Below are 72,089 nucleotides of genomic sequence, written 5' to 3'. Positions count from 1 at the left end.
TCATTCTTGCTTTGGCCCAAGGGACTGCTTCTATGACCGAAGTTAATAATCCCAAAGCTCTCATAGCTTGCTGAATCGATACTCGAGGAGTCTTGATCAGAAGTAATATTTGAGCAGGAATCTTCGTCACTTTGTCCGGAGGAAGAAAGAGGCTCATCTGTGCTGTATCTATCTGAAAGCCCAAAAATTTCTTCCTCATTGACGGGGAGAGATCTGACTTCTTGACATTGATCAAAAACCAAATTGATTCTAGTAACTGAAGTGTTAGAGACAGGTGATATAGGAGAAGATGAGATGTTGTGGCTATGAGGAGCCAATCGTCCAAGTATGGGACTAACTGGACCCCCTGTAATCTCAGATGAGCTACAAGGACCACCACCACTTTGGTGAACACTCTTGGGGACGAGGTTAGTCCAAACGGCAGTGCTCTGAATTGGTAGTGTTTCACCTTGGCTCCCACTTGAACTGCCACTCTGAGATATCTCCTGGATGCTGGATGAATTGGAATGTGGAGATGAGCATCCATAAGGTCTATGCACACCATTACGTCGTCTTGCTGGATCAAACTGATCGCTGAGCAAATAGACTCCATCTTGAACCTTTCTTTTTGGACAAACTGGTTCACGTAACGCAAGTCTATAATCAGCCTGGATTTTCCCTCTGGCTTGGGGACTGGGAACACCCTGGATTATACACCGCTTCCTCTCTCCTCCTCCGGTACCTCCTCCAAAGCATGTTTTATCAGGAACTTTTTTAGTAAGGATGGTACAAGGCTGCAGCTTGGCTTGTTGACTAAGAAATGAGGTCTTGGCTTTTGGGCAAATTTTATTCTGTACCCTGTTCTTACGATATTCAGCACCCATTCGTCGGTGGTGACGTCTTCCCAAGCTTGCCAAAACTTTAAAAGCCTTGCGCCTACCGGAGGAGGGGGGTTGGCGTCAGAATTCATTCTTAGATTGTCCCTCGCCTTGTCTTCCTTTGTATTTATTTTGGCTTCCTTTTTTGTCTGATCTGTACTGGAAGCTCTTGCGCTTAAAGGTGTTGCGGCCTTTACCTCGAAAAAACTTAAAAGGTTTCTTCTTCCCCGACATGGGAAATGCAATACCTTTACTTTCCTTTGTAGGTTCTAAAATCTTCTCTAGCTGATCCCCGATGAGTTGGCCAGGTTCGAATGGAAGACCCACAAAATTGTTTTTAGAGGCCGCATCTCCTGGCCATGGCTTGAGCCAAATTGCTCTTCTGATCGAATTCACCAGCGCTAATGTTTTAGCTGAAATTTTTAAGACGTCAACAGGGAAGTCACACAAAAAAATCGGCCACCGTTTTCAGACTCGAAACCTGTTCTAACAGTTCCTCTCTGGGGACTCTGTCTTCTATTTGCCTGCTTAATTGGCTCAGCCATACACGTAAGGCTCTGGAAACTGGGACTGTGGCCAAGGCAGCTTTACTCAGGTCTGCGGCATTATAGTGAGCTTTTTTCAACAGAACATCTGATTTCCTATCCATAGCGTCCTTAAGGATAGAGGAATCTTCAGAGGGGAACAGCGTGTTTTTAGATAATTTGGCCACAGCGGTGTCAACTTTGCCTGGGGCTTCCCACATCTCTGATTCCACCGGATCTAGACGATAGACTGACTTAAATCGTGAGCCTAGAACTACACGCTTATCAGGCTTCTTCCACTCTTTCTCCATGATAGTCTTCAGCACCTGGTGCCCTGACAACACACAGGATTTTTTACGTGGAAAATAATAAAGATTATCTTTATCTTGCGATGAAGACTTGTCTTTTTTCACTTCTACAATTTCTTTGACCGCCTTGATCAGTTTGTCAGCATGTTCTTTTTTGAACAGGTAATAATCCTCTGTAGGCGGATCCTCTGCCTCTGAGGAGTCAGAAGTGTCCGGAGAAGAAGAAGAAGAAGAAGAATCAGTTTCTTTCTTCTTGTTAGCCTTTTTCTTATTTTTAGAAAAGGATTTCATAGGTACATTATCCTTAAACCAGCTAAAGAAGGATCTGGCATCTTTCAGAAATATGGATGTTTCGCTTTGCGTGGTACAACTACCACATAATCCAGACGATTCCAATGGCGCATACTGCTGACAAGCAGAACAGACTTTATCCCTTTTGCGCTTATGGGAATGTCTATCCCGAGATGAACACACTTGGCAGATGGAGTGCTCATAGTCGTCTGGTAACGGCTGCTCACATACTTTGCACATTCTGTGCTTTGCCTTGCTCCTCCTCTTTCCCACTGCACGACTAGACATCTGTAAGGGAATCACAACACATAGTTAGTGGGCTGGTTCCCACCCCCCACCTATGTGCACCTGCTGCTCCACAAACCTTAGCAAGAAGAGAGTCCGGCTGCCCTGCACAAAGGGTACCGCTCGGCCGACTCTCTCTGCTTAACTAACCCAGCTAAGTCCGGCGCACGCGCAGACTCCGGGCCCCTCTGTTGTCATCCGGCCGCGTCACCTGATGCGCTGGACCAATCAGAAACAGCGCCGCCGCTCCGTACGATCACGTGGCAACACGGAGCTCATACCGGAAGTGACGCGGCAAGGGAACGCAGCCTCGGCCTCTGGAACGCACGCGCCGAACGCTGCATCAACAGACCGGACAGGAGAGCAGCTAAGCTTACCTTAGCACCGAAATCCTGCACAACAGTTCTGGGACAGGTATGTCTCTCCTGGCAACTAGGTCAGGAGCTACTGACCGATGCCGGCAGGTACCCCAATACGCCCCAGCACCTAAGGCAGGGTACCTACAGCAGCATATAGCTGCAGTGCTAAGGCATAACAGCCTCTCTGAAATATAAACAAACGAAAAACAGAATGTTAGTGTATGGTGGGCTATTTAAGGCATATACTTGCCTGCCTCCCAGGACTAGGAGGATATGAAAAAACACGTGTCAGTGAGTGAGTGGGAGTGATTTAAAGGGAACCTTACTACCGTATTGGTGCTGCTTAATCAATTTTTTAAAGGTGGGCGTTCCTAGGAGGATGGAAGGAGGAGCTGAATAACCCCTGTTGTGCTGCCTTGAGACGAAGAAGAAAGTAGTTATATTCTTGTACATAGGGGCAGTATTGTAGTCGTTATTTTCTTGTGCATAGGGAAACAGTATTATAGTAGTTATATTCTTGTACATAGGAGGCAGTATTATAGTAGTTATATTCTTGAACATAGGGGGCACTATTATAGTAGTTATATTCTTGTACATAGAGGAACAGTATTATAGTAGTTACTGTCTTGTACATAGGTGTCAGTATTATAGCAGTTATATTCTTGTACATAGGGGCAGTATTGTAGTTGTTATTTTCTTGTGCATAGGGGAACAGTATTATAGTAATTATAAAGACATGGAGAGAAAGGAGCTGCTGCACCTCACACCTATGGCTGACACTAATGCCTCTTGGCTATATTTATAAACCAACGCCAGGATATTGGTATACAATTTGATCAACCCATATTGCCTCATGTACCACGTGCAGGTCTCCTGGTTCACATGAGTCCCTACAATAACTCCCTTCCCTGTTTTTGCTCGCTTTACGGGGATGGCGATCGCTGACTGACACAGTGGTGAGTTATTGTAGGGACTCATGTGGGCCAGGGGACCTGCACATGGTACATGAGGCAATATGGTTTGATCAAATTGTATACCAACATCCTAGCGTTGGTTTTTAAATAGGGGGCAGTATTATAGTAGTTACAGTCTTGTACATAGGGGAAAAGTATTATAGTAGTTACAGTCTTGAACATAGGGCACAGTATTAGGCTATGTTCACACTACGTAAAAAACACGTCTGAATTTCATAATAACGGCCGTATTTGCGCAAACAACGAACGTTATTTTTTTACGTAGTGTGAACCCGGCCTAATAGTAGTTACGTTTGTATTGAGAACAATATGACCGGCACCAAGTGATATAGGGCACGCTGAACTAAGTGTAGAGGACTGGAGGTTGTAGCAAAAACACAGTGTCTCACCCACAAAGTCACGGTGCTCAGACAAGTACGAATGTATTAATAGAGATAAAGAGTAGTTATATTCTTGTTAATAGGGGCAGTATTATAGTAGATGAATTCTTATACATAGGAGGCAGTAATATAGTAGTTATATATTTGTACATAGGGGGCAGTATTATAGTAGTTATGTATGTGTGGAGCGAGAGACCTCAGCACAACCAGGTAGTGGACTGGCCGGACCTTGATAGTATGGAGTGCAGGTACAGGTGGAGGGGGCTATCTCCAAGGAATAAAATAGCTGTACGGGTGGTGCACGGGCAGGAGCGAAGCAATTCAAACAATGCGTGTAGGTAGACAAAAAAGTCCAGCACTCACCGGTATCGGAGGTATAACAGCTTGTGTCTTTATTCCATCTTGCGATGTAAGCAGGGAGGGAGAGGGTGCGCGGCGTGACTCAGATGGCGACGGCCGTTTCTGGCCACTAGGGGCCTTTCGTCTGGCCAAGAGTATGCGCCGCGTAACAGGAAGGGGGTGTGATATAGGTAAAAGTAACACACGTGATCAGTGACAAAATAAAATCATTCAAAGCAATACAACATTACAGAAACACAGCCAAATCGTTTCTTTCATTGAGGCCAAGAGGGCCTGTAGCTTCAAGACCTGCAATCCATAAAGACTCCCTTTTCAGTAGAGTCCGATGCTGGTCTGTGCTGCTACCTCTGGGATTAACCCGTTCGAGACCTAAAAATTTAACGCACTTAGTGTCTCCCCCGTGTTCCTTTCGGATGTGTTCTATTAAACGCGGTACTCCCTTTCCTGTGTGAACAGAGTACATATGCTCTTTATATCGATTCCAGAGAGGGCGTTTAGTTTTGCCTACGTAGAACCTTCTACATGGGCAGACCAGGGCATATACTGTGTACGTGGTTCTGCATGTAATGAAATCTTTAATGTAGCATTCTTTCCCTCCTAGGTGGATATAGGAGGTACTCAGCATTTGTGAACAGTAGTTACAGTGGCCACATTTACGGTTGCCCTCGGGGAGAGATGTATTAAGCCAATGTATTGTTTTCTTTTTCTTTTTATCAAGCCCACTGTTACTACTGAGAGCGTCCCCTATGGTTTTGTTTTTTCTGTGGGTAATACAGGGTTTGCGACTGGCAATGTCATGCAGATCAGGGTCGCTCTCTAGAAGAAACCAGTGGCGATTTATGGCTTGTCTTATGATGTCATTGAGTGGTGAGTTCTGAAAGATGAACATAAATCTTTTTTCATTAGATTTCCTGCGGGAAGGGGATTGCAATAAACTGGATCTATCTGCGTCTAGAGCACGATTGAATGCTTCTTTTACCATAGGCTTGGGATAGCCTCTGCGTGTAAGTCTCTCCTCCAGATCACCAGCCTGCATTTTAAAACTATCTATGTCGCTATTAACCCTCCTGAGGCGCAGCATTTGGCCATATGGTATAGCTTTTTTAACCACAGGAGGGTGCGAGCTGGTGAAATGTAGGAGGGAGTTACACGCAGTAGGCTTTCTATATACAGAGGTCTTGATCTCATTGTCTTTTATTTCCACGGATATATCCAAGAACTCTAGTGTGGGGCCGCCAAACTTAGATGTGAAAAACATATTTCTATTGTTACAGTTATTGAGGTACAGAACAAATTCCGAGAATAGACTCTCACTACCACCCCATGCAATAAAGATGTCATCCACGAACCTATAGTAGCCCTTTATACATGTAATAAAGGGGTTACTCTCTGTGTATATGAGGTCGTGTTCAAGCTTAGCCAGGAATAAGTTAGCATACGTGCAGGAGACCGGCGTGCCCATGGCAGTGCCGATCTCCTGCCGATGCCAGATATCTTCAAATTTAAACACGTTGCTTCTTAAAATGAACATAAGGGCCTCTTTAACGAAATTTCGCAGGGCTATGGGGTTGCCCCCTTTTTCAAGGAACCAGTTATATTCTTGTACATAACAGCAGTATTATAGTAGATATATTCTTATACATAGGAGCAGTATTATAGTAGTTATATTCTTGTTTATAGGGGGCAGTATTATAGTAGTTATGTGAAATGGAGAGAAGAGTGCAGCTGCACCTCACACCTATGGCTGATACTAAAGCCGCTAAGCTACTTAAAAACAAACACCAGGAATTTGGTATACAATTTGATCAAACCAATACGCCCTGTGTACCACGTGCAGGTATCCTGGTTCACACGGGTCCCTACGCTAACTCTTTACCGTGTCAGTCAGTGTTTATAGGGGGCAGTATTATAGTAGTTATATTCTTGTACATAGGAGGCAGCATTATAGTAGTTATATTCTTGTACATAGGGGGCAGTATTATAGTAGATAAATTCTTATACATAGGAAGAAGTATTATAGTAGTTATACGCTTGTACATAGGATGCAGTATAATAGTAGTTATACGGACTGCCCACCAAGGCGATACAAGGAATCTGAAGTTTCTCGGACTGGAAAGAGTTAACTCTGTGCCAGAGGGAGTAGATAAACACCAAACACTTCTAAGAAAAGAGTCTCTCTGGATCTCCCGACTCAACGCTACTGGTCCGCTCGGCCTTAATGAGCGGAATGATCTCAGTGTATTTGTGTAAGAAATTTTATATGTTGACATTTTTTTCTCTTTGGTCACGTGCACGTTACCTGTATATAGAGCACACCTCCTCTCACATGATGTCATCACCTGGTCGACAAAGGGGGCGTGTCCCTGAAACGGCCGTCCCAGTGCGCGTCCTTACCTCTCCCTCCCTGATATCCGCGGTTTATGGAATAAAGTGAGCTGATTGAAGATACCGGGTGAGTGCTGTCTTTGTCTACCCAATACACATAATAGTAGTTATACTTTTATACATGGGGGCAGTATTATAGTTGTTATATTTTTGTACATAGGAGGTAGTATTATAGTAGTTATCAACAATCACAAGTAGAGGCGGACGGCACCAATGCAACAATCTCTGGCACCTGAGTTTAGAGTGGGGACGAGCCGTGAATAGAATCCCGGAACAGCAGTATCTCATGGTGCTCAGCTGGCAGTAACAGTGTAATGATAAGCAACAATGGAAACGAAAAGTAGGCAGCACTCACTGATAAGTCTAGGATCGTCTAGGTCCTAGACTGGAAGAAGCGCACTAGACGCGTGAAACAATTGTAGTTTACTAGTGAGGACGTGTCCACTCCAGTCACCCCCCTCCCTGCACTATGAACATGCCTATGAAATAAACCAGCTGTGAAAAGCAAGTTATCGGTGAGTGCTTACTACTTTTCGTCTCCATTTTTGATTATAGTAGTTATATTCTTTTTTTTCATAGGGGGCGGTATTGTAGTTGGCAGTATTACAATATACCCATTATTATATTATAGTATTATAGTAGTTATATCGTACTCATCAAAATTCATATCTTGCAATCTTTATTGTAGCATCTTTAAGAAATATTGCACTGGGGCAGGGAGAGACAGAAAAAACTCGGATACTATGCACACGGGTTTACCTGTTTTGCAGGTAACCCTTCCTGCTTCCTCTTCCTGGAGTGTCAGCATGAGTAGGACTGTAATAGGAGGAGAAGTGTGTGATGCACGTAAATCAGTAATTGGATAAAACCAAAACAGAGAACAGACCAATTTTTTTTTAATTCTTTATTCACACACAGAGGGGAACAACCATTTCCAGTTACAGTAAGTGGGGAGCAAACATAGTTCTGTAAACACATATCAAACATAATAATGTCAACCAACATGGAAAGCTAGTTCAGCATAGATATGGAACGGAGGACATCCTCTTCAACCCCTGGGTATTCCCTCAGGGGATAGTTTTATATGGTATATGGCCCAAGTAGGACCAAAGTAATGACCGATCAGCACAAAATAGGATAGAACAAAGGGTAAGAGAAGCAGTAAGAGAGGTTAGGAGGGAAAAAAACAGGGTAGTGGCATAGAACAAGGAAAAAATAACAGCAAGCAAACAAAAAAAGGGGAGGCAAAGGGTGGGGTCCAGGGTAAGAAGAAGAGAAGGGGTGGAGATGGGAGGGGACAGACCTCTGAGTAGGCAAGCAAGATCCAGAATGGCAAACACCGCATTCAATAAGGCTCAGATTTTATGTTGCAGAGGCTGTGTGATCCTCTGCTGCCCCTAGGAGAGAGGCGTATTCTGAAGCAGTTTGGAATTCCATCAAGTGGGACCAGATCTTAGAGAACTTAGCCTGGGTTTCATTCAGTGTGGAGGTTAATTCCTCCATTTTCATAATGTCCTTTACCTGGTAACCCCTAGGGAAAGTGGAGGTATCACCATCCGTTTCCAAAGAAGTGGGATGCAGGAACGAGCAACCATAACCAGAAATCTAAGGAGTGACTTGGTGTAAGCTTTGGGTGTACTGGAGGATTAATAGAACAAGAGTAAGGTCCGTAGTCAGTCCAGTGACCACTCGGAACACCCTCAGTTAACCCTTTTCACACCTACAGCTGTGCATAATAAACTATGGAGAGTGAGACAACAAGTGGGGATAGTGTGGAAAGGCACCCATCATCCCAGGGTGTGACACCTGACAGAGTTACCTTTTGAAAGGTGGAATACAGGACTTAGTGGCACACCTGTACTGCGACACTACATTTAGCCAGTCATCAGACCCCAGCAGGTCAAGACTCCATGACTGGGCAGATGTTTTCCCTGTAGCTTTGTTGCTCCTCCTCCATCTGCTCTGACAGATCTGTCTAGTAGTGCAGAGGCCTCCAGGCAGAGTAAATGGTTTCCCCACCCCATCCTTCCTAGTTTGTGTACATAGCCCATATGCAGCCTGACTATAATACTGCATAGGGGGCTGCTGTGAAGAAGCTCAGTATGTTCTGTAGAGAGGTATTTTCTTTTGTTAGCCCCCCCCCCTTCCCAAATGCAATATCATTGATTAATGACATGCTCAGGAGGCCAGTTCATGTCTTCTTGCTAAACATGGGGTGTTATCTTGTTTCTTTATTCCCTGATTATTACATTATTTCCTTTGGGTCTGTATCTGTGATTCTATTGTTGTAAGCTTATCACTGCTTATCATATCAATGTCATGTAGTACAGTGCGACCTCCTGAGCAGATCACTTCTTTGAGTGGCCAATTTTTTGACCATATATAACCTATGGGTAATGTCTCTCTTTTAAAAGACCTGCTTAAGCAGACCCGCAGTAGCATCACTTACATGCACACAAGCAGAATGAAAGAGGGTGGAGGGCCGAAGGTGGAGGTAAGGATGAGCTGTGTGGCCCCATGCGGGGAGCAGCTCCAGCAGCCATCAGGACTTCTGCAGGCTGCCCCCCTCTTTTTCTGGTAAATTAGGGTCCTCTAGATCAGTGCTTCTCAGACTTTTTCTACTGGAGCTGTGGTGTCACAGCACCTGAGCAAGTAACTCCAAGTAACATTATTTATATATAAATATATGTTGTTCATGTTCCTGCTTAAATTAGACAATTAATTTTTATATGTAGCTATTTTCTTGTAAATAATGGCCAGTATTACAGCTGTTACATTCTTGTATATAGAGGGCAGTATTATGGTAGTTATATTCTTGTACATAGAGGGCAGTATTATGGTAGTTATTTTCTTGTACATAGGCGGCTGTATTATAGTAGTTATATTCTTGTACATAAGGGACGGTATTATAGTATTTATATATGAACATAGAGAGAAAGGAGCTGCTAACACTAATGCCTCTCGCCTACATTTAAAAACCAACGCCTTTTTGAAATATTACATTTTTTTTTGAAACGTTAAAAACCAACACCAGGATGTTGGTATATAATTTGATCAAACCATATTGCCTCATGTACCACGTGCAGGTCCCCTGTCCCACGAGTCCCTACACTAAATCAACACTATGTTGGTCAGCGACCATCAACCCCACAAAGCGAGCGCAAGCAAGGAAGGGAGGCCACGGAATTGTACATAGAGGGCAGTATTATGGTAGTTATTTTCTTGTACATAGGGAGCAGTATTATGGTAGTTATTTTCTTGTACATAGGAGCAGTATTATAGTAGTTATATTCTTGTACATAGAGCAGTATTATAGTAGTTATATTCTTGTACATAGGTCGCAGTGTTAGGCTATGTTCACACAACTTATATTTTCATATTTTGGTATACACTCTGGTCGGGATCCCTAGCGGTGCCGCAAACAACTAACATGTCAGTTTTCTGCAGCCACTATTCATTGAATAGTGGCCACAGAAAACCATGTCAGTGCACACTGTGGAGCGAGATGCTCTGGCCGTATGCTCCATTGTGTGCTGTGGGGAGATCTGATGCAGGCACGCACAGATGCGCCCGCATCAGAACTCTGCGGCTGCAAAGATCATCCAGCTGGTACTGCAGTACTTCAGAGACCAGCCATTCCGGGACCCGGTCGGGTCACAAAACGGCCGGTCCAATACGTAGTCTGCAGATAGCCTTATAGTAGTTATATTCTTGTACATAGGGGCAGTATTATAGAATTTATATTTCTGGACATAAGAGGCAGTATTATAGTAGTTATATTTTTGTACATAGGGAGCAGTATTATAGCAGCTATATACTTGTACATAAGGAGCAGTATTATAGTAGTTATATTTTTATACATAGGAGGCAGTATTATATTAGTTATATTTTTGTACATAGGAGGCAATTTTTATTGATATAAAACAAACATAAATACAAAAATACTTTTCCATCAGAAAAAATAATCATACAGTAAAACTTATACTTGTGCATAATAAAATAAAATTATACTAATTGTAACTTAAGTCCATTTTAACTAAAAGGAAATAAAAAATAGTAAATAAATAAATAATAGCCTCCGTTACAATAAACAAAACAATACATTACTACAGATGGACGTTCCTCCATAATCTGATGTTCTCCCCTTTTTTCCTGACCTCTAGTGCCGGGATCCACCTGAGCTCTGACATAATAAGGGATATGGCTTTGGCATGATTGAATGGCTCACTATGGACCGAGACTCTTGTTCTTGTGTGCCAGTGATAGTACTTGGTGACAGAGATGATCAGATACAGGGTCCCCCGGTTGATGTTATACCCATTAGATGTGACCCCATAGATGATTTCTGGGTATTTCAGGGACTGTAATGTGGGGATCTGTAGCTTGGCTGATATGTCACACCAGATTTTCCGTCCACCCCAACACTCTGAAATGAAATGAAGCATGGTCTCCTCCTGCTGACAACCCAAGGGACACATGCGATCTGACACACTGAGGAACTTTAGGTTTCCCCTAACAAAGAGCTTCCCCTGTAATGACAGCCAAGCGATATCCCAGAACTTAGGGGGGAGCCGCGGACCATTGAGAAGCCGAAGACTGTCCTGCAAGATGGTAGTTGGACAGTCCCTAAGTACAGGCTGTACACTGTAGAAGGTCTTACACACTCTGGAGTATAGATCTCTCCTGGTTTTACTCTCTATGAAAGATTTATCTATAACCCATTTCTTGAGACATCGTATACCATACTCCAGATACTGGGGGAGGAAGCCACGAGTCGATCTCCCCCTCTTGAGACTGCCGCCTCGCATCCAAGGTTCTGCAAAAGGCAATATCCAATCCCTGATACTATTCACCCACAGGGAGCTGTTATTTGAGTCCAGGGAACCAAAATTTACTTTAAGAAACATGGAGTCAAAGAACAACCTTGGATTTAACATATCTAGCCCACCCTCTCTCCTCTGCAGGTAGGTTATCCCTCTTTTTACTGGGTTCAACCTGTTCCCCCATAAGAGCTGGAAGAACAGGCTAAAGAGCCTAGCCGAGAAAGATTCTGGCAAAGGAAAGACGACAGAGACGTACAAGAAGACGGGGACCAGGTAAGTCTTCAACATTGAGATCCGCTCTCTATAGGTCAGCCTCCAGTTCTTCCATCACTGAACCTTTACATTTCCGGCATCCAACTTCTCTTCCCAATTTAGTCTGGAATTGTCGTCCCTCCCGAATTTAACCCCAAGGATCTTAATATGGGTGGAGGCCTTGGCAAACTGTGGCAGATCAAAATCTAGGTCTCTACTCAATGTCCAGAAAGCTTGATTCTTCTCAAGGTTGACCAGAGACCCTGAGGCCTCCGAGTAGCTTCTGATGGCTGCAGACAACATCTCCACCTCACGAGGCTCAGATATCACTACATTCACATTATCCGCGTAGGCAACAACATCCAGGGGCAAGCAATGGGGGACCGGTACCCCCTGAAAACCACACCGCTGCAGTGACCTCAGGAAAGGATCGATAGCAAACACACACAGCAGCGGACAGCCTTGTCGCACCCCTGCCTCTACCCTGAACGTGCCACCCTGCCAACCATTGATCAGAGGAAAGCTCTCAGCCTCACAGTACAAAGTTCTCAGACAATCTATGAATTGTCCGGGAATACCGTACTTTGATAAAGTGGCCCATAGATACGCATGATCTACTCTGTCAAAGGCTTTAGCCTGGTCAAGACCAACAACATATCTCCCACACCCAAGGGCTTTACATCTCTCAAACATCTCCCTGATAGAGAGCATTGCTCCAGAGATGTTCCGCCCTTGTACTGTGCCATACTGACAGCCTGCCAACAGTGACGGGGACAAACAAACTAATCTAGAGAACAGAATTTTTGCCAGAATCTTCCTATCGACATTCAAGAGGGCAATTGGCCTCCAGTTCTTGATGTCGCTAGGGTCTTTACCTTTAGACAGCAGAATTAGCGATGAGACCCTCATGGATGGAGGCATCAGGTGATTTTCAAGACAATTTCTATATACATCCACAAGCAGGGCCGGCGTTAGGGGGGGGCAAGCAGGGCAAATGCCCAGGGCCCCCATCCCCCAGGGGCCCCTTACCATAGTTCCAGTGGAGAGGAGAGCACAGACAGCGTCCTCCAGCGTCTGGCAGTGATCCCCGGCTGCTGCCATCAGGGGTCACGCAGAGGCTGCAGGACGCTGGGCTCGGTGCCTGCTCCCCCTCCCCCTCCCTCCAGCTCCTCTCACTGCACGTGACTTCCTCCTCTGGTGTGGAGCTGTCGGGACGATGGAGGAGAGGGCTGCCAGGTGAGGGTGACAGCCTGCTGCTAAGGAACATGAGGGGGATTCACCACTACAACCAGCATGCTAGAGGGGGTAAGTATACTGTACATGTAGTGTGTAATGTGTATGAATGCTATGTGTATAATGCATGAATGTAGTGTGTGTTACATGTCCTGTGTATAGTGTGTGGACTGGATGGTTTGTGTCTGTATAATGTGTTTTCATGGGTGTGTGAGTGTGTGTATATATATATATATATATATATATATATATATATATATATATATATATATATAATGGTGTGTGTGTATAAGCACTGCTGACTCCAAGTGTTGAGGTGAATAGACTGTATATAGGAGCTGCAGCCATTCTCATCAGTCCTATGTAATTGCTGCAGCTCCTATGTATAGTGTATGATGACATCACTAAGGCAATACGGTGTATTTTATTGAGAAAAAAATAAGGTGGTGGTCACTGTATGGTGGTAATATTGGTCTGTATATAGTGTCATTATGCAGTGGTCACTCTTTGGCATTAATATTGGTCTGTATATAGCGTATATATATACACTCATTACTGCCATAGATTGACTACCACATAATGACACTATATACAGACCAATATTACTGCCATACAGTGACCACCACATAATGACTCTATATACACACTATATACAGACCAATAGTACAACCATAGAGTGATCGCCACATAATATTGGTCTGCATACAGTGTATATAGAGTCATTATACAGGGGTCAGTCTATGGCGGTAATATTGGTCTGTATATAGAGTCATTATGCAGTGGTCACTCTATGGCGGTAATATTGGTCTGTATATAGAGTGTATATAAAGTCATTATACAGGGGTCAGCCTATGGCAATAATATTGGTCTGTATATAGCGTATATAGCGTAGAGTCATTACTGCCATAGATTGGCTGCCACATAATGACTCTATATATACACTATATACACCAATAGTACAGCCATAGGGTGACAGCCACATAATATTGGTCTGTATACAGTGTATATACAGTCATTTATTATACAGTGGTCAGTCTATTGCGGTAATATTGGTCTGTATATAGTGTATATAGAGTCATTATGCAGTGGTCACTCTATGGCGGTAATATTGGTCTGTATATAGTGTATATAGAGTCATTATGAGGCGGTCACTTTTATGGTGGTAATATTGGCCTATATATAGTATATAGTGTGTTTTCTTCAATAACAGTATGGAGGTAATATTTGGTCCTGATTATAGTGATTTTTTTAAATTTATTTTTTTAAAGCAATTCATATAAATAGTTCTTGTATTTACACCACTAGCGGGCAGTCCTGACATTTAGCGGCAGTCCTGGCATGTAGGGGCAGTCCTGGCATTTAGCGGCATTCCTGGCATTTAGCGGCAGTCCTGGCATGTAGTGGCAGTCCCAGAATGTAGCGGCGGTCCTGACATGTAGGGGCAGTCCCAGAATGTAGCGGCGGTCCTGACATGTAGGGGCTGTCCCGACATGTAGGGGCAGTCCCGACATGTAGGGGCGGTCCCGACATGTAGGGGTGGTCCCGACATGTAGCGGCGGTCCCGACATGTAGCTGCGGTCCCGGCATGTAGCGGTAGTCCTGACATGTAGCTGCATGTAAACTTCTGAACTGAGTAAGGGCCCTAATACATGGAGCGAAAATTGTCCGAATCAGGACGCTATCGCTCTGTGAGGACACCGGGGAACATGATCAGGTAGTATATATCACAGACAAGGACTGAGGACACCGGGGAACATGATCAGGTAGTATATATCACAGACAAGGCCTGAGGACACCGGGGAACATGATCAGGTAGTATATATCACAGACAAGGCCTGAGGACACCGGGGAACGTGATCAGGTAGTATATATATCTTTAATGTTTACTATATACAGCAAGGATTGCACACACATCACTAATGATATACTGTATATATACACATAGGGGGAGATTTATCAAACATAGTGTTAAGTGAAACTGGCTCCGTTGCCCCTAGCAACTTATCAGATTCCACCTTTCATTACTCAGATTCTAAGTAGGTGGAATCTGATTGGTTGCTAGGGGCAACTGAGCCAATTCTTCTTTACACCAGTTTGATAAATCTCCTCCATAGCTTTTGCTGTAGTAGGCTCTCTAAGCGAGCTCCATTCTACCAGATTGGCGCTCACTTCTGCAGAATATCAGGCCGTGTAATACGGCTTTAAAAGTGGCCGTATGCTTCCAATAACTGCTGGCTGAACAATCCTTCAGCTGACAATTATCTCTCCCATCTGGTCCCGTCCTCCCCATACATAGAAATTTGGCACATCTGAGTTTTCCTGTGTTTTCTATGAGAGGGTAAAGCCATAGCCATACAGATCTGATGGCGGCTTATCTCTCTTAGAACAAAGAGGTTGGGCATTGATTTTCCATCAAGCTCGACCCCCTATGTCCACTGATATCATCTGTCAGAGGACTGTCCAGAGAGCCCCATACACCTTACACTGATGGCCGAACCCACCAGGAGCAACAGGTACCACCAACAAAAGAGTAAAATGTATGGGGACCTTAAATTGTTGCTAAAATATTTCAGCATTTGGGGCCCCACCTTTAACTTTGCCCAGGGCCACATCTAGTCTAAAACCGGCCCTGTCCACAAGGATTGGAGCCAAGAGATCTCTGAATTTCTTATAAAATTCTGCTGTAATACCATCTGGACCTGGTGCCTTCTTCAGATGTAACTTATCAATGGCCTCTTTAACCTCCTCCACCGATAATTCTGCTGTCAAAGGAGAAAAGTCCAAATTATTAGTATCAGGCACTGGAGTTGCCTCCAAGAATTGGGTCACTTTTTCCTTATCCAAAGCCTTCCTATGAAACAAGTCAGTATAGTAAGCTCTCACGACCCCCAGGATACCCTCCCGCGATTCCTGCAAAACACCCTGGGAGTCAGGGAGACCTGAGATTAATTTCTTTGTCACCCGCTCCCGGCAATTCTCATAGGGATCAGGAGACCCTAAGGACCCATAATCCTGTTAAACCACCAGGGAGGTATACCTGCTATACTGATACTGCCTCATCTCAGATTTCAGCCGGTCAATCCTTTGTTGGTCATCCCCACCCGCCGAATAGAGTGACTCCAATTCTTTGCGCAGTCTTAGATACTGGCCATACTTACTCTTCCCTTTCTTAATAGATAGTTTCCTCAAGAGGGAGCGGATCTCCTCCTTGACATCCTCCCACCAGTCAGCCATGTTGTCATAGAAGTCCACTCGCTCTAGCTGGTTCTGGAGTGAACACAACGCTGGACATAAACGTCATCCAGGAGGCTGGAATTAAGTTTCCATAACCCCCTACCGAGATCTGGACGTTTAGCGACTTCCAGACAGAAACACAAGGCCAGGTGGTCAGAGTATGGGACGGCTTTCTCACTCATCCCGCTAATAGTTTCCGTGGGATTCACAAACGCCAGATCTATTCTACTCCTCCTGTCACCACAGCAGTATGTGAATTTCAGCCTCCTTCCACAGTTATTAAGGACTGTAGAGTCCCTGACCACAGCTCTGCCGGAGGACCTGTCACCTGATGACCGGGCAACGTTAAAGTCTCCAGCTAATACTACAGGAATAGAGGTAAACAGGTATGGCTTCAACTCATTAAAGACATGGATCCTTTCAGTCACTGTCTGTGGGCCATAGATGTTCATAAGCCTGAGCCGTCTGCCGTGGACAGTGACCTCAAGGACCAGACATCTCCCCATAACAACCTCAGTCATCCTATGTACAGTCACGTCAGTTGTAGTAAACAATATGGCTACTCCCGCATAAGGCTCTACAGCCAGCGACCAAAAGGACGGACCAGATGTCCAATCTCTCTGGGCCTCAGACAACAGTCCAGATGACGTTAGACGTGTCTCTTGTAAGAAGATGACATCAGCATTCAGGTGTTTCAGATGGTCGTATACTGCATGTCTCGTCCTTCTTACTTTTATACTGTTGGCATTACTGGAGACTATGTTTAATGAGAACCCAGCCATGAGAAGACAATAGAGGAATACCATATAAGTGACTGTCATCATCACATATCAGTGTCGCTGTGTCTACCGCCAGTCTCCATATCTGACTGTGTCGGAGTCTCTATAGTGGGGGTTTTCTTTTTTGTGCGGGGGAGCCCTGTGTCCTCTTCACACTCTTTGTCAATCCTTTCTAGCTCCTTCTCATAGTCACCATCTGATTCTGAGAGGACATCATATCTATTAGATAAGACCATGATTCCATCACCGCTAGTGACTGGTTTCTTGGCCCTCTGGCCTGCGCTGGGACTCTCCTCAGGTTTGCGGGAGGACGGGTCTTTTTTCTTTCTCTTATTACTCTTTATTTCCTCAAAAACAGATGGTGACATAGAGGAAACTGTCTGTGGCTGCTGCTGGTCTGAGGTGGCCTGTTTGTGTCCTTGCACCCCCTCTGTGTGTACTTGCACCCCCTCTGATGATGGACCTGGATGTACATTATCTGACCCCTGCTGCACCTCCTGTCTGGTCAGTACTGTCCCTGATATTAGAGCCTCCTCCTCTAAGATGTCTGTCGCTGCCAGCAAGTCCTGGTCAGGGAGATCTACACATATATTGTGCCAGGCATCTGGGCATTCCCTGTGCGGGTGGCCAATCCTACCACATAGGTTACAGCGGATGTTTTTGCAGATGGAACTGACATGGCCGACCTCCCCACACAGGTTGCACCTCAGCACCGTGCACACACTCGCCACATGACCCAGTTTACCACATCTGAAGCATTTCCTGGGCTGCCCAGGATAGAAACAAACCCCCTTCTCTCTCCCAATGAAGAAGGAATTGGGGAGATGCAGCGTGATGTTATTGTGCTGCCGTAGTTTCACCAGTGCCCGCCACCCTCCAGTCCAGATCCCATCATCGTCACGGGCTTTGGTGAGGTCAGACATGAGGTCACAGTGTCGCCTGAGCCATACCACTATATCCTGGGGGGGAACAGACTCATTCCAGAAGATGATATTTATGGTAGCTGTATCAGGCTTAGAAATGGGAATGAGGATGAACTTATTCCAGCCCTCTGTGTCCCTAAACCTGGGAAACTGTGCCCAAAACCGATCCAGACTGGACATGAGCTTAAAGCTAACGTCATAGCCCTGTCTGTCTGGAAGGTTTATTACGGCCAGGATGTCTGCTGGTGAGAACGCCATCTGGTGGCACAGGAGCTCCCGGATGACTAGTCTCCTGGCAGGGAGGTCTTCCTTGTTGCCCTTATGTTTGAACCTCACCACGTTCCTCCTCTTAAACGCCTGGCCGGTATAATGGGCACTGGGGGTGAATGATGGAGCACCCCGACTCCAGGCGTTTCTGGGGGGTTCCTGACGGGGGGGCACTCTCAGGGAGTTTAGGGTGAGGATTTGTACTAGAGGGTGCAGCCTCAACCTGTGGGGGTAATGGGGGGAAATCACATAAAACATTTTTCTCAACCTCCACCACCCCATCATCAGATGGTTCCATCTCCCACACAGACTGTGTATCCTCTCCAACCCCTGACCCCTCAGGTACAGCATGACCACCACTACTGTCCACAGTCTGACACCCAGATAATTGTCCACTGTCCTGCTGCTGGGCAGTGTTGGCTGGGACTTGTGGTGCTGGGACTTGTAGTCTATGTGCTGCTGTCTAAGGGTCAGACACAGCATGATCACCATTACTGTCCACAGTCTTACACACAGATGACTCTCCCCTGTCCTGCTGCTGTGCAGTGTTGGCTGGGACTTGTAGTACATGTGCAGTCTGAGGGATAGTTTGTTGCTCAGGGACAGCCAAAGATGTTTTTGGTTGTTGTCTCTGCTGATGTTTCCCCTCCTGGAACACAAAGCTTGGGGCCTGCAGGATGACACGTGGCCCTCGCTGGGACATAGACGCAGCGTCTGAGGGTCTGGACTGGGATGATACAGTCTGAGCTTGGGCAGCAAAACATTCCTGGTTGTGGTAAGTCTCAGCCAGAGGCCCCATCCTCTCCAGGACACAGTCCATCTCCCTCACCACATCAGCCAGCTCAATGCTCAGGGAGTGCAGTTTGGTGTCATACAAGGTGTTACTCTCAGGTTGCACAGTTTTTAAGTTGTATATACAGTCTATTTGTACTTGCAGCATTTGCTTATGGTGTTTTAGCTCCCCCATCCTCCTTACCAGACCTGGGATCTCCTCCGCCATCTGCAGCTCAGGTGCTCTCTCTGGCTCCTTCTCTGCTGCTGCTGGTCTCTCTGGCTCCTTCTCCTCAGGTGTTGGACTCTGTGGTCTCTCAGGCTGTTTGCAGTCACCTGGTTCCTGCTTTGCTGCAGATCTGGTCTTGCCCTGACCCACCATCCTGGAGACCATCACCTGCTGCCTGATGTTCTCCTGCAGGGTCTGTCTCTCCAGGGATGTCCTCTTCTGTCTGGGTGCAGGAGTGGGGGGCTGTGCACTTGCTGCTTCTCCTGCTTGTCTCACCATGCACTCACTTTGCTGGCTTGGCCTTGGGCTTCCTGCTGCTGTTTTGTCTTTTGTTTTACTTTCTTCCTTCACCATACTTGTGCCGCTTACATTCTCACTGCTGCTTTTCTTGCTGGTAACTTTGGGATTTCCATCCACCTTAGAATGCAGTGTAGGCCTTGGAGCCTGGGCCTCGCTTGGGGAGCTTCCCCACCCAGGGTGGCCCCGCCTTGGGCTTTCTCCAGGCATGAGAGCTATGCAGGAGAGCTACCAACACACGTCCTCACAGGTAGGAGGCAGTATTATAGTAGTTATATTTTTGTACATAGGAGGCAGTATCATAATAGCTATATTTTTGTACATAGGGGGCAGTATTATATTAGTTATAATCCTGTACATAAGAGGTAGTTTTATGGCAGCATTATAATTGTTATTGTGTGAAACCAATAACTGTGTTTTTATGAACTGTAGCTCTGCAAATGTACAAAAAAGAAAAATCTTTCTATAGGGTCTACTGAACTGAATCTTCTGCAAGTAAATTGCATTACTGTTTCCTCGTAACCGCAGTTTGGTTGAACTTATTTCTCTTTAATGCTCCCTAAATTGAATGTAACTTGCAAAAAGTTATGGGTCCAAGTGCAGGAAGGATGTGATTACTAGACTCCATATTTACAATCTTGTAAAGTACCAGTATAAATATGTATTCCTACTTTACCTTTATAATAATTTGCAGCCTTTCTTTCTGCATGGTTTTCTTTTTTCACTTTGTTGCCTGTGAATTAACTACATTACTGAAGAAAGACACTAAAGTTGTGGAGAGTACATGGCATAGATTTTCTTAGGGTCATAAAAGCAACAGAAGGAATTATAAATGAAGCCTTATAAATACATTATTACCTTTCCCAGGCTTCAGTATAAAAAGCTCTGGCACCTGTGAATGTCAAGGGAAGGTTAGCACTACGTCGAATGCTAAGGTGAGGTAAAGGCATCTGGAAAAAAAAAACATGTCATGTGACTAATTGGGTCTAAAGGGAAAACATATCGTTTTCAGTTTTTGGATATCTGTATTTTAAAAGTGCCAAACTTTCTTGGTTATAATTAAAGGGAAATCTTAAAGGGAAGAATCTTACCTGCTGATATTTCCCTGTAGGGCACAGAGGGTGAAGGTAAGTTTCTTGCCTTCATCCTCGGTGTAGTTTATTTAATATGCTAATGAGGTGTTTTGGTTTTTGGGGGGTGGCAGATTTACACTTACACTTACTTCAAGTTACACTTTAGGATGACCAGCAATATACAGAATATTTTCTATATGTATACTTTTTTAAGGCTTTGTTTTATTGTATTATTTGACTAGTATTTTAGAGCTAACAATGATGAACTGGAGCATTATAATTCTCACATATTTAGACAATTATCCCCTATCCTGTGGATGAGGGAAAAGTTCTAACGGTAGGACAAGCGTCAATCCACCAGACATCAGTGACAAGAGCATTGATCCACTAGAAACTAGAAAGAAAAAACAGATGATCCAGCAGGCTCTGATGTAAGTTCAAAATTGCTTCCCTTTATTCACACAAAATCACCATGTGGTACATAAAGGCACAAGCCCCCAGCACAAAAACTCCAACGCGTTTTGAGTGCGTTTTTGCACTCAAGAATAAGAGTGCAAAAACCGCACTCAAAACGCGTTGGTGTTTTTTTTTAATGGGGGCTTGTGTCTTTATGTACCACATGGTGATTTTGTGTGAATAAAGGGAAGCAATTTTGAACTTACATCAGAGCCTGCTGGATCATCTGTTTTTTCCTTCATTGATTCCTCAACACTCACCATTGGAGTGGACCTCTGCAAGGGGCTTGACTATCACAGGAGAGGTGAGTTGGCAAAAACCTTTTTCTTATGGACACTAGAAACTAGAGTATTAAAGGGGTTATTCAGCGTTAGGAAAACATGGCCCACCCCTTTTTTCAAGAGAAAGCACCACTCTTGTCTCCAGTTTGGGTCGGATTTTAAAGCTCAGTTCCATTGAAGTGAATGGAGCTTAAAGGGGTACTCCGGCGCTGATTAAAAAAAAAAAAACAATCATAAACATAGTTTTCCCACTTACCATCCCTCCTGAGCTTGTCTCCATTTGAATTTTCTGCTGTTTGCAGGTCACCTGGAGCTCCAGTTGGTGTCTTCATTTCTTCGGTGCTTCCTGGTTTGGGCTTTCCCATTATGCACTTTGTCTCCTGTGATGTCTAACTGACTCTGTAAAACTGTTAGATGGCTTACATCTTGCTCAGCCAATCAGAGCTGAGCATCCTGAGTCATTTGACAAAGAGGGTCTGGCTTAACAGGGCTTAGACCCGCCTCCCTCTTGATGATGTCATTTTCTTAAAATGGCTGCCATAGAGCAGCCTGGGGTCAACAGTCATTAGGTAAGAATACGTTTACTTCACTTCCTTGTGGGGGGTTGAGGGGGGAAAAGATAGGGAAGGGGGGCAGATAGGTCATTAAAGCATATTACAAAGTTATATAACTTTGTAATATGTTTCAATTACTGGGAAAAAGTGTTTCACTGGAGTACCCCTTTAATTGCAAATCACACCTGAACTGGAGACAAGAATCACGTTGCCTCTGGAAGAAAGTGGTCATGTTTTCTAATGCTGGATAACCCCTTTAATCCATTCGATTAGATCCATTTACTAGAAACAAGGGACTAGAGTAGTAAGCCACTAGACAACATGCACTAGAGTTTTAAGATATCCACCTCTAGTGTCTGGGGAATCAAGCTACTGGATAAAGCGACTGGGACAACTTGATCTTTTGACAGGGATACAAATTCACTGTAAACATGTTGTATAGGGAGCAGAATATAATATTCTCCCCATCGCTTAATTCCATTCTTCCCATATCTTGAAATATACCTTCTGAGACTTGAGCGGGTGGGTATAAGTCCCCATCAGCACAAAGCTCAGTGTACTGATGTGCCAAACTCTAATAAACACTGGACATAAAGTCTTAGTACTAAACTAGTTAATTAATAAATATACTAGTGAATATGGCCACTGGTTATTGTGTGGTTGTCTTTATAAAGCTTACGGAAAGTAGTATTGTTGTCAGGACCAAGAAGGCTGAAGAAGGTCTTTCTTTATTTTGGGGATTAGGTCCAACAAATTACAATTTCTTACTAGAGCAAATTATGTAGTTCTAGAACCAGTTTTAAAGAGAAAAGCTGTTCTGATGTCTCCACTATTTGCAAATAATTCCACCCCCAATGGAACAATGCAAACAGTAATTAGAAGTAAAGGGCTATTCACATAATTGTGTTTCTTAATTAAATAAATGTTAATTGACATTATAGCAAATTAATCATTTATCACTAATTGCAATTCCTTGTGCCTCCCTATGTAATATTTATAGCATGAAGTTGTGTAGGGAAGGGAACAATGTGTCTTGCCTGATGACAACACAAAGAGAGCTGTAAGATATTGTATAACCTGCAGTACAACGCAATGATAGACACATAAATGTAGTGTATAGGGATTTAATGTAATAGACAAAGAAACATTATTGAACTCCTGCTACTAAAGAAAATGATTTTCCATAATGCTCATATTCCTAATTCAGAGACTGGGTGGAAAATATACCATATAGGTAACAGTATAATGGGTAACCATAGGGTAAGTGCATAAGGCACCTTTATAAAGTAATTGTGGTATTCTTGTACATAGTAGGCACTATTATCATAGCTACAGTATAGCAGGCAGTATTATAATAATTATATTTGGGTACAGGTAATACTGAAGGCAGTATAATATCACATATCTGCTGCACATCCCCTTACACATGTGTGGTCGATGGATATGGATTGTTACAGATGTCAAAACCTTGTGATCAACCAGTGAATGAAGATTCGCTTACTAGTCAGCTGATCACTGCAACTAGTACACAGTTCAGCTGATAATTACCCAATGTAATAGTGCCTGTACATAAACAGCATAGCTTGCTGTGCCACACTGCTTACGGAACTCCCATTAAAGTCAATGGGAGTTACACAAAATGACCACTTAGCTGTTTTTAGTGTCCCAGCTAGCTCCAGCTGCCTGGAGAGGACTAGGGGACCCTCGAGTAGGCTTTCAGTTTTATCTTTGCAGTACATAGCACTCAGGTATATACTTCTTCTTGTGACATCACCAACCCACAACTACAAAACACCAATGATTGTCATCTGTCTCTAACACTATGAGGGAGATTTATCAAACAGGTGTAAAGTAGAATTATCTTAGTTGCCCCTAGCAACCAATCAGATTCAACTTCTCATTCCTCACAGATTCTTTAAAAAATGAAAGGTGGAATCTGATTGGTTGCTGGGGGCAAATAAGACAATTCCACTTTACACCAGTTTGATAAATTTCCCCCTATGGTACTATGCTAGCCAGAAAATCCATGTGGTGGTAAATACTTTCAACCAAAGTATTTTAGGAGTGATACCGTATTTTTCAGCGTATATGGCGACTGGGCGTATAAGACGACCCCTGACTTTTAATCAGATTGTCAGGGATTTTAACCCCTGCCTGACCGCACCCTGCTGTGGTCAGGCAGGAGTTAACTGCAGCTTAACTAATGAAAAAAACAAACAGTTAACTCACCCGGGCCCATTCCCGGCATCCGCGCTGACTGCATCAGCGATGCCCAAACCTCTCCCCAGCAGCCGAGTGTCTAATCGGAGCTACTCCAGTATGTCACACTGGCTGCGCCAGCAACGGGGGCGGAGGAGAATACGCGCGGAGGCGGGGAACAGCCCGGGTGAGTTAACTGTTTTTTTTTTGTGGTTGCCCCATACGGTAGCGATGCTGGCCATTTTTGAGCCCCCCCCCCACCGTATGGGGAGAACATACTCAGCATATAAGACGACCCCCGACTTCTGACAAGATTTTTCGGGGTTAAAAAGTCATTTTATATGCCGGAAAATATGGTACTTTTATTGGCCAACATAAAATTGGTATAATTGTGAGCTTTTGGGATTCAAAGATCCCTTTCTCAGACAAGTTTACAAATGAATGACTTACAGAAACAGCACAACATTGTAAAGGGGTAGTGCGCTGTTTAACTTTTATTCACTAAATAACAGACATTACAAAGTTATACAACTTTGTAATGTGTGTTATTTAAGTGAATGGCCCCCTTTCCCATGTTCCCCCTACCTCGGAAGTGTTGGTGCATTATACTTACGTGTTCGCTGTCGACCCCAGCTGAGGGATGGCTGGAGCGGTTCGGCCAGCCTCCCGAAGATGACGTTGTCGACACAAGATGGCGGCCGGGGTCGACAGCGAACACGTAAGTATAATGCACCAACACTTCCGGGGTGGGGGGAACACGGGGAAGGGGGCCATTCACTTAAATAACACACATTACAAAGTTGTATAACTTTGCAATTTGTTTTATTTAGTGAATAAAAGTTAAACGCCGCACTACCCCTTTAAGGGATTTTACAAACAAGAAAAATAAAAGGACATCTGTGAATAAGGGGGGGCGCAGGGGGTGAAGGTAGATATGTGAAGGTGACCATAAAGGTGATGTTACTTTGGATAAAAACATTCTAATCCTTAAAATGGCTTCAGCCTTGTATCTGCTTCTGGAAGAAGGAGAGGAATGCTGGCAGCACGCCTATGAGCACAGCACCTTGAACTTACATCGCAGCCACAATACAAACACAAGAAAGAGACATTGTTACATAAACAATATATGGTAAACAACACGTAGTACCAGCTTGACTGCGCAGGACAGGAAACTGCTGACCACCTATGGACTGGCCTATCAGAATGGGATATGTATGTGTCTTGTGACTTGAAACCTCGCCTGTATTAAAGGTTTATATATTTCATGTGAAACCAAATAAAGCATGAGTGTGCACTCCTAACTCAGCTGAGAGAGGAGGTTATACCATCTTTTTGCCTGGTGTCCTGCCCTCGTCGCTAGCGCTCAGCTTACTTAATTTGGACAGGGATAGTCACTTGAGGAACAAGGTGGATAAAAAGAAGATCCATACTTGACAGATACGTCACATAGATAAGCCAGTGCAAAGACAAATGCATAAAACACTGACAAACCTGCAGTGGAAAAAAAGTAAGCTCTGCCACAGAGGTTCTGGCTCTAGAGAGCCCCCACACACTAATATGGAACCGGTGTCCCTCTTAAAAGCTGCCTTCAGGAGAATGGACCTGGATTTCAGATAAGTATAGCTTTGTACGCATACACATAAATAAATCTGTCTATCTTATCTATTATACACCTCTAAATAATAGTACAACAGCTACTACATAACCTGAGTATATGAGTAAGGGAAAATAGCACCTTACATAATACCGCCATACTGTTCTTGACCGAATCCAGTATACAGAGGCCAATATTACCAATACTACTAGTTTATTATGGATAAATTATACTGCCACACCATTACCACTACTATCATTACTTGCTACTAAAGACATCACACTATAAAAAGACTAGAATTGATCACCAGTGATATATAATGGTAGATAAGACAGACCTCTCAGTCTCTGCACTTTTCCATTCATCATTGCTTTTTCCCTACATAGCGCCTCAAATGGTTATAATGCCCCTCTTGGGAGATAGATCCCTTTAGTTGGCAGTTACTCCCAGTAGGTAGATAAGTGCATCCATTAGATTGTTGCTCTCAAGTGGGATTGATAAGTGCTCTCCTATAGGTAGATAGTTGCCCCCACTGTACAGGTGATAGTTGTGGCACAGGATGTTGATAGTTGAGCCCAGTACAAATAAGTGCCCACCTAGAAAGTAGATAAATGCTCCTGTAGTAGGTAGTTGCCCCCAAGCAGGTAAATAGATGACCCCAACAGGTACAGGTAGTTAGGTGCTCTTCAGTATATATCTAGTTTCCCCCTGTACAGAAAGGTGCCTAATAGAAGGTAGATAGTTGCCCCATTTTTCTATTTGGAAGTGCAGATCGATATATATAAAAGGTACCATTTATCTTAATCTAACAGATATCTAATAGTGTCATCAGTTTGGAACATGAAATTCAACTGATGTATTCCCTTTAAGTCTGTGTTCAGCTTAACCAACATGACTCTACTCTTGTACTGTACATAGGGAACAATGTTATCTTTATTCTATTCTTGTACATAGGGACAGAATTATCCTACTTATTCTTGCCCACAGAGCAATTCTAGTGGACAGTAATATAATACTGTAGTTCTGACATTTTAAATGCATAAGCATAGGTTGTTAGCCATTGCGGAGTGACAGGAGAGTATAAAAAAAATGTTCCATATATTCTATCATGTTATGCAGCATAGACAGCTTTGTCATTTGGGTAATTTTTAAGGGTGCGTTCACACCTACAGGATCTGCAGCAGATTTGATGCTGTGTTCAGTTATTTAAATGAAATCTGCTGCAGAAAATCAGCTGCAGATCCTGTAGGTGTGAACGCACCATTAAAAAGAAATAAACGGGTTGTGATCGCAAGCAGTTTGCGGTATACTCTCTTAATTTAAGTTTTGTTACGGCTGAGTCCCGTGCTTCCGGCTGCCGCCCCCCTGTCCCAGTCTTCTGTGATGGATCCCAGAGCCCACATGGAGGGGCTTGATGCCACCATCTCTTCGGCCACACAGGGCGCCTTACCTCATCGCCATGCTCCTGCTTCCTTCTCAGCACACCAGCACATGCGCCCCTGCCTCAAAAAAGAAAAAAAAAAAAAAGACCACATACAGGAAGTCCCAGTCCTTTGTGCGCTCATGAAAGGAATGACACATGTTCAGCATGTAGGTTGTATATCGGTATGTTGCTCATAATTTTTTTTTTTTTTAGTAAATAATCCCAGTCGATAATAGAAGTTTAAATCTCCCCTCTTTCCCATTTTTTACTAAAAAAAAACAAAAAAAAACAAATGTGCTATCACCTCATTATCACGGAATCACGGAATTATCACCAGAACTATGAAATTATCACATTCCTGATCTCAAATGGTAAATAGAATAAGTGCAAAAAATCCTGACAAAGTGCAAAATTTCAGATTTTTGGTCACATCAAATCCTGAAAAATTTGATTAAAATGTGATCAAAAAGTCGCATATACGCAAGTAAGAAAGCCCCATAGATCAAAAAAATAAATAAAAACGTTATACGGATGGTAATAGAGAAATTTTAAACCCATTTATTTTTTTTATTTTTTTTTAAGTTTTAAGCTTTTAAAAGCAGTCAAATAAAATAAGTACATATAATGCATTATATATAATATTTATATATAATAGTTATATAAGTTGCTTATCTTTGTAATCGTACTGACTTGCAGAACCTAGATTACATGTCAGTTTTACCATAGGATGAATGACGTAAACACAAAACCCCATAAAATTTAATTTTGTTAATAATTTATTTCTGGTTTTGCAGCATATTTTATGGAAAATTACGTCTGCCATTGCAAAGTACAATTGGTGTCTAATCAAATATGGAAAACAATGGAAGTCAGCTCACCTCCGGTATTAGGTGGGATCCCAGTTGATAGTCAGAGGGTACTTTTTTTCATATCAAAAATAGTAAAAACAAAGCTCATGTAGAGGCTTCTTGAGGAATGCCAAAAATAAGGCTTATGTGGGTCTGTAGGTAAAAAAATGCAAGTACTATAGCCTTTTAAACACAAGAAGGAAAGAACAAAGTGCAAAAACAAAAATCGGCCTGGTCATTAAGGTGTTATTATCAATGGTAGTTTGAATGACCCCTAATTGTTATTATCTATGGTTACTGATAAAATTATTTGTTCCATTTTACCGCCTTGAAATGTGTCCTTCATTTCCAGTATAGTGTATTTATATTTCTCAGTGGTGGGTGCATGTATTATCCCACATATCAATATTTCTGCATGACCTCTACCATTTTGGGCTCCCTGTGGTGCCCATCAATAGTTTCATAGATATGAAATCTGAAATTCATAGTAAAACCTGCAGTGTAATCAGAGTAACAATTCAGCTGTAACTTTTGATTGATACGCTCTTTGAAATATTTACAGCTTATCCAAGAATGTTTGTGTTATTGAATGGAACTTGTCGTATTGATATAAAGGTCAGTGCATGGATGGTAAAGCATAAAGACCCTTGTGACAGATCTCTTTAATGGATATATAGGTTTCTAGAATAAAATGTTTGTCCAAAATGTCTTAGTTCCATTAGTCTCAATTGCAGGATTCAGACAAGCCACAATGGTATAAGGGGAGACTGCTCAGGTGCAAAATACTGGTGAATGGTCACATCCACTGTTCAACAGGAGGGTGGCTGCCTAATATAAAAGCAAAACCAGAAGAACATTGTTTTGATGCATATATCAAATACCTGATGTGACTTGTATTTTACATCAGCCACTAATCTCTTTAGGAAAGCGCCTTGCCGTGGTTGTAAAAACACAAAACTAAAAGTATCTTCTGCACTGCGAGATTGCACACAAATAAGGTTTATTAGCCATCAACAAGGCATCTGTAATCAAGTGTTTTAACTAGTGATGAGCGAGTACTAAAATGCTCGGGTGCTCGTTACTTGAGACGAATAGTTCCCGATACTCGAGTGCTCATTTCGAGTAACAAACCCCATTGAAGTCAATGGGAAACTCAAACATTTTTGCAGGATACCCAAGTTTGGTAGAGGGAAGGTCGTGTGGAAACCTGTCAACCTCAGAAAATTAAGGAAACATAATGGAAATGGACAGGAAACAGCAGGGGCAGCATGCATGGACGCCTCTGAGGCTGCCTAATCGCACCTTTATGCCAAATTCTGGGCAACAGCCTGGTAAAAACAGAGGTAGGCATATCAACCACCCAAAAACTCAGCCTGACACAGCATGGCAGTGAGAACACAGGGAACCATTTAAACAGAGGTAGCATATGATGAACCACCCAAAAACTTTGCCTGACACAGCATAGCGGTGAGGACACAGAGAACCATTAAAACAGAGGTAGCATATGAACCACCCCAAAATTTAGCCTGACACAGCATGGCGGTGAGAACACAGGGAACCATTAAAACACAGGTAGCATATGAACCACCCCAAAATTGGTAACAGCAAGCAAGGTTACTGTGTTTCCATTTAGTGACAGCAAACAAGGTTACTGGGTGTTTGGATTCAGTGACCGCAAACTAGGTTACTGGGTGTTTCCATTCATTGACAGCAAACAAGGTTACTGGGTGTTCCATTCACTGACAGCAAGCAAGGTTACTGTGTGTTTCCATTTAATGACAGCAAACAAGGCTACTGGGTATTTTCAATCAGTGACAGCAAACAAGGTTACTGGGTGTTTGCATTCCGTGACAGCAAACAAGGTCGCTGGGTGTTTCCACTCTGACAGCAAACAAGAACACTGGGTGTTTTCATTTATTGACAGCAAACAAGGCTACTGGGTGTTTCCATTCATTGACAGCAAACAAGATTACTGTGTTTCCATTCATTGACAGCAAACAAGGCAACTGGGTGTTTCCATTCATTGACAGCAACCAAGGTTACTGGGTGAATCCATTCAGTGACAGCAAGCAAGGTTACTGTGTGTTTCCATTCAGTGACAGCAAACTAGGTTACTGGGAGTTTGCATTCAGTGACAGCAAACTAGGTTACTGGGAGTTTGCATTCAGTGACAGCAAACTAGGTTACTGGGAGTTTGCATTCAATGACAGCAAACTAGGTTACTGGGAGTTTGCATTCAGTGACACCCCTTTTACACTGTCCAAGTAGTAGTGAACTTAGATATGGCTTCAGTAAGAAAGACAGAAATCTGGAAATATACTAGTGGTCCCACTAGTTTTTGGTTGGGATACAATCTGGTGATGGCTGCACCTATACACGCTGTGACACCCCCTTACAATGAGCAGTGAAGTTCTATGCAGGTGTACTACAAATCACAGCAATACAATATACTACAGCAGCACCACCAGCCACAAAATCATAAAATAGTACTGAGCACTTCTTAGGGGTCTGTATGCCATACCTAATGTCCCCTTTCTGCCAGCAGCCGATCACTACAGTGTGCTGCTGAAATCGTGGTAGCTGCACTGCAAGTCCCACCCAGCAGTCTATAGCAATACAATTTAAAAACGATTTGAAGCCCTTACAAGGGCTGTTTGGTTGTTTCGCTAGTATTCCCTGCCTACTGGAACACTAATTCCCTCCCTAAAGCTCTCCCTGACCAGCAGCAGCTCTGTCCCTGATCTCTTCCAGCATAAATGTGAGCCAAGCCTTGCCGGCCGCGTTTTTTATATGGCAGGGTCATCTGATCTGGCCAACCAATCGCTGCTATTGACATGTATGGGTCCCACGTGATCGCAGGATGTACCAAAGAGTCTCCTGCATGTTTACTGGCTGAGAAATAGCGCCCAAACTTACAGGAAACGGATGATGAGATTTTCTTGAGTATCTCGAGATGTTCGTCCGAGTAACGAGTACCATCGAGTACCCTAATATTCGATAGAGTACCAAGCTCGGACGAGCATGCTCGCTCATCACTAGGTCTGGAGGATACTAGGATCTGGAGTTTGTGCTACTAATCACATATAAGTGGAGAAGTACTGAGACCTCACGGTTTATGATAAAAGATGAACTAATTTACAGTAATAATTAAGCAAATCACTTCGTTAGCTCAAACTGGAAAAGCTGGATCCAATCCCGGGAAACTTCTCCCAGTTTCCTTGGACTGGATCCAGCTTTTTCCTGCCACCCAAAACAGAACAGCACAGAGCGACATTGAGCTAAAAGGCAGCTGACTGATAAGCCGACTGCGGAGCTAACAAAGCGATTCGCTTTGTTATTACTGTAAATTCGCTCATCTCTATTTATGATATAACTGCTGATATACTATGCCAATACCTGATTGAATGTTTAATTAAAGGGAAACTAACAGCATGTTATAGTCATCCAGCCAGCTGTTATGTTCCCTTTAGGGTAGTAACAGAAGTGATGGCTGCTGGTATATGGTTGAGGCTGTTATTGGTTATTGGTATTGTGAAAAGTAAAAGTATTTCTCCCTACTATGAAAATTATACAATCAACCTACTAAATATGTTTGGGTATAAGATGTAATCAAGATTGCCCTGTCTAAGTTTTACTCACAGTCTAAACTGGCTTTTCCATAACTCAAAAGATTGAACCCAGTGCCAATGGGTGTTGGGCAGTACAAGTTATGAAAAAGTTGAAATATATTCAATATGATCCTGTCTGAGCTCCTAAGGTTGGCATTTGGGACTATGTATTGTTAAACATGTATTAAACATTTTATTTTGTTTTCAGGGGGGTTAGATTCCTTCTTTGCCCAATTTGGAAGGTATCCATTGCAGGTGTCTTCATAAACCAGTGCTGAAATCCTCAGTTTAGAGTTGAGTTCTGCTGGAATGAGGTGAGGCATGTAGGAGGCCAGGGTTCGGCATGCCAGCATCAAACATATGGGACTTGTTTGTACATTAATTAAATTTGTGAAGCGAAGCTTTGTGCTAGGAAATTAGGAGGTGGGTCAGTGGGAGGGGGGTGTACGGAATCTGCCATATGCTAGGACTCAGGTGAAGCTGGATATTTATCCTCTTTGCACTGTAATCTCCACCTGCATTGGGCAAGAGTGAGAAATGTGCTCAAACTAAAGGCTAGTAAGTTGGTAACTCATTCAGTGCTGCATCAAGAGGAATTTCAAAGTGAAGGAAAAGTGAGTACTGTAAAATAAGATTTAGAATCCACATAACAGAATACCAGAACCTGGCCGATGGGTTTGCCGAAAGGCAGCTGTCCAGGGATCATCACAGACTCTAGTCTCCCATAGACATTAGAAGAAAGGCTAACTGAGCTGAACTGTAACAAAGCTCGCCTAAGCAATGTTAGCGTATGTACACACTGAGGAAATGGCGAGGAATTGGGGTATGTGCACAATGAGGAAAAGGCGAGGAATTCAGCTTGAAATTCAGCTTGAAATTCCTCCCGTAAAATATGTACAGAGCAAAGTCCAATTGTGTTCAATGGGTTTTCTGCTCTGTTGTTCACACTGCAGAATTTCCGATCAGAATTTTCTGCTGTAGATCTGCTAAAGGAATCCTATAGAAGTCAATGGGGGGCTTAAATTCTGCTTGAATTCTGCCTGAAAACTTTCAGCTACAATTCCTCGAGAATTGCTCAGTGTGCACATACCCTTGAAGAGGAAAGTTCTCTGCTTGAAATTCCTCGCCTGTTTAGCTCTGGCAGAATAGGAGCAGAATTCGAGCAGAATTCAAGCCCCATTGACATCTATAGGATTCCTCTAGCGGAATCTGCCCAGGGCAGAAGGCAAATCTTCGTCCAAAAATTCTGCTACAAAATTCTGCCATGTGAACAAGAGTGGAAATCCCATTAAACAAAAAGGAAAATTGCTCTGTTCATATTTTGTGGGAGGAATTTCAAGCGGAAATTAAGAAAGAACTTTTCCTGACTCTCTCTCTCTCTCAGGCATGGTGAGCGTCAGATCCTAGGCCACAGTGGTAAACGACAGTGTATGCGCAAGGATTAAACAAAGTAAAACTATGCATGCTAACAGGACTACTTACAAAATGGCTTCCTTTTTTTATGGCACATGCCTTTGAACAAATAAAAAAAATAGTCACAAAAGTCTTTATACTCTTTGATGTAGTCTGAAATAAGTTAACTGAAACAGTAGAACAATGTACTATATCGAGCAAGGAAAGAAAACAAAAAAACATCTAACTAAACTCCGCTATTATTTCGGGACCACAATACCATAATTTAGTCTTTAATTGTAGGTTGTAGGTGCCTGAAATAAAGACGCCTCACAATCTTACTGACCCCTCATACAGTGCGGCCTCTCACCTTACTTTTTTCCATACAGACGGATCACGTCTAGCGATGGGAATTTAGCCCCTAATTATCCTAACTCCTCTGCTTAAACTCATCGCCAATTACTGAGGTTTTGTTGTTTTCGTCTTTTCATTAGCTAATCACTTCCTCTTGTTTTTGTAAAGCTTGTCATTGCCACCAAGCCTTATAATCCCCTATTCAGTGTGTGGCAGTTAACCCATTTATTATGGGTAGGTTTTGGCAAGGAGAAGTGAATCCGAGCAATAAGGGAACTGGCTATCTGTATAATATCCTAAGCAGCCTTGCTGTGTACTGTATGTTATTCTACTGCATTGCACCAGTACAACAAAAACATTTTGTCCCTTCATTGGAGAGGTTTTCTGGGACCTTGATACGGATAACACTACACAATGGATTTAGCTATTTGGCCTCTTATTCATCTGATATTCATGGACATCAATCATATTTGCCTGTAAAACCCCTTTAGTCAAACCCTAAGCAAAGGTAATTGAATGAAACTCCATATCATCCATGGCTGAGCCTAGTCCTCCATAGCTGTATTTGTAGCTTATACTGTAATTAGGGGTCCTGAATAGAGATCCCCCACCAGGGTATAGCTGAAGGTTGATTTATGGGCCTGGTTGCAGCTGCAACCCCTGCGACCAACTGGCCATCACCTCTGTGACTTTCCGATGCACTCATTGGGCTTTCCTTGTTACCTAATGACATGCAGAATATGTAACTAGTACACAAAATGCACCCTCACCTACCACCTATATTCTATGTACTCAGCACATGTGAACTACTGTAGGTATCCTCCTTTACTGGTTGTGGGAATTTGCAGATTGAGAAGATCTATAATAACTTATTCCCCCATTTTTATGGAGACCGTCTGCTGCTTGGTACAATGTAGGGTAATAAATTTGCTGGGAGTTTTTAGAACAATTCACATTCCCACATCTCTATTGAATTTCATTATCTTTTTATTAATAAATCCAAAGACTCCTCTTGCTATAAAAATCTTTAACCCTCTCAGTCACGGAAAGCAACAAACAAGAGTTAATTAAACCCCCAGCGGTTGTCGCTTAACTTTGCAACATCCGTAAAATGAATTTCTGAAAGCTTTTCTGGTGAATTTACAGCCTCGGTTTAATTAAACACACTCCGGCTTTAATGACAAACAAGTGGAGGGGAATCTGTGCGTAATTAACTCTTTTTTTTTTCTGTACAGTGACTCAAAACGATGCAGTAAAAACCAGGCCGGCCCTTGGCTCGTGGCCAAGGGTCAGCAGATGGAAGCCACAAAACACGTGAAGTATTTTTTCTTAATATGAGGACAATGGAACGATTCTACATAGTAGACAGAAATGTGGGCATCATAATAATTAATGTGCCCTATTTGGGTCAGCACCAAGATGAAGAAAGGCTTTTAGTTTAACCCTTTAGGCTGGGTTCAGTCAAACTAAAATCTGCGACTTCTTGCAGACGTACGCCGGAATGATAAATCCCCCCCATGTTTCCACATAGCAGATTTGGGTACAGACAAAACACAGTGGATTACAGTACCGTGTGTGGATGAGATGTTAACAAATGCACATGCTGCAGAAACTGACCTGGGGTGCTGACGGCAGCATATACATTCCTGCTTCAGGAAGTGCACGTATTGTAGATTTTTCCCAATTTAATTCAGTGTAGTAGAAGAAATATAGGTTCTGATGTCCAACTGAGAAATGTGGTCTCAAACAATCTGTCTGCCATTACAGATCCTATAGAAGTGTCAAGGCTGGACAGTGACATGAAAGAGGAGGATAAACTGATCAGGGCTGGTGTCAGCACTAGGCTTACCCGGGCAAGTGTCTGGGCACACATTGCCTCTAAGGGGGCCAGAAAGGGAGAGGTGCCCGGTGTTCTAGTCTTCAGCCTGCTCACTGATGAACATCAGAAGACTCAGGAGACAGCAGGATCAGAGAGAGGAAAGGGTGAAGGACCTGATCACATGACCTGAAGGTTCTTAACCTTACAGTGTGGAGAGCAGCCCATAGAGGAAGAGAAGACTAAGCTATAAGTGTTGTGTGTCAGTGTCAGGTAGTCAGTGTCAGTCAGTGTCTGTGTCAATAATGTGCGTTTGTGTTAGCGGTCTCAAGTGATTGTGCATAGTGTGTGGATGATGGATGCATAGTGGATAGATGAGGGGCCTGCTAAGGCTCTGTTGCCCAAGGGGCTGCAAGAACCATGAGCCGGCCTCGATACTGATGTACTACTTTCTTTAGACAAGGGCCATTTTACCATGTTAATGCGTTCAGTGCAAAGATATGAAATAAGAGTAGCTTGCCCTCTTTCCTGAACATTTTTAAAAACATGGAGAAAAGTCCATTTCCCCTTTATCATCAGTAAATGGACAAGTAGCTTGTCATGCAGCATGCCCCATACATTGCTGTTACCATATGCATGAATACACATATGCATGCTTGCCAGAGATAAGGATGTCCTTTTATGCTCACAACATATATGGATGCACCCTTATGCATTCTCACTATTTAAACAGTATAGTCATGCATACAAAATACTCACTAGATATAGTCAAAATAAAAACTGCTGTACTGTGTGAAGACGGAGTTCACCAGAGTGACACAGTGATTTCATAAACTTTCATAGTGAATATTTCATGATTAAAGGACAACTCCCACAAAAATTTTTTTTTGCTCATTTAACACACATTACAAAGTTATATAACTTTGTAATGTGGTTAAATACCCGGCCTGGCCCCCTTCCCCCACTTTCGGACCCCCGACCCCCCACCCCGGAAGTTAAGGAATGTATACATTACCTATTACGATCGTCACGGTCCTCTTCTCCGGGGCGGCATCTGGTGACGACGACGTCAGAGCCGAGGGGCGGTCCGGGTCTTCTTCCTCCTCGGCGTCTTCATGCAAAGTGAATGGGGATGAAAAGGCTGCTGGTGCACATGTGCACCAGCAGCCTTTTCATTGGCTGGAGCGCATCACATGGCTTCCAGCTTGCTCAGCCCTGATTGGCTGAGCTTGCTGGAAGCCATGTGATGCGCTCCAGCCAATGAAAAGGCTGCCGGTGCGCAAGCGCACTGGCAGCCTTTTCCATCCCCTGGACCCGGAAGTTGGAGACATCGCTGGATGGCGGAAGGCGGCGACGGAGAGGCGGACGGCGGGCGAATCGAGTGGCGATCGTCACCGGAGAGATGGTGAGTATGGTGTCTGTGTGTGTCTGTGTTTTTTTTTTTTGGGGGTCCCGCGGGAGTTGTCCTTTAAAGGGTTAGTGGACGCTTTGGCAACAGAGCCTCAGCGGGCCCCTCATCCACACACTATGCAAAATCTCTTGGGACTCCACTTACATATACAAACACACATTATTTACACAGACAGTGACTGACTGACACTGACTGACTGACTCTGACTGACACTGACTAATACTGACACAGACACTGACTAACACTGACATACTCAAACACTGACACACATCACTTACATCTCAGTCTTCTCCCTCTTCCTCTCTGTTGGGCTGCTCTCAACACTGTGAGGTTGAGGACCTTCAGGTCATGTGACCAGGTCCTTTACCCTTTTCTCCCTCTATGCAGGTCCTGTTCCATCTCCTGTGTCTTCTGATGTTTAGCCTGCTCACCCTGCACTACAGTGAGCAGGCTTAACATTAGAACACCAGGGCCCTCTCCCTCTCTGCCTCCCTAGAGGCGCTAAGGTCCCCGGCACTTGCCCTGTGCAGTCTCCTTCCTCCAGTTCTGAGCTGCTGCTTTGTGTTAAAGATAAACAAAATCTGTGTGTGAGCTAATTGATCCGTCTCCCCCTTGCCCCCCCTTCTGAGATGACTTATGTAAGGAGAGGTGTAGCTAGGATTCATAGGGCCCCATAGCAAAAAGCTGTACAGGCCCCATTAATCCTGTACGCCCCCCCTCCCAAACACACACAATGATGCACATATATACACACACAGAGGCATCATTAACATATACAGTGGTGCCTTGGATTAAGAGCATAATTCGTTCTGGGACCACGCTTGTAATCCAAATCCAAACCAAAGCAAATTTTCCCATAATAAATTATAGAAATGAAGACAATTGGTTCCACACCCCAAAAATAATGATTTATAATTCTTATAAAATGTTAAAGAAATGAAACAAACATTCATAAACAGCAGAATATGTGATATTATAAGTTACTGTACAGTAATGGAGAGGAAGGGAAACACAAGGGCTGACAGAGACTGCAGGGAGCAGGAAGGAATGAGCAGGGCAGATGTGGGCACATACATGCAGCACTCTCTGTCCGGGGAGAGAGGGGTTACAGCTATGAAGAGATTACCTCCACAGTCCTGTCCCCTGATGTAAGCACCAGCCTGAAGTGGATCTGTTATGATTTGAAAGGTGAGGGAGACTTCCTGGGTCAGAGTACAGGGCTGTCGACCACGCTATGCAGACCATGCCCCTCCTCCACTCGCACTCGCACTCCCACCCAGTACAGGGAGCTCTTAAACCAAAGCAATGCTCTTGAACCACAATTTTGAAAAACTGTGAGCTCTTAAACCAAAACACTCTCAAACCAAGTTACTCTTAAAGCAAGGTACCACTGTATACAGATACACACATATACACTGGAATGTGATAACACTAGCGCAGATGTATACACCACGAATAGACCATCATCTCAGTGTAATAAGAACTACTGAACCAGAAATATACATTTTCTTTTAGTGGTGGGTTCTTTTTTATAAGAACCCAGCATTAATAGAAACTGCTGCAGAACATCTTTGGGAGCAAAGCTGTCAATCACTTGCGACACTGCTGACATACACATACACACACATATACACGTGTTACAGATTATATATAATATAGCCACAGATACATACATACATACATACATACATACACTGACATATACATATATACCCATAGATACACACACTGACTGACACGCACACAGCACTTACAGCTCCCAGGCTTCCTCCTTCTTCTCCTGTAGTCAGGCTGATCTTTACACAGAGGTATTGAGGACCTTTTGGTCATGTGATAAGGTCCTTCATCCCTCTCCTTCTATGCGTGCAGGACTTGGCAGGTCCTGCTCCTCTGTTCCTCTTCTTCTGATGTTCAGCCCACTCACCCTGCACTACAGTGAGGGGACTGAACAGTACAGTGGCAGGTCCCTCTCCGGGCCCCAGGGGGAGGGGTGCTGCAGTGGTCGGCTGTCAGTGGCATAGCTACTATGAAGGCAGAGCAGGGCTTTCTCGGGCCCCCTTCCTGCAGGGGCCCCATAGCAGTTGCCTTCCCTGCCTTCATGGTAGCTATGCCACTGTATGTAAACAAGCCCCTAGCAGGCTGTATCTCCAACTTTGTAATGCTGAGAGGGTTAATCAGAGGTCAAATTGCTAATGAACTCACTGTGATTGACCCTCCTAGCATTACCAAGTTGTTACAAAGTTGCAGATACAGCTTTCCAGGGACTTGCTTACAAGAGCCATCTCAGAGGGGAGGGGGGGAGGAGATGGAGTGAACAGCTCACACACAGATTTATAACCATCAAGCTTATTGTGCTACTCTCTTGTGTAACAAGCAAGAACCTGTTGTGCAAAAAAAAAAAAAAGACAAACATTGTTATCTGTTTAACAGTCCATCCTGTGGTTTGTTCTTTTAAGGGGTTAACCAGTATTAGAATAACATTGCTGCTTTCTTGCAAAAAAACGCTCCATATCTGTCCTCAGGTTGTGCTTGATATTACAACTCTGTTATATTCACTTCAATGTAATTGACCTGCAATAACACACACATCCTGAGGACAAGAGTGGTGCTCTTTCTGGGAAAACCAGCTAAATTTTTTATAATCCAGGACCACCTTATACAAGTAGGACCTAAGGTTTACAAGAAGGTCTCTGAGGAGGCAGAAAAGCAGTACAAAAAATGAACATCCAAGGTGATCGGAGACCTTAATTGCCAAGTACAGATCTGTAATTGTTTTCCTATCTCCTGGGCTTTGAGGCGACAAGTTGCAGGGCTGCTCCTGCCAATTGCATTGCTTGGGACTTTTCTTGTAATTAAGGTCACGCTTCTCACCCTTCATCTGTTGTGTCATTAAGAGCTTCATTAAGAAAGCTCTAAGAAACATCAGACACAAATGCAGCTTTATAAATGAAGTATAGAAGCAGATGGAAAGAAGATGGAGCTGGGTCATTTTCTTGTAAGGCATTATCTCGCACATAAGCACAGATGATTCTTCTTTTCTTTAGGTAATGATGAGCTTGATGTTAGCTCAACAGGAATTCAATGACAATCCATTGAGAAGGTGAAGTGATTCTTATCTTCAGTTTGACAATGGCTTTCCCTGTTACTTGAAGACCTGACCAATAGATCTGAGAAAGGTAATGCTGAGTATACCTATAGCACTATTCCCAGACAAGGCCCCATTGAAACCTAAGTTAGACCCACCACCTTCTAGTAGCATGATTGTCCAGCCCTTGTATATCATTTGTTAGAGACATAGATGGTACAAGTCTTACGTCTCTAAAACAGGGTCACAATACTCTAGTCTCCTTGTTCAGTGCCAGAGAAACAGCTTAGAGATGTCTTGTGAGAGGTTGCAGGAGGTAATAGGCTACCTGGAGAAGAAGGATATGCTACCTTTTAGTGGTAGCTCAGCGCAGTCTTCTTCTGGCTCATTCGCACGGTTGGTCCATGTTTGAACACTTAGACCTGGACAGATCAAGACTTTTGACTATTTGACATATCGTAAGTTTTTTTTTAATAATGGCAGTGACACTTTAAGGAGAAACGCCTTGGTCCTCATCTACCTAGAGGACACAACTAACTTGAATGGGTTATCTAGGCACCATATAAAGTTTAAGAGTAAAGTAAAACAACCGTGCTCCTGATGTAAGGGTAGTTAGTGTCCGTGTTGCTGCGTGCTACAACCAGTGGTTTCTGCTCCCACTTATTAATAACAAGATTGCATAAAGATAGGTGTTGTGCCGCGCTACACCGAAGGTATGCACTAGTAACAAATCCCCCGCATTTTGTGGGAACACTCACCCCGTTCCTATGTGCGGGTATGCTGAGACTTGTGATCCTTCACGTTAAAGAAGTAGATGTTAGTTGAGTTGATTCCTCTGGTTTTCGCAGATGATAAAATAGTCCTTGTAGTTCGCGAGGCTCGCGCCCCAGCCGGTGGCGCGTTTAGCACTTGCTGTAGTAATCCTGAATGGAAATCCTCTGTGAAGTCACAGGTACTACGAATCGCTATGTGAGGCAAAAGACTTCCTCAACGCGTTTCAAAGGTTCCGACCTTCTTTCTCAAGCCTTGCGAACTACAAGGACTCTTTTATCATCTGCGAAAACCAGAGGAATCCACTTAACTAACATCTACTTCTTTGACGTGAAGTCTCAGCATACCCGCACATAGGAACGGGGTGAGTGTTCCCACCAAATGCGGGGGATTTGTTACTAGTGCATACCTTCGGTGTAGTGCGGCACAACACCTATCTTTATGCAACCATATAAAGTTTATATTTGGCTGGGGTACTCATACCCATCTACTGTACCTTTGTTCCCTGCAGCTTCTGGTTAGACATCATCTAATCCCCTGCTCATCACTGATCTTTCTACTTCTAAGATGGACTGGTCTCTGCAGTGGCAGCCTATCAGCATATCACAGCAGTCAGTGATTGGCCGAGCAGGTCGTCTGCCAGTCCAGAGTCACTGCTGCTTATCATTCTATACTCTCCCTGTTAATACCTCTCAGCTAGTGCTGTCTGATCTACTTTTCTCTTCACTGTGCAGGTGTTACTCCCTGTCAGTCCACGAGAGCGATTTAAGAGTGCAAGCCATAGTCTACTGAAGCCTCAGTAATTTTTCTTGTTTTTGGTATTTTGTCCTTCTCACTCTCCACAACAATCCCTTATCTACTACTGTTTTTGTGTGTGTGTATCTATCTATCTATCTATCTATCTATCTATCTCAAAGTTCATGACATTACAAAAACCCCTTGGTACCGACTGCCCATGAGAAAAGAAGATGGGAAAAAACAGGTTTAGCAATTTCCCTCCCTATGAACTCCATAGTAATTATTGTTGCCTGTATGGTATGCATGCTGCCGAGTGATCCCGATGCTTTTTCAATAAATTCATCCCTCTGAAAAGAGTTTTGTTCTGGCCTTAGAAAGACCATGATTTATGGTGACTTTAGTGATTGAGGATATTGCAGGGTCTGCAGTTCTGTAGCTGTGTTATGGCTATGTATATGAAGCCTAAGGTTGACCCATTATCTGCACAAAATAAAACTTTCCTGGCTTACTTAGCTTTAGCTAGCCTATTACCACTGAGTAAATACGAGCAGTTAAATAAGCGAGGACTGAGCCAGCTTTACCTGTCAGACACATTTCTAAACCTGATAAATAAACATAGGCGCACATATATATTTTATTTATTCAGGTCCATTATTGAATAATTCCTTTAAGTCTCTATTTTATGAAAATCCACACTGAATGTAGGTCAGTAAAGACACAAGATTGGGTATTTTTGGATGCAATTATTTTTGGAGAACTGCAGAATATTTGGTGGATGTGCAGAATGCATGATTAAGTGTACAGCACAGTGTTGGGGTGAGCTCTGGTCCCAAAACGCCTCCCCAAAAATGTATGAGGAACCATGCACAGACAGGTACAAACAGAGCAAAGGTGATTCTTGGAGGTTTTGTATCAACCACCCTTAGGCAACGGGGTGCATCTCTAAGTAAAGGGATAAAGTTCACCAGCTCTCTTTGCACAGGCTCTGCACATCTATGTGACCTTATTTACAGAGATACAGTATATGATTTATGGCAATATTCACACTAATTTAGCAGTTTTTCCTTGGTTTCTAAAACGGTGACAAAATACTCTGGTTTTACCCCAGTTTTGCCCTGTCTTGACAATACTGGGACATAACAACAAGGTGTGAAGCCATGTACTTTTTGAATCAACTCCTCACACCTTTCACAACGGTTTTTGTCGGTGAATGAAAACCTTGTTTATATTCAGTACCTGAGAGAGGAAAAAACTGAAACAAAACAGCCATGCAGCCATAACGCTGCTTGCACAGTTGCATGGCTTATTGTGGGGACCAATCTTAAGATTTTTTTCTTTTGTTGGCTATGTTCACATGGTATGCTATGCAAAATAAGTGCCAGAGAACACTGCAATATGAGTCCTATTGTTTCAGTCGGAATGCAGGCCACAGTTCACACAATTTCTTTGAGCGAGCATTTTGATTAAACTGGAATAAGACAGCAGTGATGCATACAGTTCTGTACGCATTGCTACTCAGTACTGAATCTCTGGTCCTGTAAATATTTACTTTTTTATATTTTAAATGGTACGGCAGCATATCCAAAGCCAAATCCATAACAACTGCAGAATTATTGTGGATTTTGGAATCCACATAGGATCTGACACACTTGAGATTCCATATAACTGCTGTACATACTAAAGATTTTCTGCAACTATACCAAACAGGCCTACTAGTGTTCAGATACACGACTGCTGGGTCCAATTTGCTGGGATAAGCACCATATTAACAACCACTGTGCAGGGTTATGTGCATTAATGTAACACCAACATACTGTACAGGCTAGAACGTTGCCAGTCAGTCAGTTAAATGGGTTACAAACAGTCCTGCCTGTAACATTGCAGTCGTAGTTTCACTCCTCACCCTACACGTTTCAGTCACCCATGTCGGTGATGTCATCAGGAGCTAGGAGGTAGAGGTTAACAAGTACTATATTCAGCCAAAACCTTTAACACCAACACTGTATTGAGATATACACATATAGCAGATATGGGGAAGCAACAGAGCATCGCTTAGGCAGTCCTCGATATGGAGATCCGTTCCTTTCATCCTGCAGTGGTAGAATTCTTATGGCAGGTCTTAGTAATAAAACACAGTAATCACTGAACTCAAGGAGAACAGCGAAAAAAATTCCAATGAAGTACTCAATCAAGAGTCTCCACTGATGCCCCCAAAAATTTAAATATGCAAAACAAGAGTCCGTGGAGCCTCAGTTACGAGTCTCAAAACACGGGATAGCCAGATATCTCTAGCCTGTTGCCTACGGGGTGCCTCCATGATGGGGAGAGCACCACACCACCCTGATAAATAACCCCTTAAGTCCCACTCGGTTGCGAGTATTGGAACATAGACAGGGAAACAACAGGGTGGCCCCTTTTGTCAATGTCTAACTCAAGGTGCGAGTATTGCGATCATGACAAGGGCTTGCAAAGGCAGGCTTCCACCCACAGACAGCTGTTTCGGGGTTTTTGCCCCTCGTCAGTGTGGGATAGGATTCTGGCTAGTTGGGGCAATGAAAAATCAACCAACAAAACACAGTAATCACTGAACTCAAGGAGAACAGCGAAAAAAATTCCAATGAAGTACTCAATCAAGAGTCTCCACTGATGCCCCCAAAAATTTAAATATGCAAAACAAGAGTCCGTGGAGCCTCAGTTACGAGTCTCAAAACACGGGATAGCCAGATATCTCTAGCCTGTTGCCTACGGGGTGCCTCCATGATGGGGAGAGCACCACACCACCCTGATAAATAACCCCTTAAGTCCCACTCGGTTGCGAGTATTGGAACATAGACAGGGAAACAACAGGGTGGCCCCTTTTGTCAATGTCTAACTCAAGGTGTGAGTATTGCGATCATGACAAGGGCTTGCAAAGGCAGGCTTCCACCCACAGACAGCCGTTTCGGGGTTTGTGCCCCTCGTCAGTGTGGGGTAGGATTCTGGCTAGTTGGGGCAATGAAAAATCAACCAACAAAACACAGTAATCACTGAACTCAAGGAGAACAGCGAAAAAAATTCCAATGAAGTACTCAATCAAGAGTCTCCACTGATGCCCCCAAAAATTTAAATATGCAAAACAAGAGTCCGTGGAGCCTCAGTTACGAGTCTCAAAACACGGGATAGCCAGATATCTCTAGCCTGTTGCCTACGGGGTGCCTCCATGATGGGGAGAGCACCACACCACCCTGATAAATAACCCCTTAAGTCCCACTCGGTTGCGAGTATTGGAACATAGACAGGGAAACAACAGGGTGGCCCCTTTTGTCAATGTCATGATCGCAATACTCGCACCTTGAGTTAGACATTGACAAAAGGGGCCACCCTGTTGTTTCCCTGTCTATGTTCCAATACTTGCAACCGAGTGGGACTTAAGGGGTTATTTATCAGGGTGGTGTGGTGCTCTCCCCATCATGGAGGCACCCCGTAGGCAACAGGCTAGAGATATCTGGCTATTCCGTGTTTTGAGACTCGTAACTGAGGCTCCACGGACTCTTGTTTTGCATATTTAAATTTTTGGGGGCATCAGTGGAGACTCTTGATTGAGTACTTCATTGGAATTTTTTTCGCTGTTCTCCTTGAGTTCAGTGATTACTGTGTTTTGTTGGTTGATTTTTCATTGCCCCAACTAGCCAGAATCCTACCCCACACTGACGAGGGGCAAAAACCCCGAAACGGCTGTCTGTGGGTGGAAGCCTGCCTTTGCAAGCCCTTGTCATGATCGCAATACTCGCACCTTGAGTTAGACATTGACAAAAGGGGCCACCCTGTTGTTTCCCTGTCTATGTTCCAATACTCGCAACCGAGTGGGACTTAAGGGGTTATTTATCAGGGTGGTGTGGTGCTCTCCCCATCATGGAGGCACCCCGTAGGCAACAGGCTAGAGATATCTGGCTATCCCGTGTTTTGAGACTCGTAACTGAGGCTCCACGGACTCTTGTTTTGCAGGTCTTAGTAATAGTCAGCAAGCTGAGATCTTGAACATAATGCAGAATAAAAGCAAAAAGTGTAATAAAAAAGTTGCAGAACTAGGCCTTAGTTACAGAAAGCTTCTTTAAGTTCTCATGGGTAGGAGAAATTACATATTCCCCAGTAAATCCTTCTGAGCTGTAGAAGGGACGCATACACTTTCCACTACTTACTGGCTTATTTTCACACTTGCCAGGCTCCAATTAGCCAGTTGTGTGTCCTAAAGACAAGGTTGCCGCAGAGAATAACAAATTTAGCTTTTTGCCTGAGGCAATCCTGGGATTCGAGCAGCAGATGTCAGGTCCTGAAAACCACTCAGTGCAAAGAGAGTGACAGCTCCTCTGGAGCTCCTGTGTGCTGGGGACTCAGCTCCAGAGCGGATCATGAGGACCCCAGACAGTGACACCGCTGTGTGCTTATCTAGTCTCCAACCTGGGTAATTGGCAGAGCCGTCACTTTTGTGTAGCCAAAGCAAAAATTGCATGCATGAGTTGGCGGGAGGTAGGCACATACAAAAAACTGTGAAAATACAAGAAAAATATTTTGTATACAGGCAGCACTTAAAGAAATATGTAAAAGTAATCTTGAGAAATCTGAAGTCCTACCATAGCCACTTTGTTCTTGCTTATATCTTTTTCTAAGAAAAATAACAGCCATTATGGCAGCCAATACAAGTTGTGCTGGAATTGGTACAAAGCTTTCCTTAGACTTGCTGTTCAGAAAATCTGAATGGGGAAGCTGATGTTGTATGTAAAACAGTCAGTACAGTAGCATAAAGATTTAGGCTGGGTTCACACTACATATATTTCAGTCAGTATTGTGGTCCTCATATTGCAACCAAAACCAGGAGTGGATTAAAAACACAGAAAGGCTCTGTTCACACAATGTTGAAATTGAGTGGATGGCCGCCATATAACGGTAAATAATGGCCATTATTTCAATACAACAGCCATTGTTTTAAAATAACAGCAAATATTTGCCATTAAATGGCGGCCATCCACTCAATTTCATTATTGTGTGAACAGAGCCTTTCTGTGTTTTCAATCCACTCCTGGTTTTGGTTGCAATATGAGGACCACAATACTGACTAAAATATACATAGTGTGAACCCAGCCTTAGGGTGGGTTCACATGTAACTAAATCGCAGCGGATTTTACGCTGCAAGTTCGTAGTGAAATCCGCTGTGATTCCCCTCCCCTCAGTTTCAATAAGATTACATACTCTCATCAGAATTGTCATCCTACTTAGAGTATGTTAGCTCCAGTCCTGTGCATACATTACCTGATCTGCGCTCCTGCTTGTTCTGTGTCTCCCACCGTCTGGACTTCCCGCTCAGCCAATCAGTAAGCTGCGTTGGGAAAGGCTGATTGGCTGAGCGGGTTGTCAGGACACAACTTGAAATTTGCTGCGATTCCATTACAGGTGACAGGCATAACTGTGCTCAGCCAATCGCAGCTGAACAGCTGATGACGCGGCAGAGAGGGGCCGGCATGAAGGACGGCTGGAGCGGTCCGGCCGGCCTCCCGAAGATGACGTCATTGTCACAAGATGGTGGACGGGGGTCGACACAAATGCGGTGAGTATAATGCACCACACTTCCAGGTCTAGCGTGGGTGGGGGGGAACATGGGGAAGGGAGCCATTCACATACATTCAACACACATTACTAAGTTGTATAACTTTGTAATGTGTGTTATTTTGTGAATAAATGTTTAGCGCCGCACTACTCCTTTAATTCTGGTCCAAATTATATCTTCCATGCACAGAACGTGTGAATGTCCCCTTACTGTGTGCTACCTGCTATGTATATGATAAAATAAAAAAGGGCAATTAATCATTATTTATAGTGGTATAAAATTACAATTTAGTAAAATTCGTTTTGCTACATCAGAATGTAAGAAAACACCCGAGCTTTATGTTATATGTGTTGGAAAGGAAGGACTTTGTTACTAGACTTTGCAAATTCTGAAGCCACTGCTCCACATTTGTATCTGAATATGGCCAAAATGATGTCCCCATATTTTCACCAATAGGTGCATGATGTTGCTGATAAGGGACATGGTTTCATCCACACTCTGAATACAAATATGAAGAAGCCGACTTATTCCAACATACATTTGTACACCTTTGGGTTTTAGGGGTTCCACAACTGATACTTGGTCTCTCAGCTAAGAAAAACAAGAATATATATCTGAAAATACAGTATGCTATTTAGCGTCCATATTTGAGTTATTCCTTTAATCTGACAATGAATTAACCATAAATTCTGATAACGTCCAGTTGCCTGAACCTACTGATGTCAAATTAAAGGGATTTTACACTAAATCTGAAACACCACATTTTACCCAGAAACTCCCTTCTGCCACCACAAATAATAAAAAAAAAGCTACAAGAACAAGAGCTATGATCAAAATCTGAAGGCATGCTCATCATATATCTCAGGTTGTATTATCTTCCGGAGAATGACACAATATATTTTAATTCAGCATGGCAGAAGATGCTCATCTGAGAGAGGAACCTTCACTCTCCTATTATCGGAGCTCCATAAAGCAGCTAAATAAAGATCACTGACTGGAGAGACTGGGTTGGGTATATCCAACAATAAAACACAACATTACAATGATAAACTCACTCCCCCTTATCTCTCCATGAGACGCGGCGCGTTTCATTCCCGCACTTCTACCGGTTGTCAGGCGGAGAATTATTACCTTTTATTTATTTATTTGCAGAGAGTACAGGAATATTGTGTCCACTTGGGACTATAAGCAGGTTATCATAGAAATGGAAATGCTGCATTGAAGGATAAGAGGAGATAGAACAACGGATTGAGGAGGAAAAAAATGCTGCTCGGCACAGATATTAAAAACCTGTCCTGCCTGGTTATCACCTGGAGATAAAGTTGTATAGTCTTTAATTTGATGAATTGCATGCTCGCCGTAATCCACAGAGCCTGGAATAAACGAGACTAGGTTTTGTATTGCGATATTCTCAAAAATGTATGGCTACATAGGAGAGAGTAATTTTTAGCTTGCTGTGAAGGGAAATACAGTAATAGAGGATGACTCTTAAAGGGCAACTTCAGCCGCAACTGATATCGGTGTCAAATGAATCAATAGAAATTCTAAGTGAAATAGAAGAAATAAAAAAAGAGATTAATTATGTTTTAGTTCAGAATGTTGCTCCTGTCATTGGACGACATACAGATTTTGGCCCAAATTTATGAAAGGGTGTAAAATATACATTGGTGTAAACTGCCCACAGCAACCAATCCCAGCTCCTCTTTCATTTTACTAGAGCTGAAAGCTGAGCTGTGATAGGTTGCTGTGGGCAGTTTTACACCAGTCTATTTTTTACATCCTTTGATAAATCTCCCCCTTTGTATTCTCTTCTTGTGGGAGAAGCTTTCTCTTTTTGTACTCCTGCCCTCTGCGTAATGAACAATATAAGCTGTTGAGAGTTGAATTATGCAGTAAATCAAACAACTAGCGCATACTTAAAGGAATAGTTCACAAAAAATTATAAATAATACTGTACTGTGTATAACTTATTCACTAGCACAGTGCCAGCCAGTTCAGTCCAGTGCCCTTTCGCCAGCAGAGAGGGGTATATGCTCTGCTGTCATTGCCATATACTTCCATATACTTGCTCCTTTCTACTTAGTTACCTATTACATACAAAGTCTAGTTAGTTCTCTTAGATTCACATTATCGGTTGCAGAGGTGTTGTTCCATATGTTAGTCTTTAAAACTGCGCAAACAATTTAAGGCTATGTTCACACTACGTATAGAGACCGGCCGTTCCGTGACCCGGCCAGGTCACGGAACAGCCGGTCTCTGCCCGGATCATCCCTTACTTGAGTACCAGCCGGATGATCTTTCGGCCGCAGGGTTCTGATGCGGGCGCATCAGCACACGTCCGCATCAGAACGCTCGCTTCACTGTGTGAACTGAGAGGTCTTTCTGCGGCCGGAATTCACTGAATTCCGACCGCAGAAAAGGGACATGTCAGTTGTTTGCGGCGTATGGGATCCCGGCCGGAGCGCACACGATGTGTGCACGCTCCGGCCGGGATCCCATAGCTTAAAAGGCTGTGTTCCACTGCATCGGCATTGGCAACAACGGCCGTAGTTTTACGTAGTGTGAACATAGCCTAATAGTGGTGACTAGAAAGGTGTGAACCTCAGGCATGCTTAGGTTTGTCCGAACCTGAACACTCTGCATTTAAAGAAGTTAATTGTAGTAGATACTTCTTTAGCCACTGGTAAATCAAATGCAGAGTGTTCAGGTTCAGACAAACACGACCGTGCTTGAGGTTCGCTCATTTCTAGTGGTGACTTTTAGTAGCATTAGAAGAGTGTGTTAATTAAGCAAATTAAGTTAACTAAGCAAAAAAAAATATATATCGCCGCACTATCCCTTTAATTACACTCTATCCGTAATGGTCAAAGTACCCAAATATAGTAGAAGGGCAGCAAACTGAAGCTTTGCCCAGCAAAAGAAAAGCTTAGCCACGGGTCTGCCCCATAGGCTTCTTGGGGTACCATTTTACAGCTTACTAGAATTGGAGATTGTATGTAATACACCTGTCTGCATGAATCCTTAGGAAAATGAATCTTTAGGAAATATAATGAAAATGTCAAATAAGAAAACTGCAGTTAAAAAAAAAAAATTCTCCCTCAACATAATAAATAAATCTGAAAATCCACTGTGTTGCTGCAAACAAAATGTTCCCATCCTCAGTAGTCATTATGTGTGACCCAGCTGCACTTGTGTCCATGTTACTAAACCTCAAATCTTTCTCAGTCTCCAAGGAAATATTGGAAACAGAAAACAAAAGTGAGTGAATTTCATAATCATTTTTTTTTTTAACATTAATATATAAAGAGTATTTTTGAAATAGTTGGAATGGAAAGTATTCTGCAGGCTATTAGCTAGTAAATATGTGAGCATTAGCAGCAGAGACTGGAAATAGGAAATAATTGGATGAGCTAAAAGGCACCGTGCACGATATCTCTAATTCTACAGCGACCACAATCACAGGTGACAAAAAAAAATGTTCAATTTTTAAAGAGAAACTAAATACAAACCTTTTACCCCTTGTAATATAACTAACATTATACTATGTTAAATAATAAAAAGTTAAAGTTATAGTCAGGGCTGTGGAGTCGGTAAGCCGCAGCTCCGACTCCAATTCCAACTCCGACTCCTGAATTTTATCAGGACTGACTCCAACTCCTGACTCCAACTTCGACTCCTGAATTTTATCAGGACCGACTCCGACTCTGACTCCTGCTCCTTCATAAATGGCCGGTCATATACCAGGGAGTTATTTATCGCACTGGCTCAGCAGCTTCTCCCTAATGTCCTACATGATCCTGGGGCGACTTCTGAGGGAATAAAGGAATACTGTATATAAAGCAGCTTCTCCTGTGTGTGCAGTGGATGCAGCCAGTCTCCAGCCTCCATGTCCTGAACTACTCACAACTAGACTAGATGGAGCAGGTGGTCTTTTCCTGCTGACAGTCTTCTATGTTTCTGACTAAATATTCACCATACTTAAAGAAACACTGCTAACAATGCCAGACACCTGTAATATAGAGGTCAGCCATAGTGATATACAGGGGGTCACACATAGTGATATAGAGAGGGGTCACACATAGTGATATAGAGAGGGGTCACACATAGTGATATAGAGAGGTGTCATACATAGTGATATAGATAGGGGTCACACATAGTGATATAGAGGTCACACAGTGATATAGAAGGTCACTGTGGGGGCACGCAATAGCACGCACACACACACACAGCCTGCTGCAGCCATAGCATACACACACACACACACACACACAGCCTGCTACAGCCATAGCACACACACAGCATGCTACAGCCATAGCGCACACCACACACACACACACACACACACACAGCTTGCTGCAGCCATAGCACACATACACACAGCCTGCTGCAGCCACAGCACACACACAGCCTGCTGCAGCCATAGCACACACATAACCTACTGCAGCCATAGCACACACACACACACACACACACACACACACAGCTGAAGCCATAGAACACTGAAGAAAAACACACAATCTTCTCCCAGAGAGAAAACACCACACTGAGGACTGAGGTTACTGCTACACTACTTATGTCTCCTCCTCCTCTATATTACACAGGAAATCTTCATATTACACTGCTGCTCATGTACAGTCATCCAGCATCCAGGAAGAGAACAGCACAGATCTCCCCCCACACAATGGACTCTTCTAGCTCAGAAACAAACTGCAAAATAGTGACCGACAACTTTTCCATGACCCCCCCTTATGTAATAGGGCCAGTGTCCTATTAGAATGTTGCTCATGATATATATTCATGAGCAAAGCTTGTAAAATTCATATCAAAATTCAATTCTACCTTTTTTAAATATTTTTTTTAAAGCTGGAGTCGGAGTTGGTACATTTTATTCCGACTCCAACTCCGACTCCGACTCCAGCCAAAACTAGCTCCGACTCTGACTCCAGCCAAAACTAGCTCCGACTCCACGACCCTGACTCCACAGCCCTGGTTATAGTCACAAAAAAAATTCCTGACATTTGTATTTAAGGGTTGTAGGCACTTGTGACACGTGTGACAGAATGGCCAGAACTAGTGCTGCTCCTCATATATACACCCAGGATGGCTTATCCTGAAAATTCACCTTAAGTGACAGGCGTGTATGTACAGTATTTTGATATAACAGAGCTGAATGTGTATTATACAGCAGAGCTCTGTAAGTATTGTGCATGCAGCAGAGCTGTGTATGTCTGGGTATAATGTACTGTCATGGAGAGTGTTTAAGTGGTCCTATCATTTCAATAAACTTTGACCCCTTCACTGCATTAGACCACCAGGGAAGTTTAATTAGCATGAAATATTTCTTTCTACTGTTTTCAGTTGTCTAAACCAGGGGTGCGTCTCATAGTCAGATGTGTCTTATAAAGTGAAAATGACAGTAAGTACTAAAACTATTTACAAAACTGCAACTACTATAATACTGTCCCCTATGTACAAGAATATAACTACTATAATACTGCCCCTATGTACAAGAATGTACCAACTGCTTTTAAAATGGAATGTTATTTGCTGTCTATCCTAATATGATTGGGTGTCTATTTTTTCAGTGCCTATTTTTCAAAATATATTGTAAAAAAAGAAAAAAAAATTGCAGCAGAAATCCACCTATTCCTTTTTGCCTGAGTGTTATTGGTTCTTTGTGTTCCTGAACATAGGTGTTGTTCCTGCGTATGATATTTGATGTTTCCTGACCAGTGGTTGCTTGTTCGACTATGTCCACCTGACTGACCCCTTTTTACAGTTTGCCTCCCGTTGCCAACCGACAGTTTGACCTACATCTGAGCCACCTGCCCTGATCCTCTGCTTGTTTGACCACCACTTCTTCATTCCTGGTGCCATTATGATCCTCTTGTTGACACGCTGGCCTGTTTTTTTCACCTTTGCTTTATACCAGCACTGTCTGTTCCTCAGAACCAGTCACTGCCATCACTGGGACCACAATTGTGGAGTGACCTGCTGGAGCCCTTTAGCAGCAGAAGTCCAACTTCTGTAACTTGGAGCTAGATACAGGGTGAGAACCTAAAATTTACTTTTATCATTCACACATTTATCATTCTCTTTGTTATTTTGGCTAATTTGTTGTTTTTATGCGCACCATTTATCAAGGCGTTTGCAACATTTAAAAAAAGTTTGCTCTGAGGGGGCTTGGTTTAAGTTTAGCCAGACTTATAATTTACATTTCTTTTTCATTTTTTAGCCAAGATGAATGTGATAAATGTCCTCCTTAAAGGGGTACTCCGAGAGGGGCCTTTTTTTGTGGCCTGGGAGGAGGTGGGTGAGGGCAGTGACGTCCAATCACCTCCCCGGTTCCAGCGGCGGGTCCCGTATCACAGCGCTCCGGTCCCCGCTGCCCGGCCGCTTCCTGGTTTCTGACGCGGGCTAGAGACGAGATGTTTAAAGTTCGCTCAGCCACTCAGTGTCAGGGGCGGGATCCCACCTCCATCACTGACTGGCTGAGCGGACTTGAAACGTCATGTCTCAAGCCCGCGTCAGAGACCAGGAAGCGGCCGGGCAGCGGGGACCGGAGTACAGCGATACGGGACCCACTGATGGAACCGGGGAGGTGAGTGGACGTCGTTGCCGTCAGCCACATCGGAAAAAAAAAAAAGCCCCCCCCCGCCGGAGTACCCCCCCCCATGGTGTAAATGGTAGCAAAGTCCACATCTACTGGCATTTACTCTGTGAGGCACATTTATCAAAGTCTGTGTCTCGAGAAAGCATGCAAATTTTTGCGCAAGGACCACCCATACTCAATAACTTTTTTTCAAGTTTGCGTCCCATGGTATTGCACGTGGGAAGGCATGTCCTCCCTGTGCCCCTGAGTGTTTTTCCAAGTGGAAAATTATTCGATTTACATGTTTTTATACTTAGTATGTTTGGAAGTGACATAGGAGAAGGTTTGGTAGGTAAAGTTTGTCTGATGATGACACAAAAGTGTGCAATAGAGTTGATATTCCTGGAGGTGTCAGTAATATGAAAAATGATTAAGATTTACTAGATCAGTGGTCCAAACAATGGAAACTGCAGTTCAATGTTTTCAAATGAAAAATAATACACTTGGGGAGGACAAATCCTCTATCTCAGTATCATATTGGCAGTTTTGATGTAGCAAAGACTTCAGAAGAGAAGGATTTAGGAGTAGTGATCTCTGACAGCCTTAAAATGAGTCACCAGTGCAACCAGGCACTAGGGAAAGAAAATCGTATGCTGGGCTGTATAGCTATAGGTATAACCAGTATGAAGAGGGAGATTGTGATCCCGCTGTATAGTGCTCTAGTGACATCACATCTGGAAAACTGTGTCCAGTTTTGGAGACCTCACCTAAAAAAGGATATTGATCAAATAGAACGGGTCCGAAGATGGGCTACAAAAATAGTGGAAGGTGTCAGGTATAAAACATATCAGGAAAGACAAGGATTTGAATCTATATAATCTGGAGGAAAGAAGGGACAAGGGGAAGATGATCGAAAGTTTAAGTATGTTAAAGGACTAAATTAGGTTCAGGAAGGAAGTGTTTTTAGAAAACCTCAACTGAAGAACAAGAGGACACAGTGCGAGGTTAGTTGGGGGAAAGATCAGAAGCAATGTAAGAAAATATTACTTTACTGAAAGAGTAGTAGGTGCTTGGAACAAACTTCCAGCAGATGTGGTTTGTAAATCTACAATAACAGAATTTAAACATCCCTGGAATAAACATACAGTATATATCCTAAGATAATAAGGAGGGAGATACTAAAGGGCAGACTAGATGGACCAAGTGGTCTTCTTCTGCTGACAACCTTCTGTTTTTATCTCTGTGTTCAAGTATGCGGCTTAATGCTGGTTTCATACATGGCAGTTTTTTTTCGGACAAACTCCCACTGGAGTTTTTGTGTCAAAACCAGAACAGGATCAAACAGGAAAGAGAAGTACACGCCCTCCCTTTATAATTTCCCTCCCATTTGAATCCACCTCTGATTTTGGCACAAAACCTGCATTGACAGTTTCGCAAAAAAACTCTCATGTGTGAAATTAGCATACATGCAGTATTTTGGTCCCATTTGGTTCCAGGAGTGAAAAGAGAAAAAGAAGAAGAACTATAATGGAAAGATTTGCATCTTTTTCTGGGTTTTGTACCTACTCCTTGCTTTGGGTACAAATATTGACCAACATATACTACTTCAAAACTTTTCACATCCTGATTTTCTTCTTAGGCTATTTTTTTATGACAAAAACAGCCATTTTTTTTCCAATTAAAACAACGCCCATTCTTGTCATTAAAAAATGTTTTGCATTAAAGTCAATGCAAACAATGGCCGTTGTTTGCTACAGCCTTAGAAATAATTGACATGTCAGTTATTTCCGGCTGTTCTGCATTGGTTCAGTGCAACAACGGCTGTTGTTTGTACCTTGTTTGAACATAGCCTTAAATTAATCTTAATGCAGTAATGTTATCCTTAATGAATTTATAAAAGGTTTATTATACATAAGTTTATAAAGGTTTATTGTACATATTCTCTTGTCTTTGAACTGTGCTAATCTTTAACTGTATTTGTTATATATTAATTAGAACAACTTTAAAGTCTCCAAATAATACAACAAGAATCCTTTGCGATCCAAGTCTGTCATTCCTGCTTCGAGGGAACAGCTATCCCTGGTACCATAGCACCACCTAAGGCTGGCCCCCTCTCCAGGTGACCTAGATTCTGGCTACAATAGAGCAGTGTTGTGTTTCCCTCAGCCTGCAGATATCTATCTAATTAAGAAGTCTCAGGTTTTCTGTGTAGAGATTGTGATCTAATGCACACTATTGTACTTCTTCACGACGGCCGCTATCTGATTGGAATGCACCCACCACCAAATATTTCCTCTCCCAGCCTCTGTAACTGATTGTTTCCAAATTATAAAGCTGTCTTTTGTCTATCCCAACCCCTTCCTTGCCAGGTAGGTTTTTATCTGTAAAACCTGTATTCAAGGGCAGAAGAATGGGTGGCTTAAAGGGATGAACCAATAGAAATTTCTAAAGCTCCAGAGGGATGGGTGGGTGTATCTTAAGAATTGTAAAGACCCCTCAATAAACAGATCTTGCCCTCCCCCTCCCCCAAAAATATCTTTTAAAAATAGAAGTGCTTCAAAATCCCTAAAAAGTCATACAATTGCAAACTGTAAAGGACTGGATGTCTGACTGAGATGATGAATGATATGACTGCTAAAGTAATTACATGTACTACACGGCCCAATATTACTTGTCAGGTTGGCACTTGCTTGCTTCTCATTCCCCGCTCGCTGTCTGTACTATTACATGCACAGACATCAGGGAGGAGCGGGGGGAAGGGAGAGAGGCAAGGAGCAGTGGGAGGGGCTGTCCAGATGATCCTTAGATCGTCTGGATGGCCCAAAGAAGATAGCAGCGGTCTGCTGCCACCTCTCCTATTGCATGGAGCGGTGGCCAGCAGACAGTCCCTATCTTTGTCATTTTGATAGGTCATGTTATAAGACAATGATCAGGCAATATTTTGCATGTCGGCTAATCATTGACTTTTTAACATAACCTATTACACCAAATGATTATAAGCTGGAACGGCGGGTGATAATAGGACCCTTAGTTCCCTCTGTCAAGTTTCAGTCAACCATGGCATCACAGTTTCCAAGATACACACTTTTATACAGGCAGCTCAGGGTCAAAAGTGAGGTCCCCAAAGTTTTCACGTGACAATACTGTACCTATTTGGGTATTCTTTGTTGTTATACTTACCTCTTACTAAATGTAACTTTTAAGAGGGAATTCCCATCTCAGATCACTGGGGGCTGCCAAATGCTTCTGAACTTGGAAGCATTCAGTGGCCCCATAGAGAATTTAAAGAGCATAAGCTGCAGGGGCCAAATTCATTGTGAGTAATTGAGTTCTTATTTTCAGGATCAATGTAAGTCAGAGCGGTCAGACCCCTAGGGATCAGCTTGTTATCTTCTTGGACTATCCCCTTGGACTGGAATTCTGGAGAGAAGACAAAAGTGGTCTTATTTGAATGTACCACCTAATCTGCAGCATAGGGTTCCATGCAAGCTGACTTAAAACTCTCACAAACATCCCATTGAGAGCTTACATGTCATTAATAATAATAACTTTAGACATATGATAGGGACATAAAAAAGGAACATGTCAAAAGTTGTGATTGGTCATAGGGTCTCGCTACTAAGACCCTCTTTGATTAGGAAAATGAGTTTGAAGACGTGTGGGAGTGTGGGAGTGAGATGCGCCACTGCACATATCTGGTAGCTGATTCTCCTGATCTGTGGTGAGCCAGCAGTGAGACCCCAACAAATCACAACTGTGAGGTGTCAAAAGTTTTTTTTTTTTTAAATAACACTGCCCATTTAATTGCTTGTTTGTTTTTATAGCTGATAGTAAAGACTGGGATAAGAAGACTGTGGGTAAAGAGAAAATTGAACCGGCTCACCCTTGTACGTAGCCTTGTACAATGTAGCTCAGAGAGTTCTTGGTGGTGCATGGATATCAGTAGAGATGAGCGAACCTGGAGCATGCTCGAGTCGATCCGAACCCGAACTTTCGGCATTTGATTAGCGGTGGCTGCTGAAGTTGGATAAAGCCCTAAGGCTATGTGGAAATCATGGATATAGTCATTGGCTGTATCAATGTTTTCCAGACAACCTTAGAGCTTTATCCAAGTTCAGCAGCCCCAGCTAATTAAATACAGAACGTTCGGGTTTGGGTCGACTCGAACCCGAACCCGAATCTCTAAATATCAGACATCCTGCTGGTGGCCATGTATCTACAAATGGTATCCGACTTTATTTTAGCTCATTAATAAAAGAATATCTATAAAAATAGACACTCCAGGAGCTATGGGCTTCAAATCTATGTGCTTCAAGCCATATTCATTGGCATCTACTCCTTACCTAACTAAAGGTGGTGCCATGAAACATTATTAGTACACAGGATCTATACACCACAGGTGTCACATAATCCACAAATCGTATAAATACAGGATACAATGTCAGAGTAGTTGTAATGAAAAAACTGTGCGTTATTGTACATATTCCGTCATACCAATATATTCCCCATACATATTATTATAATATACAACAACATAATGAGATAGACTGCATATAGCAATTAATGGAATTTAGAAAACATGAAAGAACGTTCTTGTCAAAATACTTAGTATTAGATACACACCAGCCTGAGGCTTTCAATAAGCATAAGATCAGTTTTCAATTAAGCTCATTAGGGAATCTTGTGTTTAATAAGGAGTACATGTCATTAAACAAGACTTTTGATATGTCAGAGAGACATATCAAAAGTTATCAGTCTGAGTGTTCAGACCCTTACTGATAAGTAGAGCCAGTGGGGAGACCTAGAAGGACCCCATAGACTTACATTGAAAGTCCACCTAGGTCACATGACATGGAGAAGGGAGTGAATGCGCTGTGCAGGGACCTCTCCCGGCTCATTCTATGACCAATCAAAACCTTTGATATGTCTGACATTAAAGGATTTTTTTTTTATTTATTTTTTTATGACAGTGCTCATTTTAAGTCATAACTACAGATGAAGAAAGTAGCCGGAAACTTGTTTCACGAGCTTGCAAATTTTAGGTCAAACTTGTTAAGATTTGTGCAATGAATCTTAATGAATTTCAATAAAACACCAAAACTATAGTAGCTACAGTACTGGGACTATAACAGAAAGAGGACTAATTTGTTAATGTATGTTCTTGTAGTGTTAAAAATGGGAAAATCACAATTTAAAAATCTCAATCAGCTGGTCAATCATCCAATTCCCACCATGGATAGCAGAGGACATCAGGGGAACAGCAGAATAACATCAGTTTTCTCCCAGGAAAGTAGTGGACATTGGTGGAACAGCAGGCGTAAAATTAATTTTCTCCCAGGAAAGCAGTGGACATCGGTGGAACAGCCGCGTAAATATCAATTTTTAGAACACGGTAGGAGTGTGACCACTGATTATGCAAGGTGCGGTCAGATCACTAGTGAAACTAAACTTCTTTAACATAGTAGGATTTTAGTCCGAACTCTGATTATGCAAGGTGCACACTCAGTTCAGTAATGAAACCAAATTTGTTTAACACAGCAGGAGTGGAGTGCGAGCACTGATTATGTAGAGCGCACACTCATTTCAGTAATGAAAACAAATTTTTTTTACACAGTAGGAGTGGAGTGCGAGTACTCATTATGTAAGGCACACGCTCCAGTCACTGATTCCAGTAAATTGATATATCTTAATAGGAGTTTACAGTTCTCAGTGAGTGAATAATATGGACTGTGTCTTCCTTGCTCCCAGTGAATTGCTATAGGCACCCTGTTACTTGGTAAACTGGACACTTGGTTGACAGCTACAACAATCACCCACAATCAGCCCTCCTATCCTATCCTCTCCTCTTTGTCCACAAATCACTCTGTTAGTCTCTCCCTGCTCTGCTCTGCCTGCTGAGATCCTGCTCTCTTCTCCACGCTCAGCCAACTGGCCACCTCCGTAAATGAACTATCTTATATAGAGGGTGAGGGGAGGTGCTGACATCACAGAGGGGCCTTCAGCTAATTGGACAGGCCCTAGGGATTATGGTTAAACCCTTTCTCCCGCCCAGTGATGCTCCAGACAGCATGTGCGGCCGCCATCTTTTTTTTTTTTTTTGCAAATTTTCTTTATGAATGCGCGTGAATTCGCTTTGCAGAACGATGTGAATTGACAGTGAGACTGTCAGTGAATCATGATTCGTCAGATTCACTTTTCTCATCTCTAGTCAAAATCCAATAGGTCTCTCTATTTCTAACTTCCTGGGATTAATCTTAGAGTTCTGTTCATCCTTTCCATAGTCATGAATTCAGAGATTTCATATAACCTGAATGGCGCTGAGGAAAATGCTGAGATGCAGATTGTCAGCAGGATAAAAGTCTCAACACATACTCTGTAAATGTTCATATTACCCCTTTGCACCAGGTGTAACTTCAGAACAATCTTTACTTAAAAGTCCTCTAAGGTACAGGTTATTACTCAGTGTTCAGTTGAATATAGGGCTGCATTCACAAGGTATGGTTAGCTTGGGAGCGGGTCTGTCAGGTTTTTCTTTAAGAGCTTTTAGGTTGCTTTCTTAAGTGAGACGAGTAAGACTTTAGAATGACTTTTAACTTACATGGAATAGTCTGACTTGAGGGTACTTATAGTAGTGACAGGGTAAACTACTAGAGGGGGCACTGTTCACACAGTACTGTACTCTGCTGAAGAAGATCCTGACAACTTTGGTTAGGTTGTGGTTTCTTTAGAAGATGTAGAGATAAAAAAAAAACTATTTACAATAAAAGATCCAACGGTGCTGTGAGGAATAAGAGCGGCGCATCAAGGAGTACTTGGCACCATTGCAACAACTGGTAGTAGCTGACTTAAGCGTTAGCTGGAAAAGGACTTGGAGAAAGCAGGGGGGCATTTCGGCAAGGAACGCAGCTTCTGCAACCCCTGGCAAAACTTGAATTGAGACTTTGTTAATGATGACCCTCTCATCATGGCCAGGCAGGTTGCCTTAGGCGTAGTTGCACCTCTGGTGGTTTAGCAGTATATGGTTATGCACACAGGAACAGGCCAAGCCCCTGGAAGAAGACTCTCTCAGACTAGTGCAATCTCAGAAACAAACGCAGACCAGAAACTTTGGATTCCCTTAAGCCTGCAATAATCACCTTTACTTATAGACTGGAGGATCTTGTTACTTGTAGAGTCCCAGTGCAGGTATGCCACTAAGTTCTTTATGCACCTGGGCAAAGTAACTCACTAAGGTTCTTACACTGGGATGAAGGAGAGTTGCACTGTTATTTTTTCCCCACTAGGTCTTACTATTTTATTCTTTGTATGTATTATGTGGAGCACAGCTGAAAGGAGCATTGGGTTAAATATTGTTGTAGGTACAGGTCTGATTTTCCTTTTTTTCTGTCCTGTCACCTCTTCCCTATCTTGCACACACACAGCCCCACTAATCACAAGGAGGTTTAGTTCGCCCCTATAATATGAGGTTAGTTCCTGGTAAGAGGAGTTGAGTTCTGGACTTCTCTATTAAGTGACAGAGAGAGACACAGACAGAGAGAGTGAGCTTTTCTACTACCATGCAGTGCTAGAACTCCTCAGGAGGAAAGACGTCCTCTGTGGATCACCTTTTTCACACCAGAGATACAGTCAACACTACAGAGGACAGCATACCTGAGTTAGGTACTGACCCCAGCAGGACAAAGGTGCAGACTACGCCTATGTATCCTGCTGTAATGCACAGCTAGTATGAAAAGCCCCAGAAAGTCTGCCCAGCGCAGGGACCTGGGACCTTGTACTACCCTCACAGGACAGTTATCTCAACACTGTAGGGCATAAGGTGGCCAGATCAAAGCTATCTTTATGTGAGTACGAGTATCTTCTTCTTATATTCTTCACCATGCTATCTCAGCAGAGTACACAGCTACATTGAACAGGGCCCTTAAGACGCTCCTTTACTCTACTTTCCTCTGGTATACAAACCACTTCTACTACCTCTCACCTGCACCTGCAGTTGCCAATGTGTTATTGTATTGGACTGAAGAATTTAGGTAAACAATAGAGATGAGCGAGTACTAAAATGCTTGGGTGCTCGATACTCGATATTTCTCGATGCTCGGGTGCTCATTTCGAGTAACGAACCCCATTGAAGTCAATGGGAAACTCGAGCATTTTTGCAGGGGACCAAAGCTCTGCACAGGGAAGGTTGTGTGAAAACCTGGAAACCTCCGAAAATGATGGAAACAACACGGAAATGGACAGGAAACAGCAGGGGCAGCATGCATGGACACCTCTGGGGCTGGCTAATCGCAACATCACACCAAATTATAGGAAACAGCCGAGTGGTGGTCCACAATACCAGGTGCTGTTCGTTTTAGAGCACGTGTTACACTGCACACTGCACAGCCAGGATAGGTGGAGCTACACTACAGATCCCAGCAAGCAGAGGTACAGCAGCAGCAAAAATGAGTACTGAGAGGACTTTGGGCAACTTCTTTGCGGTCTATGTGGACGACGTACTGTCCCCTTTCTGGCACCAGTCACTCGGCACAGTGTGCAGCCAAGATGGCGGTCCCAGCCAGCAGCCAAGAGGAGGCCAAAAAAATGTAGTTGTAGCCCTTAGAAGGACTGTTGGGTTCTTTGTGGATGATTCATGCCTAACAGACACTATTTTCCCCTCCCTAACACTCTTCCTGACAGACAGCAGCTCTCTCCTTAATCTCTTCCAGTCTGCGTCTGAAGCGAGCATCGCGGGACCTGATTCTTATATGACCAGGTCATCTGATCTGGCCAGCCAATCACTGCTATCAACATGTAGGATTCCCACGTGATGCTGCAAGCTCCCAAAAACTCTCCTGCATGATGATTGGCTGAAAAAAAGACGCCAAACATGCAGGAAGAGGAAGATACCATTGTCTCATGTATCGCAAGATGCTCATCCGAGTAATGAGCACCTTTGAGTACCCTAATACTCGAAAAAGTACCAAGCTCGGACGAGCATGCTCACGCATCTCTAGTAAACAGGGGCGGTCTTGGCATTTCTGGGGCCCCAAGTGAAGTTATGTCTGGGGCCCCCCCTCGACACACACTCCACAACAATAGACCGCTGTGTGCTGCCCCCAGTAGTATATACCCCTTGTGCGCAGCCGCCAGTAGTATATACCCCTTGTGTGCTTCCCCTCAGTAGTATATACCCCTTATGTGCTTCCCCTAGTAGTGTATAGATGCCTGTGTGTTCCCCTAGTTATATATAGCCCCCCCGTGTGCTCCCCCAAAAGTATATAGACCCCCTGTGTGCTGTCCCAGTTGTATATAAACCCCCTGTGTGCTGCCCCCAGTCGTATATACCCTGTGTGCTGCCCCCAGTTACATATACCCCCTGTGTGCTCCCCCACTAGTATATAGACCCCCTGTGTGCTCCCCCACTTGTGTATAGCTCCTCTGTGTGCTCACTCAGTGGTATATAGCCCCCCTGTGTGCTCCCCCACTTGGATATAGACCCCTGTGTGCTCCTCCAGTAGTATATAAACCCCCTGTGTGGTTCCCCCAGTAGTATATAGACCCCCTGTGTGCTCCACCAGTATTATATAGATCCCTGTGTGCTCCCCTAGTAGTATATAGACCACTGTGTGCTCCTCCAGCAGTATATAGACCCCTTGTGTGCTGCCCCCAGTTATATATAGACCCCCTGTGTGCTCCCCCAGTTATACATAGACACCCTGTATGCTCCCCGTTATATATAGACCCCCTGTGTGCTACCCTCAGTAGTATATAGACCCCTTGTGTGCCCCACCAGTAGTATATAGACCCTCTTTGTGTTCCCCCAGTAGTATATAGACACCCTGTGTGCCCCACCAGTAGTATATAGACCTCTGTGTGCTCCTCCAGTAGTATATAGACCCCTGTGTGCCCCCCCAGTTATATATAGACCCCCTGTGTGCTGCCTCAGCAGTATATAGACCCCCTGTGTGCCCCACCAGTAGTATATAGACTCCTATGTGTTCAGAGTAGTATATAGACACCCCTTGTGTGCCCCACCAGTAGTATATAGACCCCTGTGTGTTCCCCCAGTGCTCCCCACTTGGATATAGACCTCCTGTTTGCTCCCCCAGTTGTATATAGACCCCATTCTGCTGCCCCAAGTAGTATATAGACCCCCTGTGTGCTGACCCAAGTAGTATATAGACCCCCTGTGTGCTTACCCAAGTAGTATATAGACCCCTCTGTGAAGCCCCAGTAGTCTATAGCCCCCTGTGTGCTCCCCCAGTTATATATAGCCCCCCTGTGTCTTCCCCATTATATAGCCCCACTGTGTGCTCCCCCCCCCCCCATTTATATAGACCCCCGCTGTGCCCTCCCCCAGTAACACAATAAAACAAACACTTATACTCAACTGGGTCCGGGCGTCTCCTCTTCTCTTCACTCTTGTGGCCGCAAGGGTTTTCCCTGCGGTCACAAGAGGCCGCACTCCCCTTGTCCTGGGGCCGGGAGCACCGACACCTCAAGGACAGAGCAGCCACTTGTGACCGTAGGGAAAACACTTCCTGCGGCCACAAGAGTGACTGACAGGAAGGGAGCCAATGGCTCCCGCCCTGTCAGTGCTGCTGCTGCATGTAACTGTGAGCACTCATTACGAGTGCTCATAGTTACAGTTCAAATCACAGCAGCGAGCGGGGCCCTGTCTAGCGGTCTTGAGCACAAGAGAAGAGCAGGGCGTGGGGGCCCCCTGGATGTTGGGGGCCCCAAGCGATTGCTTGGGGTGCTTGGTGCCAAAGACCACTACTGCTAGTAAACAAACATTATCCTGGTTAAATTATTGGACACCCACACCTATACACCAGGTACATACTTGGGTTATTCAAAGCAGCACCCATTTGTCAGGGGGTGGGTTCAACATCACTCACAAGTGCCCAAGTGACCCTAAACCCCCAGAGCTGAAGTAACTCGTTTAGTGATAGGTTACAAGTGTGAGGAGACTGAAGCTAAGTCCCTGATTGGTTAGGGCCAAGTAGCAACCTCAGACAGACTGGGTCTACAAGTAAGTGGCAGACATATAAGTGCATAACATAATGTACATAGTTAACCCCTTAGTGAGCATTCAGCATATGTTTGTTGTCGGTGAATGTAACCTTCACAGTAAACACACAGTAAATGCAGTATAACATCATTAATCACACCCAATACCCTGTAGACACCTAATTAAGAATAGGATTGTGCCACCCTCTTCAGCACAAAAGTAGGGTTGGGGAACTTTGCAATGTGTTGTACTGATTAACTTTGCAATGTGTTGTACTGATTAACTTACACTACATTTATATGATCCAGTCCAATTTGGGTCCAATGTACAGGAAATATGATTATATATATATATATGTATTGGAGGAAATCCTGCCACCGACTACGTACACGGAGTTGCATTATGCTTCTGGGTCCTCAACTATTTATTTGTACAGTAGCACTGTCTCCCCATATGGAGCAGAGAGACGTTTTCTATACAGTAGATATACCCCTGGTTTAGGACTGTTGGATCATGGCAGGCAAATATACAAATACCCAGGGGCGTATTAACTTTACCTTAGGCCCCGGGCTGTTCACCAAGCCTGGCCCCCCCCCACCCCACTGTAACTATGGTAGCACTAGCCTGGCGTTCATAGTACAGGACAGAAAATGTCATGATGTCCTGATCTGTGCAAAATTGCCATAAAAAAAACAGTGATTTTTTGCAAATCATGGCGGTAGTGTAGCCAGGAGACAGTACACCACTGAAAGTATAAGTCTTTTTGGGTGGTCATGGGCCCCCCAGGAGCTCAGGGCCCCGGGCTGCCGCCCGAAACGCCCCTGTTATAATCCACTACTGCAAATACCCTTTGGTAAGAACTGGTTATGTTGATCGTTTGCGGTCTGATAGGCCTCAGTATCCTTCTGTCTGTTGTAGGTGCTACTGACTCTCTCCCTTGTCTAGATATCTTTAGTCAAAAGACAAAGGAGCGGGAGATAGCAGGTGCTGGGATAAAACAGCTCAATCCCATGTGATGCTCTGCCCTAATAACATTGTAACGGCTCCATGCGCAGTCTATAATTATTCACAAATATGACATGCGGCACACAACGCTTACCATTATGAAGGAGCGAGATGTGATAACATAATTGTCTTAAGTGTATGACAAACCTTTAATTTCCAAGTGAGCCCTCTGTTATTTCTTTACATGTCTGATGCATATGATGGGACACCTTGCATATTATATTTTAATTAGTGCCTTTTTCCTGATTTTGTTTCACTGCTGATGGGCCCCCCATAGAGGATGTAGGGCAAAGAGCGTGTTTTGCAAATTAGTGTTTACGTATCAGATGGTAATAATGGCAGTCATAAATACATTTCCCTTCTGTGCTGTATCGTATTGAATAATCAAAAAGAAGAATTAAATCATTCCGCTACAGCATCATCACAGGTGATGTGAAATAATACACTGTTCCCATTGAAATCAATAGGCTTTTCTTGCAGTGCATGGATTTGCTAGGTTCTCTAGGGTGAGAGATGTTTTTTGTTTCGACTCTATGATTAGTATTAAATGGGCAGATCTGTACCTGATGCAAGTGTGAAGCACATAGATCAGCGCAGACCTGCACAAATGATTACTCGGTCTCTATATGAGCCTTTACAGTTCTCATTGGCAGCAACACATCATCTATTAGACAGTTGACTATGCAGCTAATGAATAATTTTTTAACTGCTTGATTAGATGCAGTCAGGGTCCATTTACACAGAAAGATTATCTGACAAATTATCTGCCAAAGATTTGAAGCCAAAGCCAGGAATGGATTTGAAAAGATGAGAAATTTCAGGCTTTCCTTTATAACCTGATCTCTGTTTATAGTCGGTTTCTAGCTTTGGCTTCAAATCTTTAGCAGTAAATCTGTCAGATAATCTTTCTGTGTAAATTGACCCTCAGGCATACAATAAGGGCCCTATTACACCAACAGATTATCTGACAGATTTTTTTAAGCCAAAGCCCGAAATGGATTTGAAAAGAGGAGAAATTTCAATTTTTCCTTTATTACCTGTTCTCTGTTTATAGTCCATTCCTGGCTTTGGCTCAGATAATCTGTTGGTGTAATAGGCCCCTACGGCTTTGGGGACAGGGGCTATCCAGTGTAATAAGACAACGAATCTCACCCCTCTGATTGAAACAGGTGATTTTGGTGGTGAAATTCTGAAACAGAAATCAAAGAAGTACTCCGGCAAAGTTATTGCATAGGGCAGCATTGGCTATTATTAGAGAATATTTTGTATCTTGTGTATGCCTCGTGTATACCTGTTTTAGCTGATGTGGTATGCATATACAGCATATCAACAGGAAATTGTGGATAGGATTCTCACCGGCCAACTGAGGTTTTTAGTTCCACAAGCAATGATATCAGTGTCAACAATAGTGGGAACTGACCTTGGAGATTGTCCTGCAGCACACTGGCCTCAGTAAAAATAGCAGGCTGTACAAATGCTGTGGAAGGTGTTTAGTCCCTTATTACGTTTTCCCCCAGGGCACGCCCGATAACTGTGTCTAGCTGATGGTACGTGGAGGTGCCCTTGGTGTTATTGTGGTGCAAATGAAGCTTGGTCACCTGCAGATGGAAGAACAAGCCCAGCGAGCAGTGACCAGCGAGTTTACATTCTACAACAGATCATCCATATACACAGAACAGTTCTTAATTGTTTTTCAGTTCCTTTACTGAAACAGCAAAAGGTGGTGAAGTTGTTGAAAAGTTAACTTGTGAGACTAAGTAGACGTTCTGAGCTAGTTGCTGAAATATCCCTGAGGTATGAAGAATCACACTGCTTGGTTTCTGGCAACAGAAGATGTCCTGACCTGAACAAAGGTTTCATTTTTAAAAACATTTTTCTATTTAAACTCTTAGAGACCGCCCCCCCCCCCCCCCCCCGGGGACTTTTGAATGCAATAATATCTACTTTCATAGATCAATACATTGCATATGCATTGCATTTATCTATGTGATTGGTGCTGTACTGGTACTTCATACAGGCTGTATTGGCAGATCTGTCATGGCAGGCATCAAAGCCTAGTAGAGGCTTCATACTGCTGTGACAACTGCACGGCACCTGAGTTACACCAGAGCTCGCTCCACTGAACTACCAATGACATATCTCAATACTGTCTAGATGCTGTGATTTATTGCGCCATCTGAGTTAAATGAAAACCTACTTCTGTGCCAGTAAGGCAGTGTCTATGGCAGCGTTTAAGTACAATGGGTCGGGACCATGCCGGCTATTAGTGCAAGAAAATGTACTATATTTTAGTAGATACCACAGATATACTGTGGTCCCCCAAGTTACAATATTATTTTATTCAAGAATGGTCTCGAGACCAGAACTCTATGGAAAACTAGTAGTTGGTTCTGAAGCCCCCAAAATGTCATCCCTAAAGAGTAAAAAAATTATATTAAAGAAAAATAATCAGATAACTAACACAGATTAAGCAAGTTTGTACATATAAGAAAACTGGTGGGAAAATTAAATCACTTTCAACAGTACATACCACACTAGAAAATAACAATGGAGACATCCTCACATGGTGTCCAAAGAAGTCACATCCTGTCACAGATAGAGAATAGAGATGAGTGAACCTAGACAGCTGAAATACGGCCTACAATAGATGTTGTGAGAACATAACCTATTGAAACAATGTATTTGAAAAAAATAAAATGATATCCGGAATACCCCTTTAAAGTATGCTTTAATGGTTGAGTCTTGTAAATTGTGTAAATCTCCTTTAATATTGTCAATGTGGGACATGATTATTATTATTATTTTTTTTAACTTTTCACAGAAACTAATATATATTTTATTACATACTGAGGATCTCATAAGAGCCACATAGATAAAATATATCTTTAAGAAATCTTGGCAAAGGCAAATAAATGTCACCGGCAGAAAAAATGGAAGCGTCTATATCCATTAATTGTATAGAAACAGAAGATCTACCATAATGCGAAAGCTGCGGGGTCAATGACTTGAGGGGAGAGGTATTAAGTAACTGAATTATATTTCATAGCATAAACTGAAACCCGTTGACCAAGACGTTAACCCATTTGGTCCTTACGAGACTGATAATGAATTCCGCACATTATAATGTATGGATATAAAGCACTTACAGTTATGGGAGATTATTTTGACACATTATAGCGTAATTGTTCAGTTCACTGACAACCTCAGTAATTACAGAGTATATTTATTATTTTATGAGTCTCTTATGCATATGCTGGCGTCATTTGCATATTACAAATGAATTGATATCTTTTGTTTGCATATTGTGCTGTTGATTTAGCACCCTGCTGAATGTACACAGACTGAACAGTGTAATCTTCATCTGTCATGAGAAAATGGAGGACACGTAACTGTGAGACAGCGCAACACTCAAATCAAAGTAAGGCATTGGTTTATAGACCTGAAGTGATGGCAATATTGGTATTTCATTCCTGGTTCAAAGCAAGCTACAGTGGTGCCTTGGATTACGAGCATAATTCGTTCCGGGACCATGCTTGTAATCCAAATCCACTCTTAAACCAAAGCAAATTTTACCATAAGAAATTACTGAAATGCAGACAATTGGTTCCACACCCCAAAAATAATGATTTTTTTTAAAAATTCTGAATAACATGTAGAACAGATGAAACAAACAAAGAGAAACAGCTGAATATCTGGTATTATAAGTTACTGTACAGTACAGCAATCAGTATGTGGAGTATAATGTATAGTAACTGCATAAACCTGAAAAATAGCAGCAGTTTATAGATACAGGATGGAGCTGCAGATCCCCATAATGCAGTAGCGTAGTACAACAGGCTAAAATAGAGAGGCAGGGCTGCTGTCAGAGGTCTGTGTGGTCACATGACAGGAATGGGGAAGGGGCGTGTGTTCAGCATGGACCAATCAGGAAGTGAGAATTACAGAGCTGTGCAGGAGGATAGTGACAGAAACTTTTCTATACAGCAGATTGAATGGCTGTGTGTGAGTGCAGGCGCATTATAGCAGCAGTGTGTATAGCTGAGTGTAAGTGCAGGCACATTATAGCAGGAATGGAGAGGATGGGAAACACAAGGGCGGACAGAGACTGCAGGTAGCATGAAGGAATGAGTAGGGTAAATGTGGGCACAGTATAGCAGCACTCTCTGTCTGGGTACAGCTATGAAGAGATTACCTCCACAGTTCTGTCCTCTGATGTAAGCCCCAGCCTGGAGTGGATCTGCTGTGATTTAAAAGGTGAGGGAGACTTCCTGGGTCAGAGTACAAGGCTGTGCAGACCATGCCCCTTTCCCACTCCCCCTCCCACCCAGTACAGGGAGCTCTTAAACCAAAACAACGCTCCTAATCCAGGTTACTCTTAAACCAAGGTACCACTGTATTGTTCTTAGTTAGCAGCCATTTTAGACTGTACATTTTGGCAATGGTATGACTGTCAGAAATCGTCTCTGCTTTATATCACATATATTCAGAACTGAGGAACTCCAGAGACCTTTATATCTATGTGTGGGATTGAAATCAGCAGTTTTGCCTATGTTCTGGAAGTACAGACAGATATATAAAGGGTACAATATGACTCCTTGGCCTAGCAACCATCTAGCAGTGTCAGCAGTGTGAAATGCAGCTGACAGATTCCCTTTGAGGCTACGTTCACAAAACATACTTTTTATGAAAACAATGGCCGTTGTTTTCCATTTACACAACGGCCGTACGTTTCATAATGGAATAATTTGCATTGAAGTCATTTCGCAATCACTGATACATTTACGCACTGTGTGAATAAGGCCTCTAATTCTTTGGTCGAATACAGCATGATGGAGAATGAGGCTATTTCCAGGTTTGTCTCCCGTATGAAGTATTTTAACATTATGTTCTAAATGATCTCAGTATTTTGCAGCACAGCTCTCGACACTACGCTATTTCCTCTTTCCCATTGCTCCTTATATGACAGTATCAGTCTTCACTGCAGCTCTGCCGTTTGATACATGAACTAGAAAGATTAGGATGAGCAACTTTATACAGCTGTTTTGTGCGTCTTTCAAATCCAGATAGGAGGAGTTGTACTGCATGGAACTGTGGAAGAACAGGTAATACCGGGTGTACATACAAAGTAATCTCTTCTTTCTATACAAGGCGTACATTTTCTTTATATTCAACCTAACAGTTTATTATTATTTCAGTGTTTTGCATGAAAATGCAAAAAAAAAAAAAAAGTCTATAATATATTGTATCTGCAGTTTCATATATTTCAGAGGGTTCTAGGCAATATTCATTCTCGGCTCTTTTAATTTGCATGTATGATATTTCAAAATGTCAATTCTTCTTATTGAGCAGCTGATTTGCATTCATGTAATATCAAAAGATTTGAGGAAAAAACCTCATTGTACACTTTAGCCTTAAAAGGGACTCAACCCTGTAATTATCATCACTGCTCATTAAAATGGTATTTTAGCTTGCGGCGTTCAATAGTCTGCGTGGCCATAATGTTCCCGTAGGCTCGGATAGAGAATGAAGGGCGAGTTTGGCGTGGGCTCTCAGCTCCTGTACTTAAGAAATAACGCCACAAAGATGGAATTTTCAGTTTTATTGACATACATTAAAATAGACCTATTTTAGATGTAAAAGGATATGTTTTAGAGTCCCTAGAAGGGTTGCAGCTCGCAATCTGTTTGTCATAGAACCCCATAATGGTGTAAGTTAGGTTCAAGAAGTTCTGAGTATGATCTTGTTTTGCAGCCATCAGGCTGCCATCACACACTACAGTTTTTTTTTTTTTTTTAAACCTACCACTGCAGCTTATGAGTCAAAAATAAAAGGATGAGAAATATAAAGGAAGGATTTACACTTCTCCTCCCTGTTTGATTAACTTTTGGCTTGCTGGGGCAGTTTATAAAAAAACAGCCATGTGTGACAGCAGCCTCATATGGCCCTGTTGTTGCATCTGCGTATGATCCAAGTTTCCAGTTATAAAATTTGCAAGAAAGGTCCCATCATAATAGTCAGATCACAAAATGCTTCTTGGGCCCCCAGTGATGACCTGTGGGGAGACCTGGAAAGTGTTCGGTTTCCCTTCACTGCAACCACAGGGGCAATTACACATTGCACAGTGTCAATTCACTTCAAAGGGCCATTTGTAAATACCTGTGCATACATAAATCTGCTTTCTTGCAGCAATATATGATGAATAGAGATGAGCGAACCAGGTTCCGGTTCGAGTCGATCCGAACCCGAACTTTCGGCATTTGATTAGCTGGGGCTGCTGAACTTGAATAAAGCTCTAAGGCTGGAAAACATGGATACAGCCAATGACTATATCCATGATTTCCACATAGCCTTAGGGCTTTATCCAAGTTCAGCAGCCACCGCTAATCAAATGCCAAAAGTTCAGGTTCGGATGGACTCGAGCATGCTCGAGATTCACTCATCTCTAATGATGAACCATGCCAGAAAATGTGCACAGATGTAAATTTACTATGTTACAATTTCATTTAAATTGCTGCGAAATGCAGGAATATGTTTGTAGCCCTTTAGATGGTCTGGGGCCCACTGGGGATTTTACATGTTCTTGGGCCAGTATGAGTTACACCATCAGGTGCTACTGCGACACCATCTAGTTGCAGTATCCGTGCTGCACTCGGCTCTTTCCTTTGGCTCCATAGGAATGAATAGAGCCGGTGCCCTATTGCGTACCCACGGCTCTATTTATAACAGAGCCGCAGGGCCCAAAATGCAGATCGGTGGGGGGTACAGGGTTTGGACCCTGTGTGAC

The sequence above is a fragment of the Dendropsophus ebraccatus genome, chromosome 4 (genome assembly GCF_027789765.1).
Source record: "Dendropsophus ebraccatus isolate aDenEbr1 chromosome 4, aDenEbr1.pat, whole genome shotgun sequence".
In the NCBI taxonomy this organism is placed as follows: domain Eukaryota; kingdom Metazoa; phylum Chordata; class Amphibia; order Anura; family Hylidae; genus Dendropsophus; species Dendropsophus ebraccatus.
The sequence above is the reverse complement of the archived record's forward strand: the minus strand, read 5'-3'. Positions refer to the sequence as shown.